The following is a 72089-nucleotide window of genomic DNA, read 5'->3' as shown; positions in this document are numbered from 1 at the left end:
CCTGTTCAGGCCCAGAACCATCTCTTTGTATTCTTCATTGTCACGTGCACATTCCTGGCTAATTTCTTATTTCCCACTGCAAGGAAAAAGTGGTAACACTATTTCAATTCTCAGTGCCATGGCTTTCTGGAACCAGTTCATAAACTTTTTGCGTCTGCAGGTCCCTAACGCTGTATAATTCATGCTGGTTTGCACTTCACTCCCGAAGCTCCATGTGCCACTGTGCTGCTCATGACTACTGACTTCACTGACTTTAAGTCAACTTTGTGCTTTATTTACTGATGACCACATGGGCAAGTCCTGCCCAAAGATGGCAAGAAAATGGGAGCAATAATTCATTTTCCGGTCATGTTAAATTTGCCTCTTGGAATTTTGTAGCATAAACATAAAACAATATATATCTTCCACCCATGTCCTCTCTGGAATCATTAGGCTGTGATCCCTGTGTCCCCAGAATGTGATTGTTCTCACTGCGGCCCAAGCGCCAGCCTTTCACTCACTGCCCCCAGCATGGAGGACAGGCAAGGGGGCATGGCCGGAGCCTGCAGACTGGTGCATGCGCATAGGAGTGTTGTTCGCTCTCCGGCACAGCTTAAGATGCGCCCGGGGACTGTGATGTCACCGCACCCGTTGGTCATAAGAGAATGCATCCATTGGAAAGATCCTTTGGCATTTCTCCAAAGCCTTCAGAGGAGATAGGTGTGGCCACCTGTGTGCTCAGTGTGTGCACGCTCAGTTTCTCCCCTGTCCGTGGGATTTTCCAGGCAGGAATACTGGAGAGGGTTGCCATTTCCTCCTCCAGGGGAATCTTCCCAGCCCAGGGGTCGAACCTGGAAACCCGTGTCTCTTGTGTCGCCCTGCATAGAGGGTAGGTTACTTAACACTGCACCATCTGGGAAGCCTCCTGGCCATCTGTAGAGGCTGCCTGACTTGGATCCTGGGGAAGAACTGTGGGTGCCATCCTGTGTGCCAGTGGTGGGAGACACAAGGGATGAAGGAGGCCTGCCACCACTTCCACAGCCCTCAGGTGCCATGGACTGAGGAAGCGCTGTGGTGGAAACACACCCAGGAAGACAGCCCTTGGACCCACAGTGGCGGCTCAGGCCTGAAGCTCCACTGTGGACTGTAATAGCTCAGAGCCCCAAATTCACCCTCTCTCTGGCATGAATACGAGTTACCCCAAAGCAGCATGTCAGCTCCACTTTAAGGGTGAAGGTCCAGGCCAGCCAGTGAAAGAAATATACAATCACCCAGAAATTTTATCTACTCAGCTGTGGTGCACTCCTGGAACCACACCCTGCTCATGGGGCCTTAGTAAGTCCTTGGGGGCTTCAGTTATCTTGTAGATGCCCTGTATTGGGTAGAGGGAAAAACAGGATTAGGGTCCTCACCAGTCTAAATCTGGTGTAGGGCTGCCCTGCTCAGATACTCTTCCAGCCCTGCAGATCTCAGGTACTAGAAAGGATCTAAGAATATTTCAAGAAGGGTGTGGCTAGAACCTGGGAACACATGAGATCTGGGGATCTGGTCTGGACCTCAGGTACCCTGCTTGGGCTCCTAGTCAAGATTGGTCCCAAGTACCCAAGGGGGCCCAGAGAATTTCAAGGAAGGTAGCCTCTTTTAGGTACAGGGCCAGGGCAGGGGTCGGCTTGCCTAGGCCTAAGGGAGGTACTTTCAAAGAAAACACTGAATGAGATTTTAAGTCTAAGGTTCATGAAAGACTGAACTGCATAAGAATTTCTCTGCCCTGTCCAGCATTCAACCTAGTTGCTTCAGTGGGGCAGATAGACTTGGCCTGGGAAGTGATGGTTCAGGTCTCTTAGGGAGGCCACTGTTTGAAGAGAGTAACTCACTGGGCCAGTGCCTCTCCTCTGGCCCTGCCTTTCTGTGCCAGGGCAGAGGTGCTCAACCAGGATGGGCACTGAAGTTATCTGGTGATGTCCCAGTTCCATGCCAGACCAGTTACATTGAATCTCTGGGGGCTTCTGTGCCCAGAGAATGGATGAAGAGGGAAGAGTGTACAGCACTGGCTTTGGGGTCAGTAGAAAGAGAAAGTGTTGGTTTCTTTGCGACCCAATGGACCATAGCCCCACCAGGCTCCTCTGTCCATGGAATTCTCCAGGCACAAAAACTGGAATGGGTTGCCATTCCCTTCTCCAGAGGATCTTCCAGACCCAGGGATCGAACCCAGGTCTCCTGCACTGCAAGCAGATTCTTTACCATCTAAATCACTAGAGAAGCCCCTTGAAGGTCAGCAAGCCTGAGTTTAAATCTTAGTTCCTCTACCTATAAGCTGTTTGACCTTGAACAAGTTAATTAACCTCTCTGAGATTCAGTTTCCACCTTTGTAGATGGGATAGGACTCTGCCTCTCAGGACTGTCACAAATGCAGTAATTGAGACCTTGGACTTGGAGATCAGGCACATTCTCTGTTCTTTATTAGCTGTGTGACCTTGGGTGATTATCTAACCTCCTTTGAACCTTCATTTCTCCAGTTTTTAAGTGGGCATTATAATGTTACCTCCTAGAGCTGTGCAGATGGAGTAGGATAAAGTGTGTTAAATACCTAACACAGTACTTGGTGCGTTATTAGGAATTTTTAAAAAGGATGAGTCTCCTGCCTGCAGACCTGACTGTAAGGAGTGGATGACCCAGATCCCTCCGTGGTTTTCGGTTGTTTCCACTTTTGCTTTCCTGTCTGCCGCTCCCGCCCCTGGGCCTGACAGCACGCACCTCATCAATCCTTCTCCACCCTAACCGCTCCAGTCATATTAATCTTCCTTGTTCTTTCTTATCTCCCAGCCTTTGCTCCTGTCAGGTGCAACAGAGTGAGATCCCCTCTTCTCTCTGCCAAACTAGGCTGAGAACCTCATTCATGCCTGTGTCAAATTAAAATCTTCTCCATGGCAAAAAAAAAAAAAAAAAAAAATACCATGAGCAAAGTAAAAGGACAAACCACGGGAATCTATTTACATATTTATATCCACACAACATGAAGAGCTCTTCCAAATTAGTGAAAAAGAATGATCACTCAATTAAAAACTAGGGAACGGACACATAAGACAGCTTCTAAAAAGGGAAACGAATGGTCAATAAACATATGAAAAGCATCTCAGACTCACTCACGATTAACAAAAATGCACATCAGAGCAATGAGATGCCATTTTCACAAATGTTGGCAAAATAATGACCATGTACGATCAGACAAGAGGATGGGGAGAAAGCCAGTCGGGTACTGTTAATGGGGATGTGAGCTGGTGCAGCCTCTTGGGACAATGGTTTGACAGATTTACCAGTATTTTTAAAGCTTATCCCCTTTGAGAGGGCAGTGCCACTGCTAGGAGCTATTTTACAGTTGTAATTACATGTGCACCTCTGTTCATTCAACAAATCTGCCGTTAACCCCTACTGTAGATGCTGTTCCTGGCAATGAGGGGAGGGCAAAACACAGCTACATCCGGATTAGTTTCTTATGGCTGCCAGAACAGATTTCCATAAATTGAGTGACTTACAACACGGATTTATCACCTCACAGATCTGGAGGTCAGGTGTCCTACCATCAAGGTTTCAGCAGGGCTGAGCTCTGATGGAGGCTCTAGGGGATGATCCTTTTCCCTGATTTCCCAGATTCTAGAGGCTTCCTGCATTCCTTGGCTCATGGCCCCTCATCCTCTCTCTGACTCTGACCTTCCTGCCTTCCTCTTAGGAGGACGCTGTGAGACATTTAGGGCCCACAGGAATAATCCAGGCTGACCATCCCAACCCCAGATCTTTATTTTGATATTTTTATGTATTTACCTTTGGCTGGGCTGGGTCTTTGATGCTGTACAGCTTTATGTCTAATTGTGGTGATTGGCTGGGCTGGGTCTTTGATGCTGTACAGCTTTATGTCTAATTGTGGTGAGCGGAGGCTACTCTCTGGCTGTGGTGTGTGGGCTTCTCATCGCAGTGGCTTCTCCTGTTGTGGAGCACAGGCTCTAGGTGAGTGGGCTTCAGCAGTGATGGCTCATGGACTTAGGCTCGGACTCAGACTCAGACTCAGTGGCTGTGGCACATGAGCTTAGTTGCTCCAAGGCATGTGGGATCTTCCCAGACCAGGGATCAAACCTGTGTTCCCTGCACTGGCAGGCAGATTCTTATCCACTGTGCCAGCAGGGAAGTGTCATAGCTTTAATCAAAGCTTTGACAAAGCTTTAATCAACTTCAAAGTCCCTTTGGCTACAGAAAGGAACATGGCTAAAGGTCCTGAGGATTAGGATGTGGCCATCTTCCTGGGTGGTGCTAGTGGTAAAGAATCTGCCTGCCAATGCAAGAGACATAAGAGATGTGGGTTCCATCCCTGGGTCAGAAAGATCCCCTAGAGAAAGGAATGGCAACCCACTCCAGTATTCTTGCCTGGAGAATTTTATGGACATAGGAGACTGGTGGGCTACAGTCCATAGGACTGTAAAGAGTTGGATATGACTGAAGTGGGTTCTGCCTGCAACACAGCCTTGTGGGGTTAATATTCTAGTGATATTTATACACAAAGATATTCTTAACAGTATTACTTGTAACAGCAATAACTTAGCAAAGAAAAGCCTAACAATCAGTAGTAGTGAACTAGTTAAACTGGTTATGATACACCCATTTAGTGGACTCCCAGGCTGCCTAGGACCTGAACAGTAGAGCTGTATGTAGTCCCAGGGCTCCATCTCCTAGACACTTTGCCGGGTGAAGAAGTGACTCCAGAGCAGGATGAAGAGTAAGCTGGATAGAAAGAAAAGCACTTGTACTTCTACAGGTATAGACTATATATGAAACAATACACAGGAAATTACTAACAAAGACTTGGATGGGGAACTAGAGTTTGAATCAGAGGCAAACTTACTCTTCATAATATATTCAGTCATAATTCTTTTCTTTTTTTTAACCATTTGTGAAAATAACTTTTCAATTAAAAAGAAATCTAGCTAAAGAAAAGATAAAAATGATACCTTCAGTGTCTTACCTATCACCTCCATCACTTTCCCAAAGCTCTACCTCATCATCTTCCTCCATGACCTCCCCTCCCAGATGCCCCAAAGGAAGAAGGAGTTGTGTACAAACTTGAAGCAGCAGATACCCCACCCTCGGACGACTAGCTAGAGGGCCAAGGGTGCTCAGAAACTCCAGGCTAAGGCAGAGACAGAGTGTGGAGGTGGGATCTGAAGGAGAAGGGAAGTAAAGGCAGGAAAGAGAACCCAGCTAGTCTTCATTCATTCATTCAACACAGAGATGTGGGAAAGCCCTGCGTGTAGGGTCTGAGTCAGGGCCTGGGAGGGGGAGCTTGGATGAGTTTGAGCCCCATCTCATAAGGTCCCCCATCTCATTTCAGACTCAAAAACATGTGTCAGTTGCCCGCCCTCTGCCAGGTCCTGGGCTGGAATTCTGCCCCATGGAATAATGAAGTCAGACTTGAACATTAGAGACCCCTTTGGGCTGCATGGGGCCCAGAGATTGGACGGGCCGAAGATTAAGGCAGGAGATAAACTGGAGGCTGGTTCAGGCGAGAGGGGGCAAAGATCCAGATTGAGACAGTGGCTGCTGGGGAAGAGGGAGAGGATCTGAAGGTGACTTGTGATAGAAATGAAAGGACTGAGAGAACTGGAGCACTTGCGCCAGGAACTACTGGCTCTCTGAGAGACTGCTTAGATGACAGCATCTTCAAGTGAGAGAAGCGATCTGCTGAGAAGGTCCTAGGTTGGGTCTGTGCAATGGAGGCACCCATGGGGCACTCAGAGGGTGGTGAGGCTGCAGCAGTGGAAAGCCAAGGTGGCCCAGGCAGCAGGGGTGACACCCGGGAGGGACGGAGCAGCAGCCCTGCTGGAGGCGAGAGGCTGTGTGCACGTGTGCAGCGCTCTGGCTTAGGTTACATAGACAGAAACAGCAAGGTCTTCTAAGGTGTGTTCCGTCAAGCTCTACTGGAGAATGAGAAAACACGCGCTCCATGTGAAGCACTTAACGCGCTTTTTTTTCTCTCCTTTTTCTTCTTCCTCTGATTGAGAGGGTGCTTTGGGAGGAAGCAGGTGGAGTTGCAGGATAATCACCCCCAGCCACCCCTTGGCATAATCCCCACTAGGGAACATGTGGACAATGAAGAGAGAGTGAATGCCCATTTTTGAGTGACAGGCAAAGGGAAAGAAGCCAGGGAGGAAGGCTGAGGGAGAGTCAGGGAGACGAGTGGAATGAGACTCCAAAAAATATTGAGAAAATCAGGGGGAGAGAATGTTTCAAAAAGCTCTATGTGCTTTTTGAATTAAAAAAATGTTTTTTTGAAAGGAAGTAATGATTAACACAAATATCTCCAATATCTGTGTATCTATCTATCCATCCATCTACCTCGTCCGTAAATACTTAAGACATGCCTGCCAAGAACAAGACATCATATTAGAATCGGTAGGTAACGCTATTAAGGCACAGTATACTCTAGTCAGTTAAAAACTGAAACTAGCTATAAAATATTTAAATGACATTTTAACCCTGGAGCCACAATAGAAAATACTGACAAATTTGACTGCACAAAAATTAAAAGCTTTAATACAAGCGAGAAAATCTTCAGGACAAACTGTAAAGGTATTTGTAACGCATATGACAGACAAAAGACTAATTTCCTTCATTTACATTGTAAGAATCATTCTGAGACAGACCCCAAATGAGCAGATGTGAACAGGAAGGTCTCAAAAATGAAAGCTGATATGAAAGTAGTTTCAACCTAACGCATAATTAAAGAAATGTAATTCAAAACTTCATTAACCACATCTCAGGCTAGCAAATATGAAAATGCTCATTATTATCCAGTGCCATGCGGAGTATGGGGAAACAGACAGCCTCTTACTACTGGTACCAGTTAACTGCTGCAGAGCTTTTATGGTAGGTAGTTGTGGACCAGGTCAACATCTGAAATACATATCTCATTTGACCTGGAAATCCCATCCCTAGGAATGAGCTTTACAGGTGTCTTGCATAGACACCAAGGTGGACCAGGAAGGGTGCTCCTGGTGGCAAAGACTGCGCACAACCTAACATCCATCAGCTGGTGAGTGGAGAGATGAGTTATGCTGTGCCTGACTGTGGAATATCATGTAGCCATCAGGAAGCCATCAGCTCAGCAGAGAACAGTGTATCATCTCTCTTTATGACATGACACTGATAAAAATTATATACACTATATATGGATTATATTTACATTTTGTTTTGGAAGAAGATTCGTGATGCTAATAACCATTTCTCTCTTGAGACACTATGTGAATGATTGTTCCATCAAATGAGATAACAGATGCAGATGCAGGTCTTTGGGTGAAAATCATGTCTGTTGACTCTTGAGTTTAAAATACACTTGGGAGGAGGACTGAGTGCTCTTCAATATAGAAAGGAAGGCTGCTAGTATCTAGTTTATGTTTCCAAGTTCTATATAAACTTTTAAAATTATGTGCATGTACTATATTTCATAATATATAAAATATTTTATAATAGATTTTAAATAAATTGCATATTAAGGCCATACTTGAGCTGTTGGCCCAGGGCCACATGTGAGAAACATCATTCAACTTTTCCCCCAACAAGGGCCAGGATGGGAATTCTTTGTGATCACCCTGCTGTACCACAAGTTGTTTCTCTACTTTGTGAAATCCTTTCATCACTTTTTGTTCATGGAGGTCCTTAGGAAAAACCCCTGAAAGATTCCTGAGATGCAACCCCCCCAACCTCCACAACCAAGCCCACCATCTTGCCTCAAGATAACCATAACAGGATTTTGTTCTGAATCATTTCCATTTCCTTGTAATCCCCAAACATCAAAGTATGGTCTTAGCCAAAGATCTAAAGAATCATCCAAGCAGCGCTAGTGGTAAAGAATCCATCTTCCAATGCAGGAGATGCAAGAGAGACAGGTGACTCCTTGGGTCAGGAAGATCCCCTGAGGTAGGAAATGGCAATCCACTCCAGTATTGTCACCTGGAAAATTCCGTGGACAGAGCAGCCTGATGGGTCATAGTCCACAGGGTCCGTAAAGAGTCGAACACAGCTGAGAATGCATGTCGACATTGACATTTAACAAATCACTAATTTGGACAATTGTGTGTGCCTCTGTGTGTGTGTGTGTGTGTGTGTGCATCCCAAGGTGAGCAACACAGTGTGATCAGTGGACGGAGCCCTGAATCAGGGACCAGAGGGCTTGAGTTCTAATCCAGCTCAGCAGTTGACCAGCTGTGTCCTGCGGCCATCACAATGCCTCTTTGACCTTCATCACTTGTTTCTTAAAAGAAGAAATCCAACTTAGTCATGGTTTCTAATGATCCTCGCAGGTCAGATATTCTGGTTTTTCTACATTTCTTTCCTGGCCCCAACTCCAAGCTTGGTTATATATTCTTCCATTTCTCTACTTTACCTAGAACCTCCTGTAGGGCTGAGCCTGCAGAGGTCTGATGTGCACGGCTTCCTGGGGTGGAGAGTTTGGCCTTAGAGGCAGATAACATTGGCTTTGAACTTCATTTCCACTCCTCAACAACCACGGAATCAGCCAGTTATCTTCTCTGAGCCTTGATTTCTCCATTTATAAAGTACAGTTAAGGTGGTGGTACAGATTAGAGAGTGCCACGTCCATCTCAGGGGCCTGGCACATAATGAAAGTGAGTCACTTCAGTCATGTCTGACTCTTTGCAACCCATGGACTGTTGCCCCCCAGGCTCCTCTTTCCATGGAATTCTCCAGGTAAGAAGACTGGAGTGGGTTGCTATGCCCTTTTTCAAGGGATCTTCCCAACTCAGTGATCGAACCCAGACCTCCCACATTGCAGGCAGATTCTTTATGGTCTGAGCCTAATAGGTGCTCAATAAAAAGGGAAATTCTTATAATGGAATCAGAAAGCAATGGCAGGACACAGGATGCCTACTTCCTTACCTCCTTCAAGTCTTACCAAACACCCTTCCTCTGGGCATTCGTGTCCTCACTCTTTTGACAGTGTGTGTTGTGTTCTGTTGAAATTGTCTGTTGATGTCTCTATCTAACCCACTAGACTGTGAAACCCTTGGGATCCTTGGGATCCTGAATCATGATCCCTAGTACCTGGCACAGTGCCTGTGCTGTGATATATAGAGGTCTATGTGTCTATCTTCTATGGGCTTCCCTGGGGGCTCAGATGGTAAAGAATCCACCTGCGGTGTGGGAGACCTGAGTTTGATCCCTGGGTCGGGAAGCTCCCCTGGAGAAGGGAAGGGCTACCCACTCCAGCATTCTTGCCTGGAGAATTCCCATGGACAGAGAAGCCTGGCAGGTGACAGTCCATGGGGGCGCAAAGAGTCAGACATGACTGAACGACTTTAGATATATGGTCTTAGCCAAAGATGGAATGAATTACTAACTTGGACAACTGTGAGTGTCTCTGTGTGTGTCGAGTGACAGTACCCACCTGGTTACCTGCCACAGGTAGGTCTGGGAGGCCTGCAGACTTTGGGGGCGGTTTTGCCTCAGGCTCAAGCTATCCTTGGCCCACATGTTTCAGCTCTGATTGAGCTAACCTAGGAGGGTTCCTGTATGCAGTGGGGAGTGAGGGGCTCTCTGGGTAAACTGATATGAGAAGTGACCTCTCAGCCCAGTGCCTGGTGGAGACTCAGCTGTCAGCCAGCCAGGAGTCTCAGGGAGAAGCAAGTCCATTCATCCAGGAGATAAAGAGCCTTCAGGTGCACTGGAGAGCATCTGCAAGCGCCACTCACCAGAGAAGGAGGCTCATTTTTAATTAATTGCAGCCTCTTTCATCAATGACAGCAGGGGCCACAGTCAGCATCACGGAATCACTTTAATTGCCTCTGAGAACTCTCCACACTTCAGATGTACTAGGAGGGTCTCCTCAGCAGGCCCAGGCAGCTCCACGGGCTCTCCTGTTCATACCAATTGCACAACTCCTCGAGGGTTCCCACAGGTCAAACCTAAGCTTTTCTCTCCCTCAAAATGCTTTCTGTTTGGTGACTAGCACAACTACACTCCCGGGCACCCCAGCCAGGAGCCCAGGAATAAGACTGGAGTCCACCCTCCTCTCCATGCATCTGGTTGGAGAGGGCCCATCCTGTGCCCCTTTCCCCTGTTCAAGGCCTTGACATCTCTTAGCTGGGCTGCTGTGCCAGTCTCTTCACCACTCTTGACCCCTAAAAGTCCAGCCTCCCCACCCCACCCCACCCCCGACCCTCACCCAGCTCCCTCTTCCTAGAGCATCTTCCCTCTGCCCTTACTCCCCGAGCTGACTTTATTCACTCCCTGCCCTGGGGTGAACTCTTGCTAGAAGCTGCCCCAGATCTCCATCACCCCCCCAGTGGTTCCATCCTCCTCTGGGTCCCTGGGCCCTGTATTTAATGGCCTAGCTGTCTGTTGATGGTTCTGTTTCCTAGTTGGATGGAGAGTTTTGGAGGGTCAGGCTGCAGGTTGCCTCCATCCCCATACCCCCACACCTGACACACACAGTGTGTCAGGGCAGAGTATGTTGGAACAGAGTTAAATCCAACATGTTTATAGTGGAAACAGCCAGAGGAGACAGACCGCTTCTGCCAAGAAAAAGATGAGCTGTCGAGCGCTGGGGGTACCGCCTGATGACAGAGTGCGTGAAGAGTAACCAGCAGCTGCCTGGTTACTGAGGGGCTTGCTGAGACCCTGGGTGTGCACCTGTGGTGTGGGTCTCTGCTGCTCTGTTCCCCCACCTTCCCAGACCACTGGCCATCCTCAGGCAGGCCTGGGATGGGGCAACTTTTCAGAGGCTCTGGCCCTCTGGTACCCAGACCTTAATTCACAGATGGCATAGTCCTGAGACTATATGCATGAAGGCCCCCTTCTTGGCTCTTTTCTGACTTCTCTGGCCAGTCCTTGGAGGAAGCCCCTAGTTGGGGAGTTCTCCATGCACAAACTGTTGGAGATGTTGGGGTGGGGGTGCTTGGGAAATGACCTAATCTCATCCCGCCTTGTCCAAATAAGGAAATGGGAGCCAAAGGGGAAGGACCTGACTGGAGGTCACCAGCTAATATCTGACAGAGTAGAGTTTGGGACTCAGGTCCCTGACTGTTTGATGCCTTTTCATTGTAGAATTCTACCTCAGTCTCCTCCAAGCTTTTCAGAAGTTCTTCCATCAGACCTGCTGTGGTTGCCCCCTCCTCCTGCCCAGCTTCTTTTCCCTGGGCTGTGGGCATCAGCAGCGATGGCAAGAATGGGGAAGGACATGAGCTTTGGGTCAACCTTGGGATTTGGATTTCTAGCCCTGCTGCATATCCGCTTGCTGGTCCCCCTGGGTAAAAAAATCTAACCTCTCTGAGCTTCTTAGTAAAATGGGAGCTATAGAATCTCATGAGATTGTTCTGAACAACTAATGTATGTAAAGAACCTCACACGGAACCCATTCACAGTGAGTACTTAATGAATGGGAGTCCTTCAACATCCTAAAATAAAGGTGCCGACCCCCTAAATGGTCCCTTTTGAATGGCTTCTGTCCAGGGCCAGCAGTAGATTGGTTACTACTGGGCATCAGGAGGAGAAACGGAGGAGAGATTTTCGTAGATGCCCGAACCGGGCACAGATGAAGCGTGTGTATTTCTTCTGAGCGGTGGGCTGCCTCCAGCCCTCGAGCCTTTGCGGGGAGCCGCAGCCTCTCTAGTTCAGTTCCTGGCGGAGCCGGGCAGAGACTGAGGTCGGAGCCTGGCGGGCTAAGCACGGCCTGCAGCGCCCCCTAGTGCCCACAGCGGGAAGGCGGCCTCCCCAGCGAGAGGTCTGCAGGCCTTAATCTCTGAGCGGAAAACGGTCCAATTGATCATGCGGAGTGGGAGGCAGCCAGGTTGTGTTTGTGGGGCAGACTTCCCCAGACTGTCCCCCGGTCGCAACCCTGCCACCGTCTGCAAAGGTCAGTCACTGCCCAGTGTTTACCGAGTTCTTGGAGTTCCCCAAGCTTGTGGTACCAAGCACCTTTGTGTTCCATGCAGTATTCTTCCTGGTCCCCACCAAAAGAGGGCCAGAGCAGAGCTCCCATCTGCTTATCGCAGGACTCCAATCAGAAAATCCAGAAAAATGTCGTTCTAACATGCATTTTAACAAGCATGCAAATTTCTTTTGATGGTTTGTATGATTTTGAGTAGGGCTTCCCAGGTGGATCACTGGTAAAGAATCTGCCTGCCAATACAGGAGACTCAAGAGACTCAGGTTTGATCCCTGGTTGGGGAAGATCCCTTGGAGACGAATTGGCAACCCACTTCAGTACTGTTGCCTGAGAAATCCATAGAGGAGGCTAGAAGGCTACATCCCATAGGATCACAAAGAGTTAGACATGACTTAGCAATTAAACAACAATGATTTTGAGTGCATGTAGTGAGGAGTTACCATACAGCTGTTTGATTCTTTAAGATTTTATCATGCAGATTTGGGCTAGTGGTAGGGAAGGAATCCCACTGGTCCTGGGCCTGGAAGAGGGGGAGTTCAGAGCGGAGACCCCCCTGGCCCCCACATTCATGGGCCAGACCAGCCCATCACTCTGTGCTGATGTGTTCACTTGTGGTTTCCCCCCTGAACCCTGACCTCAGAGGTCACGAACTGGGTTTTTAATCTTTGTGTCAGTGGCTCCCTGTATAGCACCTCATACAGAGAAGGCACAGGTAAATGCCAGATTAGAGGGGCAAAGGCAAGTGTGAGAAGGTGAGGCTGGGAGCACGGTTGTGACAAGTGGAAGGGAAAGAGAGGTACAGTGCAGAATTAAGCACAGAGGTGCCCCATTAAAAACACCCCAAACTCCCCTGGTAGGACATTAAACCACATTCATTCATGTACCAGAGCCCCCAAATTTGCCAATCCTGCAGGAAACAGGACTTGACCAGATGAATACTGGGTTGAGATGGTGCCCAGCGGGGTGGATGGAGTCCAACTATGCAGTCTTATCAAGGGCATGTCCAACAGGTGTGTGTGCGGAGGGCCACTCATCTCTGTCATCAGAAACACCAGGTTCAAATCTGGCCTCTTACTAACTGTGTGACCTTGAACCCATAGCTCCTTATCAGTGATCCTACCTTGCAGATTGTTCTGAAGTTTGAGAGTACGTGCCTGGCAAAGGGAACCCTCAAGATAGTTGCCCCAATACTCCTAATGTTTCCAGCAAAGGTGGCCATGCAGTGCTCCCCACCCCAGCTTCAGATCTTTATCTCTCCATGTGCCCAGCACTCATTCCTCCCCAGACCCCACTCAGCTGTTGACTTTGGCTCCTGACCTCTGAGAAGACAGAAACAATCAGATGAGAAATCCCTCATCCCTCATCTTGCCACTACCAAATCCACTGGCTTCCGCATCTTTATTCAGATTGCCACCTTCCTTCCTCCTATCCTAGAACTATTCCTGTCCCTGCCAACTGCTCAGAATCCTTTAGTCTTTCTAAGGACCTGGCTTCTGAAATTGTGCCCTCCCTTCTGAATTTTAATTAAGCCTATCTACTAGGTCATTCCCATCAGCATATAAACAGGACTTTATCTTGTTACAAAAAATAAAGTCCGCCCCTGCATCCCATCTGTCTTCCTCCAGCTGCAGCCCCATTTCTCTCCATAGCCACACAGCCAAAGTGTCTGCTGGGCCCTGTCCCCCTGTCCTCCCAGGGGCCTGTGCACCAGTGACACGATGACACACAGGGACACTGGGATGAAAAGTCTGAGCTCGGGAGGGGGTGGACTCTGATGGATGCTGTTGAGTCCATTTACTGTTTACATTAAATAATTTCTTTTTTCCTTTTTTAAAAATGTATGTTTACGTTCTTAAATTGGGGGATAATTGCTTTATAATGTTGTGTTAATTCCTGCTGTTAAACGAAGCAAATCAGCTATAAGTATACAAATATCCCCTCCTTCTTGAACCTCCCTCCCACTCACCCCCACATTCCTCTGCTCTAGGTCATCACAGAGCACAGATCTGAGCTCCCTGTGTTACACAGCAGCTTCCCACTAGCTACCTATTTTACACATGGTACTGGAAAAGGTCAGTTTTCATTCCAATCCCAAAGAAAGGCAATGCAAAAGAATGCTCAAACTACTGCACAATTGCACTCATCTCACATGCTAGTAAAGTAATGCTCAAAATTCTCCAAGCTAGGCTTCAGCAATACGTGAACCATGAACTTCCAGGTGTTCAAGCTGGTTTTAGAAAAGGCAGAGGAACCAGAGATCAAATTGCCAACATCCGCTGGATCATGCAAAAAGCAAGAGAGTTCCAGAAAAACATCTATTTCTGCTATCTTGACTATGCCAAAGCCTTTGACTGTGTGGATCACAATAAACTGTGGAAAATTCTGAGAGATGGGAATACCAGACCACCTGACCTGCCTCCTGAGAAATCTGTATGCAGGTCAGGAAGCAACAGTTAGAACTGGACATGGAACAACAGACTGGTTCCAAATAGGAAAAGGAGTACGTCAAGGCTGTATATTGTCACCCTGCTTATTTAACTTATATGCAGAGTACATCATGAGAAACGCTGGACTGGAAGAAACACAAGCTGGAATCAAGATTGCTGGGAGAAATATCAATAACCTCAGATATGCAGATGGCACCACCCTTATGGCAGAAAGTGAAGAGGAACTCAAAAGCCTCTGGATGAAAGTGAAAGTGGAGAGTGAAAAAGTTGGCTTAAAGCTCAACATTCAGAAAACGAAGATCATGGCATCCGGTCCCATCACTTCATGGCAAATAGATGGGGAAACAGTGGAATCAGTGTCAGACTTTATTTTTCTGGGCTCCAAAATCACTGCAGATGGTGATTGCAGCCATGAAATTAAAAGACGCTTACTCCTTGGAAGGAAAGTTATGACCAACCTAGATAGCATATTCAAAAGCAGAGACATTACTTTGCCAACAAAGGTCCGTCTAGTCAAGGCTATGGTTTTTCCTGTGGTCATGTATGGATGTGAGAGTTGGACTGTGAAGAAGGCTGAGTGCCGAAGAATTGATGCTTTTGAACTGTGGTGTTGGAGAAGACTCTTGAGGGTCCCTTGGACTGCAAGGAGATCCAACCAGTCCATTCTGAAGGAGATCAGCCCTGGGATTTCTTTGGAAGGAATGATGCTAAAGCTGAAATGCCAGTACTTTGGCCACCTCATGCGAAGAGTTGACTCATTGGAAAAGACTCTGATGCTGGGAGGGATTGGGGGCAGGAGGAGAAGGGGACGACAGAGGATGAGATGGCTGGATGGCGTCACTGACTCGATGGATGTGAGTCTGAGTGAACTCCGGGAGTTGGTGATGGACAGGGAGGCCTGGTGTGCTGCGATTCATGGGGTTGCAAAGAGTTGAACACGACTGAGCGACTGAACTGAACTGAACTGAATGTGTATATGTCAATACTACTTTCTGAGCTTCTGTGAAGGGTCTTGAATAATCATAATAACCCAGACTGAGCATTTACCACATGCCAAGCAACAGTTAACATGCTTTTTTTTAACTTATCATTTCTTTTGGTTTTTCTAAACTTTATTTTGTATTTATTTATTTTTATTGGAGTACAGTTGCTCAACAATGTTGTATCAGTTTCTGCTGTACAACAAAGTGAACCAGCTACATGTATATTTATATTCACTCCTTTTTTAGATTTCCTTCCCATTTAGGTCACCACAGATCACTGAGGAGAGTTCCCTGTGCTATACAGAAGGTTCTCATTAGTTATCTGCTTTTTACATAGTAGTGTATATGTCAATCCCAATCTCCCAATTCTTTCCCCTCCCACTACCCACCCACCCCAACCCCTGGTAACTATAAATCTCTACTTCTGTGGCTCTATTTCTGCTTTGCAGATAAGTTTATCTGTACCATTTTTCTAGATTCTACATATAAATGATATTATACGAGATTTTTCTCTTTCTGAGTTACTTCACTCTGTATGACAATTTATAGGTCCATCCACATCTTTGCAAATGCCACTGTTTCATTCCTTTTTATGGTGGACATAATATTTCATTGTATATATGTACCACAGTTTCTTTATCCATTCCTCAGTTGATGGAATTTAGGTTGCTTCCATGATATGGTAAATACTGCTGCAATGAACACTGGGGTGCATGCATCTTTTCAATTATGATTTTCTCCTGATATACGCATAGGAGTGGGTTTGCTGAATCATATGATAGCTCTATTTTTAGTTTTTTATGAAATCTCTGTACTGTTCTGCACAGTGGCTGTATTAATTTACATCCTCATCAATAGTTTAAGAGAGTTCCCTTTTTCTCCACACCCTCCCCAGAATTTATTCTTGGTAGATTTTTGATGATGGACATTCTAACTGGTGTGAGGTGATACCTCCTTGTAGTTTTGATTTGCATTTCTCTAATAATTAGTAATGTTTAGCATCTTTTCATGGGTTTTTTGGCCACGTGTGTGTCTTCTTTGGAGAAAAGTCTGTTTAGGTCTTCCACCTATTTTTTTTTGATTTGTTTTTTTTTTAATATTGAGTGAATGAACATGAGCTGCTTATATATTTTGGAGATTAATCCATTGTCAGTTGTTTCATATGCAAATATTTTCCCCTATTCTGAGAGTTTTCTTCTCATTTTGTTTACAATTTCCTTTGCTGTGCAAAGGCTTTTAAGTTTCGTTAGGTCCCATTTTTTTAAAATTTGTTTTTATTTCCATTGGATCAAAAAACATCTTATGGTAATTTATGTCAAAGGTGTTCTGTCCGTATTTTCCTCTAAGAGTTTTGTAGTATCTGCCTTTACATTTAGGTCTTTAATACATTTTGAGTTTATTTTTGTGTATGGCATTTGGGAGTGTTCTATTTTGATTCTTTTACATGTAGCTGTCCAGTTTTCCCAGCATCACTTATTGAAGATACTTTTCTCCACTATATATTCTTACCTCCTTTGTCATAGATTAGGTGGCCACAGATGATTGGGTTTATTGCTAGATTTTCTATTCTATCCTGTTCCATTGATCCATATTTCTGGTTTTTTTTTTTTTTTTTTTTTTTTTTTTGGTGGAGAGAGGGGGAGTACCATACTGTTTTGATTACTGTAGCTTTGTAGTATAGTCTGAAGCTAAGGTGCTTGATTCCTCTAGCTCCATTCTTCTTTCTTTAGGTTGCTTTAGCTATTTGGGATATTTTATGTTTCCATACAAAGGATACATTCTTTTGTTCTAATTCTGTGAAAAATGCCTTGTAATTTGATAGGGATTGGATTCAACCTGGAGATTGCTTTGGGTAGTATAGTCATTTTAACAATATTGATTCATCTAATCCAAAACATGGTATATCCCTCCATCTCTATCATCTTTGATTTCTTTCATCAGCATCTCATAGTTTTCTGAGTTTATGTCTTTTACCGCCTTAGGTAGGTTTATTCCTATGTAGTTTATTCTTTTCAATGTGAAGGGAAATGGGATTGTTTCCTTAATCTCTCTTTCTGATTTTTCATTGTTAGTGTATAAGGATGCAAGAGATTTCTGTGTATTAATTTCATATCTTGCAACTTTACCAAATTCATTGATGAGTTTCAGTCGTTTTCTAGTAGCATTTTTAGGATTTTCTATGGATAATATCATGACATCTGCAAACAGTGATGATTTTACTTATTTTCCAATTTGGATTCCATATATATATTTTTTCTCTGATATCCATGGCTAAGACTTCCAAGACTATGTTGAATGAAAGTGGTGAGAGCAGACAGCCATGTCTTGCTCCTGATCTTAGAGGAAATACTTTCAGCCTTTCACCATTGAGTATGATGTTAGCTGTAGGTTTGTTGCATATGGCCTTTATTATGTTGAGGTAGTTTCCCTCTAGGCCCACTTTCTGGAGAGTTTTTATCCTAAATGGGTGTTCACTTGTCAACAGATTTGAGATGATCATATGTTTTTTACTGTTCAATTTGTTAATGTAGTATATCACAGTGATTGATTTGCATATATTGAAGAATTTTTGTATCCCTGGGATAAATCATACTTGATCAGTGTGTATGATCCTTTTAATGTGTTGTTAGATTTGATTTGCTGGTATTTTGTTGAGGAGTTTTGCATCCATGTTCATCAGTGACATTTGTCTGTAATTTTCTATTTTTGTAAGATCTTTGTCTGGTTTTGTTATCAAGGTGATGGTGGCCTTGTAGAATGAGGTTGGGAGTGTTTCTTCCTCTGCAATATTTTGGAAGAGCTTCAGATGGGTAGGTGTTAACTCTTAGAATTTGCCTGAGAAGCCATCTGACCCTGGGTGTTTATTTGTTGGAAGATTTTTAATCAGTTTCAATTTCAGTACTTCAATTAGTCTGTTTATGTTTTCTATATCTTCCTGGTTCAGTCTTGTGACATTATACCTTTCTAAGAATTTGTTCATTTCTTCTAGATTGTCCATTTTATTTACATATAGTTGCTTGTAGTAATGTCTTATGATCCTTTGTGTTTCTGTGGTGTCCATTGTAACTTCTTTTTCATTTCTAATTTTATTGATTTGAATCCTCTCCTTTTTTTCCCTGATGAGTCTGCCTAAACATATATCAATTTTGTATATCTTCTCAAAGAACGAGCTTTTAGTTTCATTGATCTTTGCTATTGTTTTATTTGTCTCTATTTCATTTATTTCTACTCTGACCTTTATGATTTCTTTCCTCCTATTAACTTTGGGTTTTGTTTGTTCTTCTTTCTCTAGTTGTTTTAGGTTGTTTATTTGTGATTTTTCTTGTTTCTTGAGGTAAGATTTTATTGTTATAAATTTCCTTCTTAGTATAGTTTTTGGTGTATCCCATAGGTAGTTGTATTTTCATTGCCATTTGTCTCATTTGCCATTTTTTATTTCCTCTTTGATTCCTGCAGTGATCCACTGATTACTTATTAACATGCTGTTTAGCCTCCATTTTTTTTAACTTTTTTTTTTTTTCCCCTGTGATTGATTGCTAATCTCATAGTGCTGTGGTCAGAAAAGATGTTTGATATTATTTCAATTTTCTTAAATTTACCAAGGATTGGTTTGTGATCTGTTCTGGAGAAGGTTTCATTTTCATTTGGGAAGAAAGTGCATTCTGTTGTTTTTGGATGGAATGTCCTATAAATATCAATTAAGCCTATTTGGTCTAATTTACAGACTGTGTTTTCTTATTAATTTTCTGTCTGGATGATCTATCCATTGGTTACCATTGCTTTCCCCTTTTATGCCTGTTAGCATTTGCCTTATATATTGAGATGCCTATATATTATATACTGTGTGAGCATATATTTCTAATTGTTATGGCTTCTTGGATTGATCCCTTGATCATTATGTAGTGTCCTTCTTTATTTCTTATAATGGTCTTTATTTTAAAGTCTGTTTTATCTGATATGAGTATTGCTACTCAAGCTTTCTTTTGATTTCCATTTGCATGGAATATCTTTTTCTGTCCCCTCACTTTCAGTCTATATGTGTCCTTAGGTCTGAAGTGGGCCTCTTGTAGACAGTGCATATGTGAGTTTGTTTCTGCATCCATTCAGCAACGTCTATACCTTTTTTTTTTTTGGAGCATTTAATTCATTTACATTTAAGGTGATTATTATTTTTTAATATTTTTATTTATTTATTTTGCTGTGCCAGGTCTTAAGCTGAGGCATGTGGGATTTAGTTCCCTGACCAGAATCGAATACAGGCTTCCTGCTTTGGGAGCATGGAGTCTCAGCCACTGAACCACCAGAGAATTTCCCCAAAGGTGATTATTGATATGTATGTTTCTATTATCATTTTCTTAATTGTTCTGGGTTTGTTTTTGTATGTCTTTTTCTTCTCTTGTGTTTCTCACCTAGAGAAGTTTCTTTAGCAATTGTTCTAAAGCTGGTTGGGTGGTGTTGAATTCTCTTAGTTTTTCTTTGTCTGTAAAGCTTTTGCTTTCTCTGTTGAATCTGAATGAGATCCTTGCTGGGTGGAGTAATCTTGGTTGTAGGTTTTTCTCTTTCAATACTTTAAATATATCTTGCCACTGCCTTCTGGCCTGCTGAGTTTCTGCTGAAAAATCAGCTGATAACCTTATGGGGATTCCCTTGTATGTTATTTGCTGCTTTTCCTTGTTGCTTTTAATATTTTCTTTGTATTTAATTCCTGTTAATTTGATTAATATGTGTCTTGGCATGTTTCTCCTTAGGTTTATCCTGTCTGGGACTCTCTCTGCTTCCTGGACTTGGGTGACTATTTCCTTCCCCATGTTAGAGAAGCTTTTGAGCATATTCTCTTCAAATATTTTCTCAGATCCTTCTCTTCCTCTTCTTCTGAGACTCATAATTCAAATGCTGGTGCATTTAATGTTGTCCCAGAGGTCTCTGAGACTGTCATGATGTTTTTTCTTTTTCCTTTCCTCTGTGGCAATTATTTCCACCATTCTCCAGCTCACTTATTTGTTCTCTTGCCTCAGTTATCCTGCTATTGATTCCTTCCAGTGTATTTTTCATTTCAGTTATTGTGCTGTTCATCACTGTTCATTTATTCTTTAGTTCTTCTAGTTTCTTGTTAAACATTTCTTGCATCTTCCTAATCCATGTCTCCATTCTTTTTCTGAGATCTTGGATCATCTTTACTATCATTACTCTGAATTATTTTTCAGGTATATATATTTTCTATATCTTCTTCATTTATTTGGTCTTGTGGGTTTTTACCTTACTCCTGTGTTTGCAACATATTTCCTCTGCTGTCTCATTTTATCTAACGTACTGTTTGTGGTCTCCTTTCCATAGGCTGTGGGGTTGTAGTTCCTCTTGCTTCTGGTGTCTGCTCCCTGGTTGCTCAGCTTGATTCAGGGGCTTCTGTTGGTTCCTGGTGGGAGGGACTTGTGTCTACACTCTGGTGGATGAAGCTGTGTCTTGTTCCTCTGATGGGTGGGGCTGCATTGGAGAGTGTGTTTTGGGGTGTCTGTGAGTTTAGTATGACTTTACACAGGCTGTCTGCTGATACGTGGGGCTGTGTTTCTGTCTTGCTGGTTGTTTGGAAAGATTCCCTGAGGCCTCTTCTATCAGTGTCATTGTCCCCACGGTGAGCCACAGACAACCCCTTTCTTCCCAGGAGGCCCTCCAACACCTCTAGGTAGGTCTCTGTACCTGCTGTGGGCAATTTGCAGACAGCTCAAACTCTGACCTGGCCCAACACCTACATGTACTTGTCCCCAAAGTCCACAGCTGCTAAAGCTAGACCAGTCTCAGTTGTGGGGGCACTTATGTCCACATTCATAGAGTCTGCAGATACTGGGTTTACCAAGCTGATTGCTGGGGTTTAATCAATGACCTGTGCAGTTTCTGGGAGAGATTTAAATTCTTCTTCCTTAGCTGCAGAGCCCCGGGCTCAGTTTTGGTTTTGGGCCCACCTCTGCATGTGGGTGACCCTCAGGTGTCTGCTCTTGCCCAGGCGAGAGGAGGAAAGGCAGTGGCTGACTAGGGTGCTCTTGGTTGCTTAGGTGGGAGGGGCAAGAGGCTGCTACAGACTGGAGTGCAGGCTCACTCAGACGAGAGAGTGATAAGGCAGCAATATATGGGGTGCGTGGGTTCACTTTGATGGGATTCCCCTCTAGTGCCTGTGGAGGCAGGGGCTGGTGTGGTGGGGAGAGAGTCTCCCTGTCGAGGATTCTTGATGGTGACCCCTCCACTTGTGCGCCACTCAACAATGGCACCTCACTTCCCAGGCAGACCACGTTTCCTCCAGGAGCTTTCTGGGATGTGGAGCTCCTCACTCTTGTCTCCTCAAGCTGTCTCCATGCAGCCAACAGCAGTCTTCTCCCCAGGTCTGCTCTCGTAACCCCACCCTTCAGCAGCCAGCCCCTGCCTGCATTGGCAGACAGCCGTCTCAAGCTGGGGCTCCCAGGCTATGACCAGTCTCCCTCTATTTCAGTGTACTTTGTTGCCAGAAAGGGCAGGTGCAATAACCTCTCCTCTCCTTCAGCTCCCCCCTCCCAAGGGGTGTGGGCCCCATCCTATTCCCTCTTTCCTTTTCTTCCCTTTTTCTCCTTCATCCTACCTGGTCATGCTGGGATCTTTTCTTGTCCTTTTAGGTGTCTGGGGTCCTTTGCTAGAGATCAGCAGGTGCTCTGTATGAATTTTTCAACTTGTAGATGTACTCCTGATATACTTGTGGGGAGAGGTGAACCCCAGGTCCTCCTATTCCATCATCTTGACCTTGATCTTAACTTATCATTTCAATGAATCCTCACAAAAAATCTAAGAGGGGGGAGCTGTTACTAGATTTTATTTTACAGATGAGGAAACTGGGACCCAGAGAGTTTCAATAATTTAATTGTGCAGCTGAAGGCCTGTTAAATGGCAACACTGGATTCTAATCCAGGACATCTCAGTCCTGAGTTGCATTTCTAGAGCTAGGTGCTGGGAAACTCTCTGTGCTTGCCTTGCCAGGCCAGTCATGGGGGTCTTGCACACAGAGGGTCCTTTGAGGGCCCTGCCATCTCTGTCATACCCAGCCAGTGTGCTCAGTGCTGGTGTCTGTGCTGCTGGCCTCAGCCAGGGTCCAGCAACCCCAGGAAGGGGAAACAGGAGGGAGGAGAGTGTTTTCAAGTGGACGGCAGTGTCACACAGAAGTCATGCCTGACATACAGCGGCCCCAGGCCCCCAGCCTGCTCTCCAACAGTTGAGGATGCTGTCCTGCTAATTTTACCCAGTTCCTCTTCAGCCCCACAACTAGCCGCCAGTCAGCCACAGCACCAGCAGCCACATGCTGCGGCCAAGTTCTGTGGTCACTGTGGTTCCAAAGGGGTTTCCTCAGCTTAGCTCGGCCAGAGAGCTTATCAGGGAACCAACTTGGCAGACGTGCAGGCTGCAACTCTCCTGCTGTGTGAATTCCCCTCTACTTCTTATTAGCTGCATGTAGTTTTCTTAGGCCATTATTATTATATAACAAACCACCCCTAAACCTAGTGGCTTTCAACCACAACCATCTGTGATTACTCACGAATTTATGGGTTGGTCTTCTGATGTGGGCCAGGCTTGACCAGTCTCAGCTGGGCTCACTAACGTGACTGTGGCCAACTGTATGCTGACTCGTGGAGGATGACCTCAGCGGGGGGAGTTGGGTCATGTTTCACACATTTCACACTCCTTCACATGCCTCCTCCATTAGGTTTAGCCTGAGCTTAGTTTCATATCATGGTGGGAATTCCGAGAGAGATAGTGAAAGAGTAACAGCCCTGCTTCCTGTTGAGAAGAGCAGCAGTCACGTTGCAAGGGCTATCAATAGAAAGATGGTGAGCTGGAGCCAACATACCACAGTGCCAAAGCTCTTAGAGACTCAGTTTGCATACTTGGGATGGGAATGGTATCCCTTGTATCATGTGCTGCTCTGGTATGCTGTGTTCTTCGATGGGATGGTTGGTCAGGTGTGGCCTCAAGAAGGGACCCAGAAGAGTTGTGGGGATTACACTCACCAAGACAGAGTCCCTACAGGTTGAGAGGGGCCCCAGGGAGTGGGTCAGCCACTTCGACAGGGAGCCAGGAGAGGGTGAAGACTCATGGACAAGGGTCTTCACTGGGGGGTCAGGATGGGGTACACAAGCAACCAGTGTAAGGGGATTTCATTGGTGCATTTGAATGTCACTAGGTCACAGTCACTGTGGGTAGGGGGAGGAAGGGGAATTTGTGGCAGGGGCCCAGCTTATCACACCGGTGCGCCTGATTACCTGGGCTGGTGCTCACAGCCTGTTTGTGGCGATGCTGAGACAGTGAGTGCGAAGATAGGATCTTTTAAAATTTACAATACACCTTGCAAAACTTGGACCCCATTTTGTTTCAAAAGCTAATCTCCTAAAGTGTGAAAGGCCTAGTGACTAGATTTGCCTTTGGAGAAAATCTTCGTCTTGAACCACTGCACCACAAGGATATGTCTCTTGTCAGAGGAAAGTCTGTGAAGCAATACCAGTATTGAAAAGCTAAGTACTCTGTTTAGCATTCCTTCAGAGAGCCAGTCAGAAAATATTTATCACCAGCTGGTTGTGTAAGAGAAATTATGTAAGAGAAACTGAATGAACAAAGGGCTGGATGTAATACGGGGTAAATGAACCATTAAGGATGCAGGAGGACTTTGTGAGATTGTCAGGGGCACAACCTTGTAAGTCACGATGGTGAGTTTGCCCCACCACCTAAGGGAATGGGGAGCCATTGAAAGATATAACCATGGAGTGGCGTAGTGAGCTGTGTGATTTCTAAAGATCTGTCAGGCTGCTGCTTGCAGAATGAATAGGTGGTTGGTGGAGCACAGTGGAGGAAAGAGACTGATTAGAAGCTCCAAGCATCCAGGCCACGGGGCAGTGGCCTGGACCATGATGGTAGTAGAGATGGAGAGACCTGAGTGGACTGGAGAGACATTTGGGAGGTAGAATACTTGGTGCCTGGTGGAGGCATAGCATCTGACACCCAGTGTCTGTCTTGGACACTGGATGGAGGGAGCAGGTTTTAGCTGCCTGAACTTTGAGGTGCTAGTGTGGAGGCAGCTGGTGGACATATATGTAGCCAGAGCTCAGGAGACAGGTCTTCACTGGAAGTATAGACTGGGGGATCAACACCTAAGAGATGAAAACCAAAGCCATGGAAGGGAAATTTTGGGTGTGTTGAACCATGTCTTTCCGCTTTCTTGCTTGAGGAAGGGAGGGATAGCGGGAGGTTGGTCCATTCTCTGTAAGGATTTTGTCTATTCTGCCTATAAACTATTATTTGTTCCTGTGGAAAGATGTGTGTGTGTGTGTGTGTGTGTGAGAGAGAGAGAGAGAGAGAGAAGTGCATGCATGCTCACACATCCATCCCTAAGGGTGATGCAAGGGGTCCCCCAGGTAGGAACCAGTCCCACAGTTCCTCACTCTTGAAGGAGGCAGATCCTGGGAAAGGAGATAAAGATGGGAGAGTTGGGCCTGATACTGCAGGGAGAACCCTCCTCTATTTCTGTCTCCTCGTCTCCTTTCCCGCCTTCCCCAGGGAAGGGCAGGGGGCTTTCACAGTACCCTTCCTTCCTGCTTGCTCTGCTCAGACCTCCTGCACTCAGAACACTGTGACCAAGTCAGCCAGGCTTGGCTTTTGATAAATTAAATGGAAAAAACTAGAAAACTGTTTCTGCTTTCAACTCTGCTTTCATGGTACTCCTGTTTCTAAAGAGGTTCAGGAAGTCACTTTGAGATTCAGATGGGAGAGATGACCCCTCCTCTCTGTTTCAGGTTGGACCTGCTCTTGACTTTCCATGTGGGTGGGTAGGTGGGGGACTTGTTAGGATAGAAGGAATGGGCAATAAGCTTTGAGAGATAAGGATGCTGATAAGACGGACAAGTTACATTTGTAAAATATTACATCTTAGAACCCCTGACAGGGGCTCCTTCCTCCCTGACCTTCCATTCTTCCATCCTGAAGTGCCAAGAAAACCCACATCATTATAGAGGTTTCTGCCAAATTAAAACAACCAGCTTTCAAATCCTGGCCCCATTCCCCTCTCTGTGCCCAGGTCCAGAGAGCTCTCCCATTGCCCTGCAGCTCTGACCCTGGTGCTGATTTCTGAACAGCTGCAGCCTCTGAAAGTGCAGACTGGGTCTTGGGTGGCTGGTTGAGCTCTTGAGGGAGGAAGCCCTGGGATCTCTGCTCCATCTCCCAGTCCTTCCACTGCTCTTCCTGGGCTCTACCATTTACAAGTGCATGCATGTGTGCTAAGTCAAATCAGTCCTGTCCAACTCTTTGCGACTCTATAGACTATAGCCCACCAGGCTCCTCTGTCCATGGAATTCTTCAGGCAAGAATACTGGAGTGGGTTACCATGCCCTCCTCCAGCCAGATCTTCCCAACCAGGGATCAAACCCACGTCTCCCGTGGGTGAATAAAATGGATGAAAGTTCCTGCATTTATGGAGCCCACATCCTAATGAGAACAAATTTTCATGCTTAAAGGTACAATTCCTATTTTCCATGCAACCTGGTGTCAACTTCATGAGGTCTCTTCATTTGCTGGTGAGTAGCTCCAGTGCTGGGGGACCATTCACTGCTGTGCAAAGAGGCTACATCTGACTGACTGAAGGGCTGGTCATGACTAATTCTGACAATGGGTGAGCGCCACTTTCACCATGGAATTTCAGCCCCCATGTGCCCCAGTTCTGAGCTAAGATTCCACTGACCCTGTGCACTGGGTGGGAGTGAGAGGAGCATGAGGACTCAATGAAAGGCTGTGTGCATTGAGTGAACGCATCCCTAAGGGACAGGAGGGAAGAGCTAGTAATTTCAGCCACAGCCAGGCAGTGCCAAGTAGCGCTTTGAGCTTTATTAGCTTTATTGAACCTGCTTCAGAGGCTGTCAGCCACCCCTCAGAGAGCCCCTCAGAGAGCACCGCCTCCCTTCGTGGGCTGAGTGTCTTGGCTGTGGACACCTTGGGGGCAGAGTGGTGAGTGGGCTGTGGGGTCAGCTGCAGTTCACGCCTGCATCCTCATTGTGGTTGCAATTGTGAGAGCCCCAGCTGCTCTTGTTGCAGTCCCACAGGGTCCATTCTGACCCTGAACATGCAACATCATCCAGCCAGATGTTTCCAGAGCCTGGACACAGAGAAAGCAAGGGGAGAGAGGAGTGTGGGATTAGGGTTCAAGCTGTATGGTCCGTCTGTCCTCGGGGTCTTCCACAGGGAGCTAGACTGATCATTTCTCCTGCAACTGCCCAGGCCTGCGGTGCAGACGACTGATCTGCTCTCTTATGATGACTCTGCCTCTCTTCTGCTTTCTACCCTTTGATAAAAGTCTCATCCAAGTATTTAATATGTAATCCAAGCATGATTTGAAATCTCCTAAGGATCTCTCTTCCTTAAATGCCTTTATAACCAGGTCATTCCCAGTTCCAAAGCATTCATACCTCCTTCAAACCCCGTGCCTTCTGATATAATCGATTTCAGATCAAGAGCTCAGAGAAATTACTGGCTTATTCGATTCCAGTAATTTACACTACAGTGTGACAATCTATATAGGCTTAATCTTTGGGAGGAAATGTGTATTTTTAAGGAGTTTTATAATCCTACTAGACTCAGATTAAAAAATAGGTATGCATTTTGGTAGGGTGGAGGGGGAAGGGTGAGGACAGAGAAGATTTGGGGGCAGGAGCAGGAGAAACCAGCCTAGTGTCCTTGCCAGGTCAGCTCTTGGTGGTTGTTTAGTTGTTTAGTTGCCAAGTTGCTTTTGCAACCCAATAAATAGGCTGTAGCCCACCAGGCTCCTCTGTCTACGGGATTTTCCAGGCAAGAATACTGGAGTGGGTTGCCAAGCCCTACTCCAGGGGACCTTCCTGACCAAGGGATCAAACGCACGTCTCCTGCATTGGTAGGCATGTCTCCTGCATTGGCAGGCAGATTCTTTACCACTGAGCCACGAGGAAAGCACAGGTCTGCTTTTATGGACAAAGAAAATGACCTTTTGCTGCAAAACATAGTTGAGTGTCCAGCACTCCAGGACATCTTTCCAAAACTGATTTTAGGAAGCCCCTGCTCTGATTCACTGTCTCTTCCCTTCTCCTTGAAGATGATCAAGCTTGGGCTGCCCAGGCCTTTAGGCTCCAGAGAGCTGAGATAACCACTGTGCTTGCCTGCCCAGCATCTTTGTTCTCCTGGCTTCCACCCCTCAGCTGTCCTTCAGAGAGCACCCCTCACAAACACTGTCAGACACGTGGCATTCTGGTGTTAGGGCTGCATGGACAGCGACTTCTGTCCCTGTGGAGGAAGAGAGCCTTCTTTCTCCTGGGGCTGCCAGCCAGAAGGATGTAAGCTGGGGCCCTGAGCTGTGAAACTTTTCAGTTGCTTGAACCAATCCCTTTCTTTTAAGACAACCACAATGAGTCACTTGCAACTGATGGGTGCCAATACCCTACCCAGGAGAGAAAGCTCACATCAACACCTCAAAAAAAAAAAAAAAAGACTCCTGGTTGAGGACTGATTCACTCACCAGCTCCCACATTGTAGACAGGAGATCCAGAGGAGTAACCCAGCATGCGGCAGAAGACAGTGGCATCTGAACCATCCCAGCTGTCATCACAGATTGTCCCCCATGCACCATTATAGAAAACTTCAGCTCGACCTCGGTTCCTAGAGCCGATAATCCGGACTGATAATGAGGAGTCACCTGGATGACGAAACACATGTGGGAGAGGTGAGGGAAGCAGCACAGGGCTTTGGGCAGATGCAGGTTCTGCCTTTTAATTTTTGGAAGTCCTATTGTTGTTGTTCAGTCACTAAGTCGTGTATGACTCTTTGCGACCCATGGACTGCAGTATGCCAGGCTTGGAAGTCCTACAGTTAGGGAAAGAAGTCTTCTGCTTGGCTGTCATCATAGCAGTAAGATCCCTCGTTATGGCACCAGAACTACCAGCAGCCTCTGGGCACTGAGGCTTGTAGGCATGAGGCCATACAAGGAGGTGCCTCTGCAGCTGGCCTTGCAAATCCAGCCTGCCATGTTTTGCTTGCATTGTGGAGAAAAAAAAGGGAGGAGGAAGAAGGGAGGAAGAGAGAGGGAATTGGGGGTGGGGAACAAGCGAGGAAAGAAGGGAGAGAGAGAAACTGTTACCTGTGGCTCTGGACACGGGCAGGCTTATTCAAGGGACAGCCTTTTAGCTTTCCCCCCAAACGAAGAATCTCTCTGAAAAACAAGGCCTCTCCCCCAGAACATATACAACTTTCAAGTACAGAGTAGCCTCTATAGCATACGTTAAACAGAACAGAAATAGCAATTACCTTTTTGACCTTTTTCTCCCTTGGCTCCTTGTGGCCCAGTAGCTCCTGTCATGAGGAAAAAAATGGCACAGTTTGAAGGAAACCAAGTCAGGAACCCCCTGCTCTCCTTTGCCAGCAGTGGGGAGGAGTGGTGGGGGTCAGACTCTCTCCTCCATCTTTGCCGGCCCCCTGGCATCATGGGGACTGGATATGCCATGGATCTCTGTGGTTGAGCAAGAAGAAATGGGCCTGAGCTACAGCAGGAAGGACTTAAGCTAGATTAGAGAAGGACATTCAAGAGGCATGGAGTGGGAGGTCTCTCCTGAGGTCAGTCACGGAGACTGCATGGTCCGGGGGCCTGGCTGGGCGTGGTGCAGCACATTGTCACCTGCTGTGCTGAGTGCCCAGCTGTGCCTTATTCACCTCTGTAAGCTCCAGGCCGAGGGCAACCCCAGCACAAGACTTCTCCACAGAACCACTAAGCCTCTAGCCTTCTGGTTCTGAAAACCACCCCCAACTCCTTATAACAGGCCTCTCCTTTGAACTCTTATGTCAGAAGCCGAGACCTTACCTCTCGATCCGGGCTCTCCCTTTTGGCCAGTTGGTCCAGGTGCCCCCTTGAGGCCTCCCAGGCCTGGGCTTCCCTTCTCTCCCTTCACGCCCGAAAGGCCTGAGGAAGAGAGAGACCACCGCCATCAGATGCTCTGCTCTACTTTCCAAGGGAAACTAACAGCTTTGGTGTTTAATGAATGAATTGTCCTGAAAGTCCCCCCACCCCTATCAGTGGGCTATTTGGATGTTCAGCCTTGGGGCAGGGGCAGAGTGTTGCCCCTGCCCCAATCCCCCCACTTTCCAGGTAAACTCTGGTTGGGGACAAGAGGGTGAAAATAGCCGACAGGATTCCAAAGTTGCTGGTCCTCATTGGGCCATTATGTGGAAGCCATTCTGGGAGAACTTGCTAGAACATTTCCAGGCCTCAGTGTCCCCATTAGTAAGTTAGAATAAGAAAAGAAAATCTACCTTAGGAGTAATAAAGACTGCTCAAACAAGGACTGTAATGAGAGTCCTGTGAGAAGGAGCAGGAGGAGTGGGTGCCTTGAGGGCCAGAGTGAACAGGGAGATGGACCAAAGAGATACAGGCCAGGCAACCACCTTGGGAACTGGAGAGAAAGTTGCTTAGCTCCACGGCAGCTGCGCAGCCTGAATTCACCACCATGCGGCAGCTTCCGGGGCTTCTTTACCGTTTTCTCTCTCAACTCCACCGCTTTAAACCCTTTCCCCTGGTTTATCACTGGAAGAGCCTGAGGCTTGAAAGACAGAGCCCTGGAGGCCTCATCACTCTGGTGGAAAGTTACTGCAGTTACAGCCCTGCTTTCAGGGTCAACAAAACCCGCCTCAGAGAGTCCTTCCAGTCATTATTGTGGAAAATTAAAATGAAGCCAGCGCTTTACCTGGAAATCCTGATTCTCCTTTTGTTCCTTTCTGTCCTTGAAGTCCTAAGATCAAAATACAGAAAAGGGAAGAAGATAATAAAACTTAGATATTAAACACTTTTAATCTTAGACAACCTCTACCTTCTGTCTGATTAATGCAGATGGAAAGGTACATTGGTTCTCCTCGATTGTTTAAAGCCACTTTAGCAGAGCATAAAAGTAGACAGATTGCAGATAAATGGGTATGTGTATTGGGGTGAAATAGAAACGTGGTGGATGAAGGTCTGGATTAGGTGAACAGACCCCACACTCAGTAACTGGCCTTCTTTGTCCAGTAATAACCTGGCTTGATATCTATTCCTTCTTGTTGCAAAAGAAGGAAAAGATTGGAAAAAACATTTTCTGTTGGAAAAGAATTGAGAGATATTTTGAAAATAAAGTTATTTTTATTTCTAAAAGACTGTGGAGGGCACTCAGTGGCCACTAGAAGCTCTGGGAGTCTCTCACCCTCAGTAGATACTCCATAAGTCTATTGGTTTATTTCATCGTGGCCCCCACTGTAGCTAAACAGTTAGGCAGCTAAAGGGTCTCATGTCCAGAAAATGGAAAAATAACCACTGCAATTGTTTGGGACGATCCTATTTGTAGTTCTGATGTGAAAGTTCCTCCCTCCCTCCCTTCCTTCTTTCCTCCATTCATCACTTTATTCACTAACTTATGTAGAAGGCCTACTATTCCCAGCACCATGATGGGTCATTACTTATTGTGGGATAATAACCTATTGGTTTAGCAACTCCATGATCTCTCAATTTCAGGAAAACAGGATTCTCTAAGACAGTCATGCAAACTTGGGGAAAGTAAAGCTCATTACTGATCATGAAGTAACAGTTTCTTCAGGGTAACAATGGGATTGTACTTCCACCATGATCTTGACTGGGGTCCCTTCCAACAAGCCAGTCGGCTTTAACCAAAAACCCACTCATTGGATGGTCACTAGGAACCAAGAGGAACTCAGTTACTCTCACTGCCAATCACCTGGGGGACGTTCCTGCCTCTCACTTTAAATTCCTGGCTTTCCTGAGCACCCACTGTGTGCTGGTCAGTGGAGAGCAGAGGCGGGGCCTGGCACACCTCTTCAGGATCCCTTCTTGGAATAATGAACAAGGAGTCCTGGCTCCTGGCCGCCTTTCAGATGGCTAGTCTGAGGAGGAGGGTCAGAGGGCTGAGGAGCTAGGAGCTGCTGCTGCAGGCCTGGGCACTAAGGGAGGCTGGAAGGGCTGGAAAGATCTGAGAGACCAACTAGTTTTGCCCCTCATTCTTGAGATGAGGACCAGTTTGAGTCTCAGAGAGCTTCTTCTAGAACCTTTGAGGTCAGCTGGCAGGCAGGCCACAGCTCACCCGGGCCAGCTGTGCTCCTACCGGTCCCTCTGGTTGGAAAGTCTCACCCCTTTGGTCTCCTGGAGAACTGGATCAAGCCTGTGAAAGCTGCTATGATGCTAGATGTTGCCGACTATAAAACCTTCTCTGGCCTTGCCCATGGATGATGTGCTTCCTCCCAGGGCAGCACAGGCCCCAGATAGCCTGGGTTTGCATCTGCCTCTGTGGCATTTAGTCCAGTTCCCTCTCCCTCAGCCTAACCTTTCTCCTCTGAGCTTCTGGTTGCCTCAGGGGTGGTTATGAGATTGAAATGAAGTCACCTGTGTCAAGCCCTAAGCCTCGTGTCTGGCAAGTGGTGTCATGCAGACCCTGGGGACCCTTTTGGTACGTGTATGTACTCCTCCAGTGGGAAGCACCTGGGATCCTGGGGCTAAAGCCCCCACAGGAGCTCCAGCCTTGCTGCCCAGGAAGCCCCCCAAAATGTTTGCTGTTGACCGTAAGAAGCCCATCAGGGGCGGCAGATGTGTCCTCTCTACTTAGGTGTGTGCTCGGTCGTTCAGTTGTACCTGACTCTTTGTGACCCCATGGATTGTAGCCCTTCAGGCTCCTCTGTCCCTGGGATTTCCCAGGCAAGAATACTGGAATAGATTTCCATTTCCTCCTCCAGGGGATCTTCCTGACCAGGGATCAAACCTGCCTCTCCTACATTGGAGGGCAGACTCTTTAGTACTGAGCCACTTGGGAAGCTTACCACTGTGCCACCTGGGAAGTCATCCTCTGTGCTTACCTGCATCTGAATTGCAGCTGTCAAGATTAGGGAGGAGAAACCACATTCAGAAACCTGTCTTTGGTTGTTAAATAGAAAAATGGTTCATATCTAGACACTTGATCCCCCATGTCTCGTCCTAAAGGATGCCATACTGCACAATTTACCTTAAAAGCCTGTCCCTAGATGCAAGGTTGCAGCCACCTCACACTGTGATCCCTCCTGATTGCCTCCCCACTACCTAAGAAGCCTCCAAAGCACCAAACAACAAATGTCTTGTACAAACAGGAGCCCTAGGTAAGCCCTGGTTCACTAGGTCCATGGTCCCCGAGGCCTGACTCTCCCACCTCATTTCTCACACCCTCCCCCAGCCCCTCACCTCTTAGAGACTAAGCATCTGCTCCTGAATGCGCTATGCTGGACACTGTCAGGGGCTTCACATACATCTCTCACCTGCCCTGCTAGGTTGTGCCATTTCCCTCTTCATAGAGGAGGAAGTCTACACTCAGAGATGCTAGGTGATTTACCCAGGTCACACAGAGAGGGACTGGTGAAGTTAAATTTGGGAACCAGGGTTGGCCTCCCACTGGGCACTGTGGCTGCCTGTTCCACCAGTGTGCCAGCTTACCCCTGCCTGGAGTTTCACATGGGCTCTCCATGGGATTCCAAAGACTTTCAGTAGCCTTGGGCCATCCCTTACTCCTAAATGAGTAGTCAAACTATAGTGAACATCAGTCACCTGTACAAGGTTTGTTAAAAACTTTCTGGGACTTTTCTGGTGGTCCAGTGACTAAGACTCTGAGCTCCCAATGCAGGGGCCCTGAGTTCAATCCCTGGTCAGGGAACTATATCCCACATGCCACACCGATAGTTTGCATGCTACAACTAAGACCAAGCACAGCCAAATAAATAAATAAAAATATTTAAAAACTCTTCTCCTTTACATTTCTAAAAACAAACAAACAAACAAAAAACAGATGCCCAAACCAGATGCACTGAATTGGAAACTCATGAAAATGCTCTTTGAGTTTTAGGACTCAAACCCTCCCAGGATGCAGAGTGCAGGCAAGATTCTCCACCTTTGGACAGTGGGAGACGCAGGCTGGGGACCTGGGAAGTAGATGCAGTGCTGCCTGTGTGTAAAATCTTGTTTTATCACCCATACTCTTGCTTAGTCAAGAATCACTAGTCTGGCAAAGGTGGGATGTGGTACAGGGGCTCTCCCCAAAATTTATAACTGAGGGAGAAAAGCCAGCATCTTCATGAAGCCAAGCAGAAAACTCAGGGGTAAGACATCTTTAGGCCTCAGAATCAGAAATCCTAAGATCTGGGGTCAGGGAAGAGAGAAGTATAAGACCAGAAAGAAGCAGCCAATAAATTGGGGTCGCCTGACCACTACACCCACATGGAGACTTTGCTGACAGCCTTCAGGTGGCATCCACATGGGACTGGGTAGCAGATCCCCTGCCTTTCCTGATCCACCATCTGTGAAAAGGAAAGCAGCTTTGAAAATGGATGGGTTAGAAGGACAGTGTGTATAGGAGTCACCTGTGCCAGGGCTCCTGCCAACCTTCAGGGGAAACCCAAAGGTCAAAGGATCTGACTCCTAGGCTCAGAAAGTGACCTGCCCAGCTCTCTGGCCAGAGCTTCCTGAACCTCCACCACATCCCAGACCTGGACTCAAGGGATGCCAACCTACAGAGCCCTCCCTCACCTTCGAAGACTTCACCTGCTCTGTTCCCTTTCTCTAGACTTGCCTTCCTCTCTCCACCTGGCCAAGCCCTATTCATCCTCTATGACTCAACTCCAGCTCTTCCATCACTCTTGCAAGATGCTATATTTTGCTACCTACACCAGGGGCCACTGTGAACTTGAAGATTTTGATAGAATCAAGTCACATCTGTTTAAAAAAAATCAATCAATCCATTGACCGCTTAAATGAAAAATGAGAGGGCCTGCCCCTGGTGTGGGTTTCTAGCGTAGCTCTGGGATGAAGGCATCCAGGTTGTCTAACTCAAGTATGACCTTCTGCACCTGCAGTGACTGTCCACAGACATCCTTGGAAGATGCCCAGCCCTTTCTCAACCTTCACTGGCCACAACACCTCCTGGCCTGCACCTGGCTTCCTAAATGGCACATGGCACTCCTCCATGCAAAACCCTCAGCAGAGTGTGCCTGATACCATCTAACAACAGTCTGTCTGCCTGTCTCCTGAATCAGCCTGCATGTCTGAGAGCAGGAACCAGGTCTTATGTGTCTTGGAGGCCCAACACTTTCTAGACTATCCAGTGAACCAGACTTTCTAGATCATCATGGGTGCCTGGACTTACTTAGTGACTAGCAAAAGTTAGCAGTTGTTTATAAAGCAGACCTGGAGAAGGCAATGGCACCCCACTCTAGTACTCTTGCCTGGAAAATCCTATGGACGGAGGAGCCTGGTAGGCTGCAGTCCATGGAGTCGCTAAGAGTCGGATACGACTGAGCGACTTCACTTTCACTTTTCACTTTCATACATTGGAGAAGAAAATGGCAACCCACTCCAGTGTTCTTGCCTGGAGAATCCCAGGGACAGGGGAGCCTGGTGGGCTGCCGTCTATGGGGCCGCACAGAGTCGGACACGACTGAAGTGACTTAGCAGCAGCATAAAGCAGACCACATTGGTAGGATGGTTTATAACCTTGACTAAATTGGCCTAATAGCTTATGACCTTGACTAAGTTGGTGTGATGGCTCATGAACTAATCTCTGTGAGTTGGGGAACTGTGGGTCACTATTTTCAGCCGGGGCCCCCCTGGGAGAATGTGCAAGTAGGGTTTTTTGACAAAGTGAAATTGCTCAGTTGTGTCTGATTCTTTGTGACCCCATGGACTGTAACCTACCAGGCTTCTCCATCCATGGGATTTCCCAGGCAAGAGTACTGGAGTGGGTTGCCATTTCCTTCTCCAGGGAATCTTCCCAACCCAGGGATTGAATCCAGGTCTCCCGCATTGCAGGACCACCAGGATTTTTGACAACTGCTGCCCAAATCCAGAGCCCTGACCCTTGGGGCCCCACCTCAGATCAGTGGGAGAGGGTAGGCTCTACATGCACAGCTGGAAGGCAGGCCAGGAGACAGTGCAAGCAAGGTGCCCACCCCCCTCCTGTTTGACAGTGGAGATTTGATTGTGGCATTCAAGGTCTCTCATGGACTCTGGGCAGAGAAAAACAGCCATAGGGCCTTGGATTCAAAGGGCTCTGGCAGAGGAAGGTGCCCTTCTTAATCCAGATGCTCAGGGGCGAGAGCTCAGGACACCCTCTGCCTCCTTCTGATGGCCCTGCTGGGAAGTAGTCCTCCTCCATGTCCATCACTGACACCCAGCAACTCCACTTGCCCACCTACCCACAGCCTCTGTTACCTGTGTCCCCCTTGCTTCCTTTCACACCTTCGACTCCTGGTGTCCCAGGCAGCCCTGGTGGTCCTGGACAATAGATAACACAGAGAGTGTAAGGGCTGGACTGGGTGGGTCTTCAGACATCACTCCCCACACCAACCACAGGACCCAGGACCTCACCTATTGGCCCAGTGGGGCCAATGCTGCCAGTATCACCCTTGGCACCTGGGGATCCCACAGCTCCTGGAAAGCCTGGAAGACCCTTCATTCCAGGAGGTCCTGAAAGTAAAGTCATGAATAGAAGGCTGGGGGTGGTTGGTAGAGGGCCTGGCTGCCTATGCTTTCAACACACCTCTGTTCTCTGCAGTGGCACATGCATCTCTTAACACCTTAAATATTCCCTGGGCAGCTTAAAAGATCTCTCTTTAGAAGCCTTAAACTAGCCCTATTAGTGGGAGGAAAATTACAGTCTCAGCAATTTATTAATTTATTTCCTTTCACTGCTGCAGGGTTTGAAGCTTATGGACTCACTCAGAACTCTGGGTGTGAGCGTCTGGCTTCACAAGCCTGAGCAGCAGAGTGAAGAGACGCTCTCAAAAAACTAATACAATTATGTAAAGTTTAAAAATAAAATAAAATTAATTAAAAAAAAAAAGAATATCAATTAGGGCTGCCCTCTGAATACTGCTCCTTTCCTCTTAAGGACGGGCCAGGTTTTACAAAATCTCAGAGGCTCTGGGTTAATATTACAGTCAAATACGAGACAGGGAGAGTGGTACCTGGAATGATGCCCATCCCTACAATTCTTACCTTGATCACCTTTGATTCCAGGAATTCCAGCCACTCCTAAAGTACAGAAGGATTTTTAGGGATTGTATTTTTACCCTCTAGCTTCAGCCTGCAAGACGAAAGGGGAATACCCGCAGGACAACAGACCCAACAGTGCAAACTCTTACCTGGGAAACCTGGCTTTCCTGAGTCACCTTTATCCCCCCGAGCTCCGGGGGGTCCCATGTCTCCTTTCATGCCCATGTCTCCCTTTCTTCCTGAAAAACCAAGAAACTGTGGTCAGACATGGAGGGAGGGTGGGGCTTCCCTGGCGGCTCAGTAGTTGAAGAATCCGCCTGCAGTGCAGGAGACCCAGGTTTGATTCCTGAGTTAGAAAGATCCCTGGAGAAGGAAATGGCAACCCATGCCAGTATTCTTGCCTGGAGAATCCCATGGACAGAGGAGCCTGGCAGTTTACAGTCCATGGGGTCGCAAAGAGTCAGACACAACTTAGCAACTAAACCACCACCACCATGGGAGGAGGGCAAGCCAGGCCACTACATCCAACTCTGATACTTCCTGTCCCACTCAAATTCCAAACTCAGACTCCTTGAACTCCTTGGTGCCCAGAAGTGGAAGATACAATGACTGCCCTCAAAGAGCACACCATCTTGCCCAGAGACCAGGCATAAACTCATAAAAAATGGATGAGAGGACCTGGCCTGGCCGATGGGAAGTTGAAGGTCCCAGAAGCTGAGCTCTCCATCGGCATTGCCTAGCTTATTTCAGTGTCTGAATTTGGAGAACTGTTTTTTTAAACTTCCCAAACAGAATTCTGAATATTCCAGAAAGCAGATTTCATGTGCTGAGAGCAGAAGCTTTGAGGTGCTGATGGAGAGAAAAGCATTGCAACAGCACTGAACCGCTAGTGGTTCAGACACAGTCTTGCCTGGTGGCCACGGTTTCACATTTTCCACTTGGCATCAGTATTCGGAGCTTGCCCCCATCCATCCTTTCCTCTGTCCTCCGTCACTCCCTCCTCCTTCCTGCCACTGCTCAGAGCGTATCAATTGAGGGAGGCTCCTCACTGGGCAGGGCTCAGCAACCCCTTCCTGAACCTGCCAGCCACCCATAAAGGGCCTGCTCATTGGTACCCACTGGCAGAGGAAGGCTGGTGAGGTCCCACCATCAGCAGAGTCGCACTCCTAGCAACTCCCTCAGGGGGCAGGACTGCCTCGTTAATACAGAATTTGGTTAAAGGGCTCTATTCGATTATTTTCATGATTTCAGAGCTGGAGGGAGAAGGAAATGGCAACCCACTTGCCTAGAGAATCCTATGGACAGAGGAGCCTGGTGGGCTGCTGGCCCTAGGGTTGCATAGAGTTGGACACGACTGAAGCGACTGAGCATGCATGCATGCATTGGAAAAGGAAATAGCAACCCACTCCAGTATTTTTGTCTGGAGAATCCCAGGGATGAAGGAACCTGGTGGGCTGCTGTCTATGGGATCACACAGAGTTGGACACAACTGAAGCAATGCAGCAGCAGAGCTGGAGAGAACACAGAAAGGCCCTGGCCTCCTCTCTAATGAATTAGAAAAGTAGGCAAAGTCGTCTTGAGTGGAGGCAAAGAAGCAACTGCTGTACAGAACTCTCTGGATCTAAGATTTGAGAGATGTTAGGTGTATGTCTTGAGAATGAGATTCTTTGAGGTGGTTAGGATACTTAGAGAATGATTATTCCTTGATGGAAGACAAAACAACCACAGAGACCTTGATTACAATTGAAGTCCCTTACAACTGCCTCAGCTGCAAAGAGCAAACAAGTTTTCGGTCCTTCAGAGCATGCACTTGAGCAGAAGGGCCAAAAAGCTAGGACAATGCAAGGAATTATTCCCTGAGGCATTTGTTGGTGCCCTGCTGCTCTGGGCCAGTCAGGGTCATCACATTAAGGCAATTGTGTGACTGTATGAGGTTTCTTTTCTCTTTTTTTGCTCTCCCAGGCAGTTTGAAAGATCTTAGTTCCCCAACCAGGGATTGGACCGCAAGAGAATGGAGTCCTCACCACTGAACTGCCAGGGAAGTTCCTGTATGAGGTTTCTTGAAACTGGTGTGGGCCTGAGTGTGTGTTGCTATGACTTCCATGTCTCCACAAAGAGGACCACCTTGGGAAGCAAAGTAGTACTGGTGAAAATACCAGAATCTGGGACCAACTGAGGAATGACAGCTACATCTGACTTCAGAAACTCCCCATCATCACAGCTGAAGGTGGAGTGAAGGAGATTGACATGATCCCCTGGAACCTCATCACGGTGGCATTACCCATCTTCTGGGACAAAGAGAGGAAAACCTCAGTACTCAGTACTGCAGGGGCGGGTCCCACTTGGTCTGCTAACCCTGTCTGCGGGCAGTGGATTGGGCAAACAGTGGGTAATTTGGGAAGAGGAGTCCTGATTTCTGAAGACATGAAACCGATGCATTTCCCCTTGCCAGCTGCAGTGCTCCCAGCTCTGAGCCTGGGTGTGGCAGTGGGTGAGTGTGAGGTGGGAAGCAGTGTGGTTCAGACTCCACAGGCAAAGGCTTGGCTCTCATTCATCCCCTCTCTGGGGCTGCCGGGGCCATCTTGAGAAAGTCTGGGCCACTGAGAATTGTGGAGGGCCACCTTTGGAATCATCCTCATAGGTCAACTGTCCGACCACCTACCTGGTGCAAGTTATCTCCCTTCTGTTCCACCAAGAATTCTGCAGCCCCTCTCCCCCAGCCCCGCATCTGCCTGTTTCATTGTAGGGCAGACCCCAGTCTTAACTGTTTGTTCCTCCCTTACCTCAGCACAACTGGTTCTCCAGAAACCTTTGCCCCTTGGCCTCCATTCTTCTGATGGGTATCACTGACAGCAAGTCTATTTTCTCCTCCACAAGGACCTTTCTAGTATTTAAGGATGGCTGACATGTCCCCTATAGGGGCTCACTTCATGAAGGCAAGTACCCTCAGTTTCTTCTGATGTAGATAATTCCCACATGCCAGCTACAGTATCACACATCTTTTGTCTTATATTCATGTTGTAATCAATCCTCACTGAAGGTTGCTATTACTATCCCCCTTTTATAGGTGAGTTAATTGAGGTTCAGAGAGGTTACACAGCTAGTGAGCCATGTTCCAACCCAGATCTGTCTGACCTAGGAACTGAAATCCCTTTCTGCATTACAGGATCACTCACACTACCTACAATGTAGCGGAGTTTGAAAACAATGATTTCCAATCCTTATAGCTGTCCTGGAAAGCACATAAAATTTAATTAGTATTATTTTAATGTAATTGCCATTTTTTGCTGAAATGAAGTTAAATCTCAGTAAGCCAAGTGATGGTCACCCCAGCAAGCCACCCCAAGGGTGGTCTCTGGGAAGGCCAGGAGCCCAGGAGTATGAGCTGCTCAGTCGTGGCCAGAGCAGTGGGCCGTGCTTCTCAAAGCCTGTCCCCCACACCTCCAAAATCTGAATCCTCCACGGCCTCTAAAGCATCTCAAATGGTTCTTATTCATGGCCATTAGCTTGAGAAGCAGTGCTCTAGACCAAGTGCTGGCCATCAAGGGAAGATTCTAGATGCCTTATCAGCCCCTTTGTCCTCACTACCAGCGGTCTCCCCTCCTGACCCAGGCCCACCTCGGGCCCCACTTGGATCTCCCACCTTTTTCTTTCCTGAGTTCCCAGCACTGCCAGGCCTGCCCTTGCCACCAGTTATACATGGCAGGAGATTCTTCCCCCTCTCACTCTGTTCGCAGCTTTCCCATCCTGTCCTTTGCTCGCCTGGACAGAAGTGACCACCACTGTGCCCCTGGGATGCTTGGCTACCCACCACCCTCTGGGTGACCTTGCCCCTCCCTGGCCCTGAAGGCTGAGTGAGTGAGTGTGTATGAGTTTGTGGTAGGGGTGGTGAGTGCATGTGAGTGAGTGTGTGGGCGTGTATGCATGTGAGTGATGTGCACGTGTGAGCAGGTGCCCTAGTGTGACCGTGCATGTGTGATTGTGTGCCTGGGTGGGTCCCTGAACTCTCCTTCTACTGTTTGCCCATCCTCCATTCTGAAAACCTTCCTCAGTAAAACCCTGCTGGAGACTTAGAACACTAGGCCTGCTGGGATTTCCCCTTCTATTAAAATCCTTCCAAAAATTAGTTCCTGGAAAAAAAAAGTTTTCCCTCCTAACAAGTTTCCCTTCTGCAACTAGTGGTGTTTTTCTTTCTGTCTCGGTGTCCTGGAGACTTAGAGGCTCTCAGTGTATTTCCCCTTTTCTTGCAAATCCTCTCATTCTGCTCTTTCTTTAGTAACAGCTTTCTTGACATCTTTACAACTCAGCAGCCTCCACCCCTCTGGGGATTGGAGGTTTGAGAGTCTAAGTGAAGGTCAGAGTGGACTGTAACAGTGATGAAGCCCCTCTCCCCCAGGGGCCATCCAAGCCCCCACATCCGAGCCTTGCCGTGGCCATTGGTAAGGCACCTGAGCATATTAAAGCCACAGCCTAAAACACAGAGCCAATCATGGGCTTTGAATTATAATTTTAACTTCCCAGTAATCATCTGAAGCATTCTTATCCCCATTTTACAGACACAGAAACTGAGACCCAGAGAGGTAAAGGGGTGCTCCCCAGGTCGTGCAACCAGTCTATGGTGAAGGCAATTGTGTCAGACTCTGGAGTCTGGACCAATGAGCCTGACTGTCTCCAGGGATGCTCATAGGCTTGTACTCTGAGCACCAAGTCTCGCAGTGTCCTCACCCTTCCATCGACACCTAGGTGTCTCCTCCGTGAAGCAGGTACTTCCCAGCATCCCAGGACATGTAGGGTCTCACCCCAGGTGACCTCCCTCACACACAGACCCCGCTCGGAGTTCAGACTTTCAGGGTGGGGTGTGTGTGTGGCAGCTGCTCCGAGACAGGCTGCTGCCTGGCTGGCACACACACCCAGCCCCTGCTCACCTGCCTCTCCCTTGATTCCTGGTGGGCCTCGGGGTCCTGGAGGTCCTGGAAAGGAAAAGGAATTCAGAATGTAGCCTGGACAAGGAGGAGAAAAAGGATTATGGGGCCAGGAGACAGAGGTGGTTTCTATGACTTCTCTGTGAGCGGTCCTGGCAGGTGGGGAAGGCGAGGTCCACCCTGAGCCCCTTTGGACTGAAAGACCTAAGGAAAAGGAGCAGAGACACCATGCCCCAATGACCAAGGTGAGGATGACAGTGCCACTCACACCATCATTCACTCGACAAGTGTCATTGGGCACCATGGATCAGCCCAATGGCGTGGAAGGAAGAAAAGATGGAGTGCCTTCCCACAAGAAGCTCATGGCCCAGCAGGCAAAATTCAGTTGTATAGATGATGACTCCAGAGGGAGGTTGAGCCGGACAGACCCGGGTTTGAACAGCAGCACTGCCCCTTTAGCTGAGTGATCCTGGGCCTGACCTTCCATCGTTTGGAGCATCAGCTTTCTCTTCAGTGAACTAGGGTTCATATACCAGTTAAGCAGGGCTGTTCTGAGGCTGCCACATGGAAACCCACATGGAAAGCGTGCCCAGGCTCTGATAAATGGCACCCATCACTGCTGTCACCCATATCAGATCTTTCCCTTTCCAGGACTGCTTTGGGGATGACAGCCTCCCAAAGACTTGGATGGATGTGACGGGGCTCCTTATCCTGTCTTAGTCCATTCTGGCCACTATAACAACACATTATGGACTGGGGAGGTGGGGCTTAGCCAAAGAAATTCACTTCTTACAGTTTTGGAGGCTGGAAGCCCAAGACAAGGGGCCTGAGGGGTCGAGTGCAGGGGACTTCTGTGTGGCAGTCTGCCACCTCTGTCTGCGTCCCCACATGTGGGAGGAGCCAGGGTGCATTCTGGGGTCTCTTCTATAAGGGCAGGTCCAATGTCCTCTCCCCTCCATGGTACCTGCTTTGGCTAGACTGGCTTGGTGCCCACCGTTCCTCTCTCCAGCCACAGACTAGTATTAGTTTGCCACTTAGAAGTGGTCCTAGGAATTGCCCCAGGCTCTGCATTTTACCTGCCCTCCTGAGCATTCTGGGCTGGTCTGAGGGCTTTGTGACCCAGACCTGACCTTGGGATGGTTACTGAAGACCTTGGCTCTTGGATGTCATAATCATTTGGACAGGGTCCTTGGCTCCTAGCTTCCTGACCCCACTCTCTCCAGATCTGTCTGCAGCCACCCAGGGTGCCTGTAATTTCACGCCCTCCTCATTCAGTCTTTACCCCCTCTCTTGGCCTCCAGGGTCTCATGCCAGGCCAGGGTCTGGGAAGCCCCTCTGCCAAAGAAAGGAATTTGGGTCTAGAGACCCTCTTGTCCACACACAAGCAGCTCCCCGACTCCCATTCTCTCTGAAAAGTCCAAACTCAGTGGGGAGGGACCAACCTGGGATCTGAATAAAGTTGTCCATCCGCTGTTGTAGGGTCTCCAGCTTGGTGACGACTTGGGTGGGCTGGGCCTGCGTTTCATTGTTGTAGGCCATCTCCAGGACCCGGAGCCGCTTCTGCAGGTTTAGAACTGGACACCCCACACCCCAACCCTTCAGCATTCTTTTAGGGACTTCATTAAAGCCCAAGGCATTTGAACATAACCCTGACATTCTGTGTTATATGTGCATAACTCTGTAAGTTCTGACTATGTAAACACATGTTTTGTGTACTATGAGGACCTAGAGTAAGCACAGAGCTTTGTCTGTATCTGGCACATGGGCACTTCACACTCAGATGTTACATGTCCGTAGAACACACTGGCACAGTCTGTGCAGCCACTGCATCCATGATCAACCTGCATGCAGTTAAGAACTTTGTGCATGCTTGGGCATGAGTGCATGGCCACTAATATGCGGACCTGGCCTAATCATGTGAGGCATTAATATGTGTGTGATGTGTGCTTATGACAACTGGGCACATGACACGCTTGAGCAACTTCATGGTCTGTATGATAAAATCGCTTCCTGACCTAACCATTTGGACTGGGAGCACTTTGAAAGTCAAATAATGTTGAAACGAAACACTGATCAACAAAGCTCCTTCCTAAACCAGAATTGAAAGAGACACGTGTACCCCAATGTTCATCGCAGCACTGTTTATAATAGCCAGGACATGGAAGCAACCTAGATGTCCATCAGCAGACAAATGGATAAGAAAACTGTGGTATATATACACAATGGAATATTACTCAGCTATTAAAAGGACTACATCTTAATCAGTTCTAATGTGGTGGATGAAACTGGAGCCTATTATACAGAGTGAAGTAAGCCAGAAAGAAAAACACCAATACGGTATGCTGCTGCTACTGCTGCTAAGTCGCTTCAGTCGTGTCGGACTCTGTGCGACCCCATAGACAGCAGCCCACCAGGCTCTGCGGTCCCTGGGATTCTCCAGGCAAGAACACTGCAGTGGGTTGCCATTTCCTTCTCCATTGTGTGAAAGTGAAAAGTGAAAGTGAAGTCACTCAGTCGCATCCAACTCGTAGCGACCCCATGGACTGCAGCCCACCAGGCTCCTCCATTCATGGGATTTTCTAGGTAAGAGTACTGGAGTGGCTTGCCATTGCATATATATGGAATTTAGAAAGATGGTAACGATAACCCTGTATGCGAGACAGCAAAAGAGACACAGATATATAGAACAGTCTTTTGGACTCTGTGGGAGAAGGCGAGGGTGGGATGATTTGAGAGAATAGTGTTGAAACCTGTATAATATCATATGTGAAACAGATTGCCAGTCCAGGTTTTGTGCATGAGACAGGGTGCTCAGGGCTGGTGCACTGGGATGACTCAGAAGGATGGGATAGGGAGGGAGGTGGGAGGGGGTTCAGGATGGGGAACACATGTACACCGATGGCTGATTCATGTCAATGTATGGCAAAACCACTACAATATTGTAAAGTAACTAGCCTCCAATCAAAATAAATAAATTAAAAAAAACCAACCAAACAAGGCTCCTTCCCTCCCAGAGAGAGGGAATTCTTGATGTGAGATGCATAAGGCACACCTGTGTGAAATCACTGCCTCTTTCACTGCTTCAGACATACACATGTGTGGTCTATTTCTCCTTGCCTCCCTCTTCCCTGCCCCCTCACACACATACATACACACACACATGTAACACGTAACACACACTGCCCTTTCTGCTTTCCCCTCTCGTCCCCCCACCTCCCTGGCCTCCCAGGGCCTGAGAACTCTCTCCCAGCAGATGGGCAGCAGTGGCCCCAGGGCTCTCCCCTGAGCCTGCGTCCTCTGTCAGTTGGGGCCACATTGTTACCCAAGGAAGGACCAGACAGGACTCAGATGCTTTACCTTGTATCACCAAGAGCCCAGCGCCCGCAGTGAGCAGAACCAGGTACAAGATCACTAGGACCATGATGCAGTTCATTCCATTTCTCCTCTTGGGCTTTGGATCTGAAGTAGAACACAGGCAGAAAGCAGCTGCTAGAGAGAGTGGAGAGCAGAGGTCCCTAGCCTGGGCCCAAATCCCCTCTGGGTGAGCAAGGGGGTCTCCATGAAGTTCCATGAGGGGAAAGACACAAAGACCAATGACACCCAAATCCTCCCCTTGATCCTCCTTCCACAAGGCAAGAGGCCACTCGTTTGTGTGGCTGGTTGAAAAACACCTCTGCATATATTCCTTGCTGAAACAGCACGGTCCTTAAGCCAGATATTACATCAGCCTTGCTCATTGTAGAAGCCCCAGTGTGCCACCTGCTACAGGAGGTGCTCAATAGATATACATCAGATTAACCGATGAACTAACATATTTCAGTTTCAAAATTTTTGGAGGAAATGATTGTTCCCATTTTATAAGCAGTGAGTGAGGTTTGGAACAGTTGAAAAACCTATTAGGTTATCAGACAAGATCTGCACATTTTGTCCAGGCCTTTGCTTTCTTTTTCTTTAGATTTTTAAATTATGAAAGTAAAACATGCATAATATAATTTATCAAACAATATGGAGAGCATTTCAAGGATTAGTAATCTCATAATTAATCCCCTGAGGTCCTAGCCTGCTGAGGTAAGCTTCATTAGCTTTCTGGGATGCGGCCTTCCTCCCATTTCCCCTTCCGAACAAACCCGTATCCTCCTAGATGGACTGTTTCTCCTTTTAGTTTAACACTAACGATATCATGTTACAAATACATACTACTATAGCACCTGTGCTTATCATGTTGTGCTTATCACATGTGCTTTAGTAGTATGTAATCAACTAAAGCACATGTTGCTTCTGCAATGAAGAATTTTTCCATGGATTTCCTTCTAGTTTTCTCAGTAGACAGAGATTTAACTGTTCTCTGTATTAGTTGCTTCATATTCCTTAAAGACGCAAGGCTAGTCTCTGTCTATCACAGGGTGTCCTCTCTACCTGCATGCACCCCTGGAGTCTAGGCCCACATAGCAGCCTGAGTGAGTTCTCCAACACACATCCTGCCCCAGTCGCTCCCTTGTTTTCAGCCCTTGGGCTCACTGCCCTCAGGGCAAACACCTCCCCTGTGGGTACATGTAGCCTGGTCTCCAGCCAGCTCTCCTGTGGCCATGCCTCCACCCCTGATACTGACCAATGGTGAGCCCAGACCACTGGGGTTACACCCTTCTGACTTCAGATAGAGTATCTCCCCTGAATCCCAAGGAAGGAATATTTCTTCCTTCTTTGTGCATAACTAATTCTTACTCATCCTTTGGGAGCAGAGTAGAGACTTCCCTGCTCCAAGATAGATCCTCAGGCTCCCCTGGGATGGGTGGGACATTGCTCTTCTTCCCCACATCACTTTGTTTTTATCTGCTGTGACCCTGAGCACCTTGAACTATTTCTATATCTCAGTCTCCTCTATATGGCCTGGAAGTTCCTAAGGCTGCATTCCAGCATCAATATGATATGCTGGAAAAATGGCGACCGGCTAGTTGAATGGATGAATGAGTAGTCTGGGTGCCAAATACATGCAGAGTTGAACACTGCCAGTTTAAAAGTGTTGGGAGAGCATCAGAAATGGAACTTAAAACCTCAGGTACCGTATAGTCATGATAGTGAGAATGAGTAAGTGTGATAGGAAGCCTCACATTTAATAGAAGATGGTGGATGGCAAATACAGTCTCATAGACAGCACAAAATGTGATAAAACTTAACATGTGATGGGAATAGAAAGATAAACTATGTTTCAGAGACACACATATCATAGGTGCTAGAGGTAGGGGTGAGGGCCAGCATGGAAAATACAGGTATTTTCAACTACATGGTAGGAACATGGTGTAAGGCATTTGAAAAAGGATAACAAGAGGAAAAACAGACATGACGGGGAGGTGGGAGTAGTTCAGGTCCAAAATGCAGAATGCTTTTTAATTCAGAGCTATACTGGCATAAAGGCAAAGTATTTTAGAACTGGAAACTTTAAATCTGTAGGTTTTGTCTAACTTGCTCTGTACAAAGCAAAGGATATGATAAATTCTTTACCCCTATGTTGATCATTAACAGAGGCAGAAGATATTAAGAACAGGTGGCAAGAATACATAGAACTATACAAAAAAGATCTTAACGACCCAGATAACCATGAGGGTATGATCACTCACATAGAGCCAAATCAAGTGGGCCTTAGGAAGCTCGTTACGAACAAAGCTAGTGGAGGTGATGGAATTCCAGTTGAGCTATTTCAAATCCTAAAAGATGATGCTTTAAAGTGCTGTACTCAATATGCCAGAAAATTTGGTGATCACAGGACTGGAAAAAAGTCTGTTTTCATTCCAATCCCAAAGAAAGGCAATGACAAAGAGTGTTCAAACTACCACACAATTGCACTCATTTCACATACTAGCAAAGTAATGCTCAAAATTCTCCAAGCTAGGCTTCAACAGTATGTGAACTGAGAACTTCCAGATGTTCAAGCTGGATTTAGAAAGCAGAGGAACCAGAAATCAAATTAGCAACATTTGTTGGATCATCGAAAAAGCAAGAGAGTTCCAGAAAATCATCTACTTCCGCTTCACTGACCATGCTAAAGCTTTTAATTGTGTGGATCACAACAAACTGTGGAAAATTCTTAAAGAGGCGGGAATACAAGAACACTTTATTTGCCTCCTGAGAAATCTGTATACAGGTCAAGAAATAACAGTTAGGACCAGACATGGCACAATGCACTGGTTCCAAATTGGGAAAGGAGTACATCAAGGCTGTATATTGTCACCCTGTTTATTTAAATTATATGCAGAGTACATTGTGCAAAATGCCAGACTGGATGAAGCACAAGCTGGAGTCAAGATTAATGGGAGAAATATCAATAACCTCAGATATGCAGATGACACCATCCTTATGGCAAAAAGTGAAGAAAAATTAAAGAGCCTCTTGATGAAAGTGAAAGAGGAGAATGAAAAAGTTGCCTTAACACTCGACATTCAAAAAAACGAAGATCATGGCATCCAGTCCCATCATTTCATGGCAAATAGATGGAGAAACAATGGAAATAGTGACAAGCTTTATTTTGGGGGGCTCCAAAATCACTGCAGATGGTGACTGCAGCCATGAAATTAAAAGATGGTTGCCCCTTGGAAGCAAAGCTATGACCAACCTAGACAGCATATTAAAAAGCAGAGACATTACTCTGCCAAAAAAGGTCCATCTAGTCAAAGCTATGGTTTTTCCAGTAGTCATGTATGGATGTGAGAGTTGGACTATAAATAAAGCTGAGTGTTGAAGAATTGATGCTTTTGAACTGTGGTGTTGGAGAAGACTCTTGAGAGTCCCTTGGACTGCAAAGAGATCAAATCAGTCAGTCCTAAAGGAAATCAGTCCGAATATTCATCAGAAGGACTGATGCTGAAGCTGAATCTCCAATACTTTGGCTACCTGATGTGAAGAGCTGACTCACTGGAAAAGACCCTGAGATGGGAAAGATTGAAGGCAGGAGGAGAAGGGGACGACAGAGGATGAGATGGTTGGATGGCATCACCGACTCAATGGACATGAGTTTGAGCAAGCTCTGGGAGTGTGGTGTGCTTCAGTCCATTAGCGTTGCAAAGAGTTAGACACAACTGAGTAACTGAACTGACTGGTGTCGATCATTTCATCTCTTAGTGGTTAGAAGAAACTGTCAAGAATGATAGCCACAAAATGGGCCAGAATCTATTTAATAAACCTAAACAGTTTATGCAAGAAACTTAAACCTAAGATCATTGAGATGACACAAATGTTGGAATTATTCAATAAAATTTTAAAGCAGCCACCACAAAAATGCTTTAATGAGTACTTACAAACAAAACTTGAAAAAAAATCTCACAAAATAGAAGATATATAAAAGACTCAGATGGAAATTATATAATTTCAAAATGCCAAAAATCTTTTTTAAACATCACCACATTGGCTCAATAGTGTAATAAATATGACAAAAGAAAGAATCACTCAACTAAATGAGAACAATAGAAATTGCCCAACCTGAAAAGCAGAAAATCAACAACAAAACGACAAATAAACAGAGCCTCAGAGATGTGTGAGTCAATAAAAAAAGACACACACACACAAAACACATAATACTCATCACTGAAGTCCCAGAAAGAGTGTGAAGCCAAAAAAAAAAAAAAAAAAAAAACCTCAAAGAAATAATGGTAGCTGAAAATTTCTCAAATTTGATGAAAGACCCTACAGATCCAAGAAGTTGAGCAAATCCCAAACATGGTAAATTCAAAGAAATCTATATCAAGATACATAGGCAAAAATCTGAAAAATTTAGAGATAAAGAAAATTAAAAATCAAAAGAAAAAGAAAAAGTCTTGAAAACAGCCAGAGGGAAAGGAGAAATTACTTATAAAGAAATATCTATTTGGAATGTCAGCAGATTTTTCATCTGAAACCACAGAGATCAGCTAGAAGTGGCACAGTACTTTTTGTGTGCTGAAAGAAATTGTCAACCATGAATTCTATTCCTAGTGCATCCTTTAACAATGATCGGAAAATAGAAGTTCTCAGATGAAGGAAAACTAATAGAAATTATTGCTCATGAACTTACCTTTGAAGAATGGCTAAAGGAAATCTTCAAATAGAATGGCAATGATGTAGGAAAAGGTTTGACACCTCCAAAGGGAAGAACAGGAAAAGGGAAAGAAGAACGGGTAAAATACAAGGATATATGTTAGATTATCCTTTTCCTCACAGCTTTTAAAGATCACAATTGACGGTTGAAATAAATATATGATACCGTCTAATGTGGCTCTCAGTGTATGCAGAGGAAATACCTCAGACAATTCATTTTAAAAAGTGAAGACAATAAAAAGACATAAATGTAAATAAGATTTTTACACTTGACTCACAAAGTGATAAAATGTTGATACCACTGACTGTGCTAAGTTATGTATGTATATTGTAATGCACAGAGAAACCACTAAATAAACTATTCAAAGAGATGTACCACAAACAAACTATAAATAAATAAAAATGGAACTCTAAAAAGTGCTCAACCTATAGGAAGATAAGAAAAGAGAAACAGATGAATGGGAAATAGAAGAAACAAAGAGAAAACACAAACTAGGATGGCAGCTTTAAACCTAACGTACCTGTAATTACTTTCATAAATAATCTAACTTTACCAAGTACAGGGCAGAAATTGGCAAAGTGCATGAAAAGCTATGACCCTTTATAAGATGTCTATAAGAAACCAAACAGTAGAACTTCTATTCACATGAAACAGAATCGATATAGTTGAAAAGAGAAATGGACAAATCCTAGTTATAATTGTGGATATTAACACCCCATTCTCAGCAATTGATAGGAAATCAGCAAAAGTATAGAACAACTGAACACCAACAGGATCTAACATTTATAAAATGCTCCATGCAGCAACAGCAGAGTATGCATTCTCTCCATGCATACATGGAATATTTACTAAGACCATATCTTGAGTCATAAAACAAACCTCAACAAACTGTAAAAGAAATTAAAATTTACAGATATTCTCTGACAATAATGGAATCAAAATAGAAGATAATAATAGAAAAATCTTCAAACAATTGGAATCTTTTTTTAATTTCTAAATAATGCATGGATCATAGGAAAAATCTCAAAGATAAAAAATCTTAAAAAGAATTGAATGAAAGTGGAAATAAAAGATATCAAATTATGGAATGATTCTAAAGCAGCACTGGAAAGGAAATTCACAGCACTAAAAGTTTAAAATACAAATGAGGAAAGTTCTCAAATCAATAAACTAAGTCCTTACCTCAAGAAGACATAAAAGAAAAATAAATCATAAACAATCAGAAAAAAAAAAGAAATAATAAAGACCAGAGCAGAAATCAACGAGATTTAAAATAATACAAGGGAGAAAATGAAAAACTGAAAATCTGGTTGCTTGAATAAAATCAATAAAAATTGATAAAGCGCTATCAAGACTGACAAAGATAAAAAGAAAGAAGACACAAATCACCAATATCAAGAGTAAAACAGGATATATCACCACAGATGCTGCAGCCATTAAAAAGAAAACAAGAAAATACTACTAACTTTATGCTAACAACTTAGAAGGAATGAACCAATTCTTGAAAAATCACAAACTACCAAAACTCAACCAAGGTGAAAGAAATAATATAAATATCTATGCCTATTAAACAAGTTAATTTGTAATTTAAAATCTCTTATAAAAAGAAATATCCAGGTCCAATATCCTAACAAACCTTTAAGAAAAGAATTAACACTAAGTTCAGACAATCTCTTACGGTTTACAGAAGAGTAAAGAGCACTACTTCTTAACTCGTTTTGTAAGTATTATCGTAATATGAAAATCAAAGACAGTACAAAAAGAAAACTAAAGATCAATATGTCTCATGAATGTTGACACAAAAATCCTCAACAAAATAGCAGTAAACCATATCCAATAAAGCATTAAAAAGATTTATATACTAAATGGGATTTCCAGGTATGCATGACTGGTTTTCAATGTTAGAAAATCAATGTAGTCTACATATCAATAGACTAAAGAAGAAAAATCATGTAACTGTACAGTTAGTTAATGCAGAAAAAAGTACTTAACAAAATCCAATTCATGATAAACTGTCATAATTATCACTCTCATAATAAATAACACATTTATAATATAACTCTCAGAAAATTAGAAGAGAACATTCTCAAATTTTCTTTTTTAAAAAAGAGTATCAACAGCTATCTAAAGCTTACATCACTCTTTTTTCTTTTTTTGATGTAGACCATTTTTTAAAAGTCTTCATTGAATTTGTTACAATATTACTTCTGTTTTATGTTTTGGTTTTTTACTGGAGAAGCATGTAGGATCTCCATTCCCCAACTAGGGATTGAACCCACACCCCCTGCATTGCAAGGCTAAGTCTATACACTGGACTGCCAGGGGAGGCCCCCTGCTTATATCACTATTAATGGTTAGACAGAAAACTTTCCTCCTTAGACTGGGAACAAGGCAAGGATATGTGTTCTCACTCCCTTTTTCTATATACAACTGACAAACAAGTGGAAATCAAAATTTAAAACACACATTTATAATTGGTCTAAAGAAAATGAAATACTTTGATATAAATTTAACAAAATGTACACAAGATCAGTATGCCTGAAAGTTACAAAATTTTCATTTAAAAAAAAGCAACAAAGACCCAAAGAAATGTGGGAACATACCAAGTTCCTGGATTGTAAAACAACATAAAGATGTAAAGATGTCAGTTTTTGAACTATCTAGATGGACAGGGAGGCCTGGCGTGCTGCAACTCATGGGGTTTCAAAGAGTTGGACACGACTGAGTGACTGAACTGAACTGAGAGGTATAATATAATTCTTACAAAATCCAGCAAGGTTTTTGACGGTATAAATTTACCCCAAAATTTACATGGAAAGGCACAAGCCCCAGAATAGTTAAAATCATCTTGAAAAAGAAGAATAAAATGTGAGAAATAACATTATGTTTAGAGTTACAATAAATCTACAGTATCAAGACAGTGTGGTATTGGTGCAGGGATAGACATGTAGATTAATGGACAGAATGAAGAACACAGAAATAGACTCATACAAGTAAGTAAGTGTAAGTGTTAGTTGCTCAGTCGTGTACCACTCTTTGCGACCCCATCGACTGCAGCCCACCAGGCTCCTCTGTCCATAAGATTTTCCAGGCAAGGATAATGGAGTGGGTTGCCATTTCCTTCAAGTGTGCCCAACTGATTTTTGACAAAGGTGCAAAAGTAATTTACCTGAGGAAGGATAGTACTGATTGCTTCAATACCAGCAGATGGTATTGAAGCAGTTGGACATCCATAGGCAAAATAAACAAACCTTGACCTAAACTTCACATCAGCTCAAAATGAACCATGATATTACATTATAAAACTATCAAAGCTTTGGAATTACACATAGGAGAAATCTTTAGGACCCAGTGATAGGTAAAAAGTTCTCAGACTTGACACCAAAAGCACAATCCATAAAAGGAAATGTCAATAAATTGGACCCCAATAGAATTAAATACTTAGTTTAAAGTATTTAATTAAAGACTTTGTTAAGTGGATGAAATGACAAATTACAGACTGAGAAAGAATATTTGCAAACTGCATATCCAGCAAAGGATGTATATTTTGAGTATACAAAGAATTCTCAAAAAGTTTAGCTTTAGTTTAGCTTAGTAAAAAATAAAAATCCTATTAAAATATTGGCAAAAGACACAAAGAGACATTTCACTGAGGAGGGTATATAAGTGACAAACGAACACATAAAAGGATATTCAACATCATTCAGTTCAGTTCAGTTCAGTTGCTCAGTCATGTCCAACTCTTTGTGACCCCATGAATTGCAGCATGTCAAGCCTCCTTGTCCATTACTCAAACTCATGTACATTGAGCCAGTGATGCCATCCAGCCATCTCATCCTCTGTCGTCCCCTTCTCCTCTTGCCCCCAATCCCTCCCAGCATCAGGGTCTTTTCCAATGAGTCAACTCTTCGCATGAGGTGGCCAAAGTATTGGAGTTTCAGCCTCAGCATCAGTCCTTCCAATGAACACCCAGGGCTGGTCTCCTTTAGGATGGACTGGTTGGATCTCCTTGCAGTCCAAGGGACTCTCAAGAGTCTTCTCCAACACCACAGTTCAAAAACATCAATTCTTCGGTGCTCAGATTTCTTCACAGTCCAATTCTCACATTCATACATGACCACTGGAAAAACCATAGCCTTGACTAGACCGACCTTTGTTGGCAAAGTAATGTCTCTGCTTTTGAATATGCTATCTAGGTTGGTCATAACTTTCCTTCCAAGGAGTAAGCGTCTTTTAATTTCATGGCTGCAATCACCATCTGTAGTGATTTTGGAGCCCAGAAAAATAAAGTCTGACACTGATTCCACTGCTTCGCCATCTATTTCCCATGAAGTGATGGGACCAGATACCTTGATCTTAGTTTTCTGAATGTTGAGCTTTAAGCCAACTATTTCACTCAACATCATTAGCTACTAGGAAAATACAAATTAAAATTACAGTAAAGTATTACTATCACATGCTTATCAAAATGGCTAAAGTAAAAATAGTGATAACACCAATTGCTGGCAAGGATGCAGAGACAGTGAATCAGTTGTACACTGCTGATGGGAATGTAAAATGGAACATCCACACTTGAAAAACAGATCGACTGCTTTTTATAATACTAAACATACCTAGAATCCAGCAATTAATTGCACTTTTTGGCATTTTTCCCAGAGAAATGAAAATCTGTGCTTGCACAAAAACTTTTCCATAAATAAGCATAGCAGCTTTATTTGTAATGGCCCAAAACTGGAAACAACCCAAAAGTCTTTCAGTGGATGAATGGTTAAACCAATTGTGGTCCAGTCATATCACAAAATAATACTCAGTAAAACTCAGTAATAATAGAACCAACTATTGATACATACAACAACTTGGATGGATCTCAAAGGGAAAAAAAGCCGATCTTTAAAAAGTTACATACTTGTAGTTCATGTAACTTTCTTTAAATAGAAAAACTATAAAGAGGAGGAGCTGATTAGTGGTTGCTGGGGATAGTGATTGTTGGACAGGAGAGAAGGCATGTGTGTCTCTGAAATATACCATGAAGGAGATTCTGTGGTGATGAAATTGTTCTATATCTTGATTTTGGTAGTGGTTACGCAGGTATACACATCTGATAAAACTGTAGAGAACTACATTCACACACACAAATGAGTGCATGTAAAACTAAAGAAACCTACATACGCTCTGTGGATTGTATGAATATCAGTTCCCTGGTTGTCATATTGTACTGGAGTTATGTAAGATGTTACCACTGAAGAAAATGGGTGAAGGTCACAAAGACTTCCCTGTACATTATTTGCAACTTTCTGTGAAATTACAAATATTTCACAATAAAAAGTGGAAAAACACCTCTGGGTAGTCAGATTTTTAAAAAATGTTGAGAAATAAGGACATGACAAAACACAAAAGTCAGAGCAACAATGTGAAATGAAAGTAGTCCTTTCAGCAAGGCTGACCCTGCATAGACTCCAAAGCTAAAGTCTGTTCAGTTCAGTTCAGTTCAGTCGCTCAGTCGTGTCCGACTCTTTGCGACCCCGTGAATGACAGCACGCCAGGCCTCCCTGTCCATCACCAACTCCTGGAGTTCACTCAAACTCATGTCCATTGAACCGGTGATGCCATCCAGCCATCTCATCCTCTGTCGTCCCCTTCTCCTCCTGCCCCCGATCCCTCCCAGCATTAGGGTCTTTTTCAATGAGTCAACTCTTCGCATGAGGTGGCCAAAGTATTGGAGTTTCAGCCTCAGCATCAGTCCTTCCAATGAACACCCAGGGCTGGTCTCCTTTAGGATGGACTGGTTGGATCTCCTTGCAGTCCAAGGGACTCTCAAGAGTCTTCTTCAACACCACAGTTCAAAAGCATCAATTCTTTGGAGCTCAGCTTTCTTCACAGTCCAACTCTCACATCCATACATGACCACTGGAAAAACCATAGCCTTGACTAGACGGACCTTTGTTGGCAAAGTAATATCTCTGCTTTTCAATATACTATTTAGGTTGGTCATAACTTTCCTTCCAAGGAGTAAGCGTCTTTTAGTTTCATGTTAGCAGAATATTTAAAATTAACTTCAGAGCAGGAAGAAGGGACAGCTAGGTCCAGTGCTGGGGCCAATGCTCTATTTAATTAAAACAAACAATGCGTCCCCCCCCCCCCATAACTTCTCTATTTGTATTTTTTCTGGTCTTCTCTGTCAAGAAGGATGTTCTTCAGATGGAAATTTGTGGGAATAAATATCATGATGAAAGATACAAGACGTAAAATAATTGAGGGCTTTGCATGAGAGGGCTAGATTACATTCCACAGAAACCAGCAAGAGGATGCTGATCTGGTAACAGAAATTCAGATATCAGACCCATCCTGTAAGGAGAATGACAGTAAGATGTGAGCCAGAGAAATGCTCATATTTTCAAGAAAGTGAAAGAAGTACATTCCAGAAAGATATGGACCACAGAGGCTAGTGTGTATTCTGTAATTTGGGCTCAAATGCTCCATTGTTGAAGGGAAGAGGAACTGATATTTGTTCATAAAGGAAGACCTGGAGTTTCATTGTCTTAAGGGCAGCCAGAGTCTGCAGTCTGCGGAGCCTCTTCAGATAACTTAAGCAATCTTAAGTTGACAGAGAGATAAGTAGACAGATAGATGATGGATAGATAGATAGATGGACAGACAGATAAATGAGGATAGACAGATAGATGAGGCTGGAGCCACTTAGTGCTGAAGCAAATAGTTTTTTTTTAGTCTCAGTAAGCCCTGAGGGGGTACCGGTGTTACATAATCTCACAGTGAACATTATCCATAATGGTATTCATCTAGAAATTTCCATGCATTCCATGTTCTTTGTATGAGGAGATAGGAACTTGTGGATGCATTTAGGAAAATGTTCTCTCCAAACAGGGGTGATTGTGGTTAGATTTTTACATCATGGTATCTATAACCCCAGTCAGAAATCTAGGATTCACCTTTGACTTATGCATCATCCTCACTTGCCGTGACTCCCCTACTCTAGTCTTACTGATCTGACTTCTGTTTTTCCAGAGCATCCTCTCTTTTCCTTCCACACACCCACTGTCTCTCATCATCTCTGGCTGCCAAGCTCCTCTCTGTCCCCAGGGTTACTCTTTCCAACTCGTCCCCCATCTGTGAGGATAAGTAACTGAAGTGCAAATCACTGCCTCTCAGCCAACTTCAGTCTCTACAAAGCTCCCCATTGCCCTTGCCACCTACAAATTGGCATCTGCCATCTACCTCTACAAGGATTAAATAATGAGCCTCTGAAGCTGTTTTCAACACCCTCTGAAAGGAGTTCAGTGTGGAGGTCAAGAATGAGGCATTCTTGTACTCTGGGAAAAATGGTAGAATAGGTCTTCAGATAGATATTTATAGGATTAGATTTTATGAGCCCAATTCTTTCCTCACATCTGAAAAAGCACTAAAATCATTAACAGTGACATCTGCTCTTTGTGATTGGGAGCAAGCCTCTGCCAAAATATGTACTTGACTGCAAGTACCCCCTTCACTAAAATCATATAAAGCTCTGACCTTCCCCTTTGCCTCTTTGGAGCATTTTCTCAGAGCTATTTGAAATGCTATCTCCGGGGCTATTGACCTTATTTTGTCCCAAACAGCATTGAAATATATACATTTGTTGTTGTTGTGTTAGTAGCTCAGTTGTGTCTAACTCTTTGTGACCTCATAGACTATATAGCCCACTAGAATCCTCTGTCCATGGAATTCTCCAGGCAAGAATACTGGAGTGGGTAACCTTTCCCTTCTCCAGGGGATCTTCCTGACCCAGGGACTGAACCCTAGTCTCCCACATTGCAGACAGATTATTTATTATTTGAGCCACCAGGGAAGCCCCAAATATACATTACCATGTGTAAAATAGATAGCTAGTGGAAAGTTGCTGTATAACACGGGAAACTCAACCTAGTGCTCTGTGACAACCTAGAGGGTTGGGATGAGGGTGGGAGAGAGGCTCTAAAGGGAGGGGATATACTTATGAACTAAGATGGCTCAGCAGGAAAGAACCCACCTGCAATGAAGGAGATGTGACGGGAGTTGTGGATTCAATTCCTGGTTGGGAAAATCCCTGGAGAAGGAACTGTCAACCCACTCCAGTATTCTTACATGGAAAATCCCACAGATGCTCATGGGGTTGCAAAAGAGTGGAACACAGCATAATGACTAAACAACAACAATGGCTGATTCACATTGTTGTACAGCAGAGACCAATACATTATAAAGCAATTATCCCCCAATTGAAAAAAAATTAACTCACCACTCTCACATTGTGCATTTTTTTTTCAGTAGATGCTTTCAGGACAAGGTCAGGTTTAATTGGTCCTAATCTCAGCCCCCACTGAGTTTCTCCACCCAATTTTGAACCAAACAATACGGAGCTGTTTGTTTTTTTCTGAATATTCCTTGTGAAAGTATCACAAGCATGTGGTGCCCTACCCCTGTCCCAGCTTCCATTTACTTTCTCTAATGGATCCTCTTTATCCATTAAACTTTAGAAGAGATCTCAGCTCTGCCCTCCAGGGCCCCGCACCAGATTAGATCTGTCCATAAAGTCCTGTGCAAATCTCAGTGACAGTTGGTGACAAATTGTATAGCAATGAGTTATGGATAGGCTCACTCTGCCATCCTCCATCCATGTAGTCATGTACTATATCCTCCATCCTACATGAGGCCAGAGACTGGGTTGATTCTTGTCTATCATTTTGGAGCTGAGTACAGAGCTCAGCAGATAGTAGGTACTGAGTCTGTTTGATCACTTGACTTTGCTTGAACATTTTCAGTATCTTAAAAAGTTACATGTCCATAACGCTGCCTTCTCCAAAGTTCTGAATAGCCAATGATTATTAAAATCGTTTGTAATTCAGCCTTTATTGTTACCCCACTTGAGCACCTAAAGGCAGAGCACCAGACCCTTCATCTTTGTCACCCTATCCTTCCAGCCACTGACTTGCACAACAGTCCCTGGACAAGAGGGACAGTTAAGCCAGGGGACAGAACTGCAGTTGTTCCTACACATACAACTTCCAGAAAAGATGGAGAGTGGGAATGACTAATTGACTTGGAAGACAATTCCAAGAGGATATTCTGAAATAGGAAATCAGAGATCCCCTGTGGGAAGCACTCATTGGTGACTTTCAATGTTATGAGTTCTAGGAGATTTTTAAAAATATATCACCTGTGTAACATTGAGGGAGAAAATAAAACAACAGAGTTGACTGAATTGTAAACTCTGCGTTTAAGACAGACTAGTTATGCCACTATAACGTACTCTTTGTTGTTTAGTTGCTAAATCGTGTCTGACTCTTTTGTGACCCCATGTAGCCCACTAGGGCTGTAGCTCTAGGCTACATCATTTTGCGACTGTGGCCCACTAGGCTCCTCTGTCCATGGAATTTCCCAGGCAAGAATACTGAAGTGGGTTTCCATTTCCTTCTCCAGGGTATCTTCCTGACCCAGGGATCAAACCCGAGTCGCCTGCATTACAGGCGGATTCTTTACCACTGAGCCACTGAGGAAGCCCACAAGTAGAGAATGTGTTCCCTGAGCAACACATGAGTATTCACAGAAGCTATCTTAAAGAATTTTAACAGAATTGTATTAAATAAATATGACACTTAGCCTCAGTTTTGTAAAACTTTTTCATCCCTCTTGTTTTGCATTTTCCTTTTATTACAAACATCACAGACATAATCTGTGTGTCAATGAGACATTAGTAAAAAGGAGGGACATATAAAAAGCATTAGTATTAATGAAAGGGAAAAATATTTAAATACAATTTAAACGAGCTGTGAAACTAAAAAAAAGAAAACCCAACTGTATGCTAAAGACACTATTACTAGCGTTATACAAATTTCCAGTGGAAGCATTCCAGAAATGCATCATTGAATCTCTAAGGTGCAAACCTAGACTTTCAATGGACTTGTCTATTCCTATGTTGCCAAGAGAAAGACATCACAGGCAATGTCATTATTGGGGAGTAGTACTTTACCATTAACTTCGAATGTCTCCATCCTAGACAACATGGTTTGGTCGAGAGCCGTTCCGTCTTCAGTGCTAGCCGAGAGCTCTTTCTCCTTGAGAATTTCCTCATTTTCCATTGCTAAGGTTTATAGATGGCCAAAGTTCTGGAGCCAGCAGAAATGCTCTCCCCAAGAGGAACCACTTGGGGAGAGATTGTTCCCTTTTGACTACTGCTTCTACTTGTAGAGCACACAGGACTTCCTTTGACTCTGATTTCTGAATTTGCAAAATGTTTCCTGACATGGTCAGGATTAGGCATTTCTCAAAAATGGGCTATTCACACACGGAGTTCCTGCCTAGTGCAACTGCTTGTTAACGGGTATGGGGAGTTGGGGCACAAATCACAGGTCCCTGAAATCACTTGTTCTCAGTCCCTCAAAAGCAAAACCAATGACCCCCATCTCCTCTGCCTGTCCAGACCCTGCCTTCATCCCAGACCCAGCTTATTGTCATGGGACCTCTCCAACCCACAGTGAAACCTGACTCCTCTGACCTATTTCAATCCTTTGAGCTCATCCTTGCTACACAAAGTGTGGGCCATGGACCAGTATCGTTGGCATCACTTGGGAACTGTTATAAAGGCAGAGTCTCAGGTCCCACCCCATAGAGACTGAATCCAAATCTATAGTTTAACAAGGTCCCCAGGTAATGTATGTACACATTCAAGTTGAAGAAACACTGCTCTACCCCATATGTTTTAGCATTTAATTATGTTTCCTCTCATTGCTTTTCCATGTTCTCTCTGTGTGTGAAAGCGTGTGCTTTGTCTGGTCCCAATAAGATCTGAGCCCCTTAAGAGAAACCCCTTTGCTCTGTTCCCTACACCAGGTACTCTCTACCAGGGAGGTTATATAGCACAGTAGTTAACACATGGACCCTGAAAGCTTAAATGCCTGAGTTCCAATTTCACTTCCTGCAAGTGGTTGTGTGACCATGGGAAAGTCATGCCAGCTTTGAAGATCTCACTTTTCTTGTTCGTAAATTAAGGAAGGTGGTAATAATTTGTGTGTGCATTAAATGACTTAAATGGTGTAAGGTGGCCAGGGTGGCATCTGATGGGCAATGAACACTAACATTGTGCTACTGCTATTATCACTAGAGACATTGTGAACCCACTGGGTTCAGGGAGATGAAGGTAATAATAGCCTTTGCCTTAAGGGATATCAGTCCAGTATGCAGAATGGTTTTGGATACAACTGAATTCTAGAAAATTGATGTTGGTGATTGGAGCCCCTAGGAGGACAGGTGTGACCTGGAGGCAGAGAAGGCAGGCCTGGGAATGCCACAAAGAGCTTGTCCATTGGATCTGGGTTTGAAGGGGTGACTGGGGGTTAACTATAGAGGAGAATAAGGTGATGGCCTTGCAGGTGGGAAAAAATGGCAAGCATAGTATCACAGCAGCAGGACACTTGGAGGCAGAGGAATCATGGACCACTGGAATACTGGGGGCATGAGCTGTGATGTGGCAGGAGATAAAGCTCAACTAGACTAAGTCTCGTTCTTCAGCCAGTGGCATAGCAAAAAGCAAACTCAGGAAAAGGAGTTACTGACAGTGCCCTTCAAGGTAGAGGTCCCCACTTGCTCACAATTTCAACATTCAAGAGGTCACTGGTTTGGGCTGAGACTTAGAAGCAGAATCCAGGACAGGAAAGGTTAAAAGAGAGAATTGGCAGTGAGGAAATGAAGGCAGCTGGCAGCTCCAGTCACAAGTTTGGTAGTGGACTGTTCAAGAGGCCAGGGGCTATAAGGGCTTCCTCCATGGGCAGGAAATCTCCTGGCGAAAGGAACCCATTACTTGGGCTGCAGTGCCTCCCCTCTCTGCCTGGTTATCTCAGCTCTGGCCAAGGGCAGTCCTCACTCGTAGGGGTGCAGAATGGACTCTTTGGAAAATGCTTGTGTTAATTACGGAGTGTAGTCCTCTTTAGTGGGAACATTTAGTGGATATCAAGTATAGTCAACTAGCTCCAACTCTGGGGTCAGACAGACCTGGGACCCAAACTCTTTCACATACTTGTTGTGTGACCTCAGGTGATTGGCTTAGCTTCCCTGAACCTCAGCACAATGTAATAGCTCATAGAAGCATTACCTGTTATCCAAGATGTATCAGGTGTCAGGCACTGTGCTGGATACATATACATGACTCAGCACTCACAATAACTTGTAACTTGCCTCAGATTTTGTGGTTAGAAAGTGATAGCACCTGAATTCAAATCCAGGACATCTTGCCTTTACAGTTTGGTTTAAATCTAGTTTAATCCAAGGGTTCTAATCCAGAAACTCATACCAGATGAGCTTTTGAAAATACTTGGTGCTCTTCTCCTACTCCAGCCTGAGATCCTGGTTTTAATCAGAAGCCTCATGGTTGGTTCTAATGCACAGCCAGGCTGAGGACTGCTGTGCAGAATAATAAAGCAGTCACAGGCAGCACAGAGACCCATGTGAGCCCTCAGGACTCCATCCTAGGAGGACCCATGAGGTTGAACCATAGGAAATTACTGATATTAATCCCATTTGATACCAGATAAATGGATACTTCATAAGATTCAAGCTAGTCTATCTGCTTAGCAGGGCCAGATAAAGCAAACCAGGCACTAGCTTGGGGTGGAAAATATTCAGTAACCAAGGTAAGTAATATTTTAACACAATCCTTAAAAATCAAAATTAATGCAAAAGTTTCATCATGAAAACAAAGTCAACATTTTAAATAGACCACAGGATCCCATGCTGCTTTGTGCAATGACTCTGGTCACCCATTCAACCAGAACCCAGCACTGCTCCTTACTCTGTTTCAGTATCTTCATTTGCAAAATTGGATACCAACAGTTTCCCTGTTTTTCCATAGTGTGAGTTTGAGGATCAAACTAAATAATAGAAGTCTAAGTGTTTGTAAACAAAGGGCTTTCAGTGGAATAGCATCTTATACCAAGCTGGTACATAGTGTGAAACTTCTGGATTGTGGATGTTACCCTTAAAAATCCCTTAAGTCTTCCATAAAGTGCAAAAGACACGATTTGGAGAATCTTGTACAGTTTCTTCCTAAGTCCCACTCAGACATTTTTACCTCCGAAACACAGATCTGGCTGTTACTTCCCTTGAGCACCAGATGAAGTGATTGACTTGCATTTGAGGAGGACCATGCTGTTCAAGAAATGCAGGGTTTGGCTTTCCTTTTCATGCAGAGTGCATATAATTGCACTGGAGAATTCAAACATGTTTTCAGAGGGGTTCTCACGTAGTTCTATCAAGGTTTGATGTTCTCCAAATTGCCTTTCTTACACAGGGGTTATGGTGTTTGAGTCCCAGGAAAGCATGACCCCAACTCATGGTACCCTCTGCAGAGCTTGACCCTCTGAACTAGTGGCTCCCTAACCACTACAGTCATTGGGCCACCTGGCAGATCATCAAGAACTCCTGAGTAACCCCATTCCAGCTTAAAACTGGGGCAACCATGATAACACATGATGTAAAATCCACCCGCACAAACCAAAGTATTCAAAACAAACAAACAAAACTTCTCAGCTAACAGACAAGCCAGGTCTCCAGGATGCTCTTTGAGTCCCTGTCACACCTCACTGACAGTTTGAACCATTGTTCTGCTATCTTCTTAAGCTCACCAGTGGAGATGATAGAAAGAGGGACCTGGGCTCAAGAAAATAGAAAGGAGACAAATATTAAACATTTCTATCTATTGACCTTATTTTTCTTGCTAGTCATGCATGACAGTGATGGTCAGTGTCCCCCATGACTAGCTCAGCACTTACTTAATAATATCACTAATGGTACTTAATGAAGTATAATTCTTATGAATTCATTTTAAAAGTTAAAAAATCTCAACAATACAAATAAGCATCATTAGATTAACAGGTAAATAAATTTTGGTATATCCATTCAATGCGCTATAGCAATAAAGATAAAGAGGCACCAACATAAATGAATCTTAAAAGCCATTATGTTGAGTGAAATAAGATAGACCCCAATAGGACATTGTATGACTTCATTCATGTAAGTGTCCAGAACAAGTCATACTCATCTATTGTGTCAGAAAACAGAACCATCAGGCTTCCTTGGTGGCTCATTGGTGAAGAATCCATCTGCCAATACAGAAGACATGGGTTTTATCCTTAGTTTGGGAAGATTCCACATACCATGGAGCAACTAAGTCCATGCACTGCAACTACTGAAGCCTGTACGCCCTAGAGCCCATGTTGCACTGAAGCCTGTACACCCCAGAGCCCATTTTCCAGTAGTAGGAGAAGCTACTGCAATGAGAAGCCTGCACACTGCAACAAGAGAGTAGCCCCTGCTTGCTGCAACTAGAGAAAGTCCACACAGCAATGAAGACCCAGCACAGCCAAAAATAAATAAATAAAAGTACTGTTGACTAAAAAGATGCACAACATTTGTGAGTGATGCGTTAAGGTTGGGCAGAGTGAGGACTGCAGCCTGGGAGACAGCACTCCGATAACTGAGACACTGCTCCAAAGAGGCAGTGGGGAAAGGTCAATATATAAGATTTTGGTGAAGGGAGAGTTCAGTGTAATCAAGCACTTACTTTACAAAAGGTTTTCTCTTAGTTACGAGGACATGATGTGACCATGAGGAGATTTAGTGCTTTCCTAGATATGAAGAGATGCAAGGATTGGGATCATGAAAACAGTTCCTGAAAATACCTAACTATCTAAAGACCTGTTCCACCAGTTTCCCTGGAGCACAGAGTGCCTCGCTCTCCACTCTGAATTCCCTTCAGGGAGTGTTGAAGGTCAGCAGCTGCAGCAGAGCAGGCAGGTGGCAAATGCCCTTGTTGTGGTAGTTCAGTTGCTCACAAATGCTCTTGGTAAGTGCCAATTTGTAGTTGACAGGCAAGTGGCAATTTGTAGTTGACAATTTAAAAACAACACTAAAAAAAAAAAGAAAGAAGAAAAACAGAACCATGGTTTCCTGGAGGTAGAGGTAGGGGAGAATTGACTGATCAGGAGCACCAGGGAAATTTCTGAGTTGATGGCAGTGTTCTGTGTCTTGATTGGGTGTTTGTTACAAAACTCACCAAATTTTACATTTGAAATATATATATATATAGTATGTAAATTATACTTCAATAAAGTTAATTAAAACAGAAGTTAAAGAAAAAAAGGTGACAAAATTATTACTGCTGGACCCTGGCCCAACTTGTAGAAGTTTGTCCTTTGGGGAACATTGGAGGGTGTAGATGAGGTGAAGTGTGTGTGAGACCTTGCTGAGCCACCCACATCTTCTCTTCCCTGTGAAGGGATGCTCACACACATTTTGGGATTGCTGCATCAGGACTGCAGCCTGTGTTCTAGAACAGAGGGAAGAAAAGGGAAGCAGACTGGTCTGTGGTGCAACTTTCCCACTGAACCAGCACTCCCATTCAGGGCACACCCAGGGCAAAAGCAAGAGAGGCAGCTGTGAGTTTCTGGTCTGATTTTTTTTTCTTTAAAGTTCTCCTGACCACAGACATCACCCTCTGCCTTCCTGACACATATAATGTTTTCACAGGAGCCAAAACTTTTTCTGTTGTTGTTTAATCACTAAGTCCTGACTGAATTTTTGTGACCACCATGGGCTGTAGCTGCCAGACTCCTCTGTCCATGGGATTTCCCAGGCAAGAATACTGGAGTGGGTTGCCATTCCTTCCTCCAGGGGATCTTTCCCACCCAGGGATGGAACCAATGTCTCCTGCACTGGCAGGTGGATTCTTTACCACCGAGCCATCAGGGAAACCCCAAACTTGTATTACCCTAATTTAAATGTATTTGTTTTTTGGGGGATTACTTATACTGAAGAATAAATAAGCAATATTATTCCTTTCCCAGAGAGACTTTTGAGAGTTGGAGGATATGCATGGTCAGGTGAGCATAGAACAACTCTAGATCCTGGAAGCCTCTGCACAAGAAAGTGTTAAATGTGCACTTAAAAAAAGAGAGAGAGAGCCACTATTAGAAACTGTGCAGGCTTTGTGCCAAGGGTCACCTGTGCTAATTCTCACTGATCTACAACAATATTGCCTGAGCAATTCTGGACTGAGAACAATGGGGATGAAACAGAAAAGATAGGAAATCAATCAGAATTGCCTAGAGTTGGTTGTCAGTCATTCCCCATTCATTAAACAGATGTTCATTGAGTGCTAATTCCAACCCAAGCCCTGCACTGGTAAGAAAAGAAAGCAGTCTCTGATGGTCTGGTTCTTCACCCACCACTCGTCACATGCTATCAGGTCATACCCTACCTTGTCATTTTTACTAATAGTAAATCCTTCATAATCATTCCTCCATTCTACTCTCTGGCACACCTCCAGTCTTTTCAGTTCTTCCTCCCAACAATCCTTTGCCTCCAGGACTCTGATCTGTTATTCTGCCACTTTTCCACTGTCCACCCCCCACTTCTTGTCCTTTCTCTTGTTTAAACTTATGGTCAGTCATTTTAATCAGTCCCTGACACACATCCTCAACTGTTGCTCCTGTTTTGCTTCATTGTACTCACTTGCCAAAAAACATAGCACAGGTTGGATCCAACTCTCTGGGCAACTGAATTTAACTGGAGTAAATGATGTGATTATGCTGGTGGTCTCATTGTGACCACCCATCTGGCAATAGCGTATAGGTCTTTATTCAAGTCTCTCTGCCAAACAACCAATTCATTGTCACTCGATGTCCTGTCTTCACTCTGAGCTGATGATCTTGCCCTCTTCCTTATTATGAAAATTCAAGCAACCAGAAGTGAAACTCTGAATTCCCACCATTACTACCATCTCAGCCAAGATGCCATCCACCTGCTTTCTTATGACCTAGATGAACTGTTCAAGCTCCTGTCAAGAACCACTCTTTCAACCTGTTCACTGAATTCCACCACCTCTTACCTACTTCTGAGTATTTTCCCAGCAGCAGTCCTTCTCTCTCCTTCACAGCATCAATAATACAATTTCCATTGGATTATTACCAACTGCTGAACACACATATTGTTAGCTCTCCATTTTGAAACACTTAATCTTGGTACACTTCCTTCAACCTACTACCCAATTTTTTACCCTCCTTTGTGGAAAACTTCCTTAAAATTGTTGTTGATAGCCACTGTTGGTAATTTCTCTCCTTCTGTGCTCTTTAAATCCACTCCAGTGGAATGTCCATCCCCATGGTTCAAGCAAAACTACTCTCATGTTATCACCAATGGATTGCTCATCCTCTCCTTAAAATAATCTCTTTTGTTGTCTTTTAAGACATAGTACTTTCTTGATAGTTTTCCTATTTCACTGGTCACTCTTGGTTTATTTTGCGATTCATTCTTTCTTTCCTCATCTTTTTTCATGTTATGGTGCCCCAGGATCTGATCCTTCATTGTCTTTCCCATTTATACTCACTTCTTTGGTGATATTGTCTGGTCTCACAGGTTTAAGTTCCACCTGTGGAATGACACCTATGTGTCATTATTCACAAATCTGCATTTCTAGATCAGACTTCACTCTTGAACTACAGATGCCTATTTCTACACACCTGTCACATAGACATCTCAAGTTCTAAGTGCTCCTGAGTTTGCTCCATCTTAGTTGATGGCAACTTGTTCACTCCAGTTGATTAAAAAACAACAACAACAATAAAAAAAACTGATACCAACCTTGACTCCTTTCTGTCTCACAATCTTTTTCTCACCACACTCAATGCATTAAGAAATCTTTGCTTTTACCTTCAAAATATATCCAGAATTTGAAAGTTCTCACCATTTCCCCACTACCACTCTGGTATAAGTCACCACAGTCTCTCACCTAAATACTTCATTAACTTTATTTTTGTAAAGAAATAGGATTTTAATATAATATTCAACCCTAGCATTTACTATTCTTTTCCTTTCAGTTTTATTGAGATATATAGTTTAAGGTATAGAGAATAATGATTTGACTTACATATATCATGAAATGATTATTGCAATAAGTTTTGGGAACATCCATCATCTCATCAAGATATAACATTAAAGAAATAAAAAATAATTTTTTTCTTGGGATGAGAATGCGTAGGATTTACTCTTTTAACAACTTTCATATATAATAGCCTGCAGTGTTAATTACATGTATCATGCTTTACATTGCATTCCTACTTCAGTAACTTTCTAACTGGTGTCCATACTACAATATGGTCCACATTCAATATAGCCACCAGGGTGATCCTTTCAAAACATAAGTCAGGCATGATGCCAGAGAAGATGATGGAGTAGAGAACTAGCAGGTATCTATTTCTCCAGCCAAATAGCAATTATACTGGCAGAAACAGTGTGAAGTGACCAAGTTGTAGTTCTGAAGTTTATTTGAACATTTGTGGTTTTTAGGAAACAACTTGGCTGATAAATTGCAGTTAATTTCTATCTATAATATTTTAGCCTTCAGCATGATGGCAGCTACCCATCTCCTACTTGCCCTCACTGGCAGACATTTGTAGGGATAGAAACCCAATTTCTAGCATGACTTTCTAGGACCAGAGTGTGCAGTAAGGACCGTGTCCTCCAAATGTTGGGGTTCTGTGTTCTGACTTGATTGCTCCTTCATGTTACTAAGGAGAAGACATGGAGGATGTATGCTATTGTTTCAACCCTCATCAGCTGAATTAACTTCCAGGAGATTTACAGGAGCAGTACCTGCTGTTTTTTGTGTTAAAAAATACCCCTATATATGGCAGAATTTGGATAGCATACCCAGACAAAGAGGCAGATTAAAAAAGAGCTGAGAAAAACTTAAGTTTTCACTTTAGGAGACACACTCCAACAATTTTTTAAAAATTAAAAACAACAATAACAACATTTAAAAAAAAATATTAAAAGCCAGCAAACCAGAGGAAGATGCTGATTTACAGATTTAACACATTATAAAATTCAAATCCCAGCTGTCAGCCAAAAAATCACAAGCCATTCAAAGAAATAGGTTAGTATGGCCCATTCAAAGGAACAAGATAAACAGACAGAAAATATACTTCAGGAAGCCCAGATGTCAGACTTAACCATACAAAACTTTAAAACAATTGTCTTAAAGATGCTCAAAGAGCTAAGGGAATGCACGGACAAAGACAGAAAACAATGCATGGACAAAGCTAGACCATCAACAAAGAGATAGAAAACATAAAGATCAACCAAAAAGAAATTCTAGAGCTGAAGGGTATGAAAAGTGAAATGAAAAATATGCTCAGTTCAGTCGCTCAGTCATGTCTGACTCTTTGTGACTCCATGAACTGCAGCACGCCAGGCCTCCCTGTCCATCACCAACTCCTGGAGTCCACCCAAATCCATGTCTGTAGAGTTGGTGATGCCATCCAACCATCTCATCTTCTGTCATCCCCTTCTCCTCCTGCCCTCAATCTTTCCCAGCATCAGGGTCTTTTCCAATGAGTCAGCTCTTCACATCAGGTGGCCAAAGTATTGGAGTTTCAGCCTCAACATCAGTCCTTCCAATGAACACCCAGGACTGATCTCCTTTAGGATGGACTGGTTGGATCTCCTTGCAGTCCAAGGGACTCTCAAAAGTCTTCTCCAACACCACAGTTCAAAAGCACCAATTCTTCAGTGCTCAGCTTTCTTTATAGTCCAACTCTCACATCCATACATGACCACTGGAAAAACCATAGCCTTGACTAGACAGACCTTTGCTGGCAAAGTAATATCTCTGCTTTTTAATATGCTATCTAGGTTGGTCATAACTTTCCTTCCAAGGAGCAAGTGTCTTTTAATTTCATGGCTGCAATCGCCATGTGCAGTGATTTTGGAGCCCTGAAAAATAAAGTCAGCCACTGTTTCCACTGTTTCCCCATCTATCTGCCATGAAGTGATGGGACTGGATGCCATGATCTTAGTTTTCTGAATGTTGAGCTTTAAGCCAACTTTTTCATTCTCCTCTTTCACTTTCATCAAGAGGTTCTTTAGTTCTTCTTTACTTTCTGCCATAAGGGCGGTGTCATCTGCATATCTGGAGGGGTTCAAAAACATTTGAGCAAGCTGAAGAATCAGAAAACTTGAAGATACCATCATTGAGATTACTAAGTCTGAACAAAAAGAAAAACGAATGAAGAAAAGTAAACAGAATTTGAGGAATCTGTGGGGCACTGCTAACCAACACATACATTGTGGGAAGAAGGAAAAGAGAAATGGTAGGAAGACTATATGAAGAAATAATGGCTGACAGCTTCCCAAATGTGATGAAGTACATTCATCTGCAAATTAAAAAAATTCAATAAACAAGTAGGATAAATTCAAAGAGACCCACAGTGATATACATTATGGTCACATTGTCAAAAGACAAAGAGAATCTTGAAAGCAGCAAGACAGCAGTGACTTCAAAGAATCTTCAGTAAGGATCTCTGTGAGAGGCAACCGAATACTACTGCAGCAGAGTTTTGTTTGCTACTGAAGTTGGTATAAATTCTAATTAGACTGTTATAACTTTAGGATTTGAATTTAATGGTTACCTAAAAGAAAATATTTATAGATTTCACATGTAAGAAAATGACAATAGAAATCAAAATGTTACACTAAAAATATTCAACTGAACACAAATAAGGCATTAATGGAGGAAATGAGGGGGAAAGCTATAATTCATGTAGAAAACAAATAGCAAAATGGCGGCAGTAAGTTCCTCTTTTCCAGTAATTATTTTAAATATAAATAGATTAAACTCTACAACCCAGTGAGTTTGGAAGAATGTGGGATTTAAAAAACATAATTCAACTATATGTTGTCTACAGGAGATTCATTTTATTATTTATTTATTCTTCTTGTGGTGTTTTATTTCATGTTTTTTATACCTTATGCTCAAATAATTTTCTTTTACTGGAGTTGCTTTAAAATATTGTGTTTGTTTCTGTTGTACAGCAAAGTGAATTGGTTATATGAATACATATAGCCACTATTTTTAGATTTCCTTTCCATTTAGGTCACCACAGATTATTGAGTAGAGTTTCCTGTGCTATATAGTAGGCTCTCATCAGTTATCTGTGGTTTATATTAGTTATATATGTCAATCCCAACCATCCAATTCATTCCACCCACCATTTCCCCCTTGGTAACCATGTTTGTTTCTACATCTGTGATTTTAATTCCTCTTTGCAAGTAAGTTTATCTCTACCATTTTTCTAGACTTCACATGAAAGTGATATTACACGAGATTTGTTTTTCTCTTTCTGACTTACTTCACTCTTAATGACAGTCTCTAGGTTCATCCATGTCCCTGCAAATGGCACTATTTCATTCCTTTTTATGGCTGAGTAATATTCCATTGCATTATGTACAACAACGTTATCCATTCCTCTGTTGGTGGACATTTAGGTTGCTTCCACATGTCCTGGATATTGCAAATAGAGATGCAATGAACACCAGGGTGCATGCGTCGTTTCAAATTATGATTTTATCCAGATATATGTCTGGGAGTGGGATTGCTGGGTCATATGTTAACTGTGGTGTGCTGCAGTCCATAGGGTTACAAAGAGTCAGGCACGACTGGGCGACTGAACAACGACAACAATGGTAGCTCTGTTTTCAGTGTTTTAAGGAATGTCCATAGTGGCTGCAGCAATCTATATTCCCATCCGCAGTGTAGTAGTGTTCTCATTTCTCCACACCCTCTCCAACATTTATTCTTTGTAGATTTTTTAATGACCATTCTGAACAGTGTAAAATGATATTTCATTGTAGTTTTGATTTGCATTTCTCTAATTATTAGTTATGTTTAACATATTTTCATGTGCTTGTTTGCCATGTGTATGTCTTCAGTGGTCAAATGTCTATTTAGGTCTTTTGCCCACTTTTTGATTGGGCTGCTTGTTTTTTTGATATAGAGTTACATGAGCTGCTTTTATATTTTGAAGATTAATTCCTTGTCAGTTACTTCATTGCAAATATTTTCTTCCATTCTGAGGGTTGTCTTTTTGTTTTATGGTATTCTCTGCTGTGCAAATGGGAGAAGGCAATGGCACCCCACTCCAGTACTGTTGCCTAGAAAATCCCATGGATGGAGGAGCCTGGTAGGCTGCAGTCCATAGGGTCGCTAAGAGTTGGACATGACTGAGCAACTTCACTTGCACTTTCCACTTTCATGCATTGGAGAAGGAAATGGCAACCCACTGCAGTGTTCTTGCCTGGAGAATCCCTTGGACAGAGAAGCCTGGCAGGCTGCAGTCCATGGGGTCACACAGAGTCGGACACGACTGAAGCAACTTAGCAGCTGTGCAAATACTTTTAAGTTTAAATAGGTCCCATTTGTTTGTTTTTGTTTTTATTTTCATTACTCTAGGTGGTGGATTGAAAAAGATTTTGCTGTGATGTTTGTCAAAGTGTGTTCTCCCTATATTTTCCTATAAGAGTTTTGTTGTGTCTGGCCTAACATTGAGGTCTTTAGTCCATTTTGAATATATTTTTGTGTATGGTGTTAGGGAGTATTCTAATTTCATTCTTTTATATGTAGCTGTCCAGTTTTCCCAGCACTGCTCATTGAAGAAACTCTATTTTCTCCATTGTATATTCTTGCCTCATTTGTCATAGATTAGGTGGCCCTAGGTGCATGGGTTTATCTTTGGATGTTCTGTCCTATTCCACTGGTCTATACATACTGTTTTGATTATTGTAGCTTTGTAATATAGTCTGAAGCCAGGGAGCCTGATTCCTCCAGCTCCCTG

At 44.3% G+C, this 72089-nt stretch overlaps 1 protein-coding gene across 1 annotated transcript; it reads right to left on the bottom strand.

Moving 5' to 3' along the window:
* Positions 1-26215: 26215 nt before the first annotated feature.
* Positions 26216-59595, bottom strand: MARCO (macrophage receptor with collagenous structure). The gene is made up of 13 exons (XM_027562277.1): positions 59399-59595; positions 44691-44792; positions 42776-42907; positions 41337-41381; positions 36561-36650; positions 36415-36450; positions 35785-35883; positions 35629-35691; positions 30110-30154; positions 29230-29328; positions 28680-28724; positions 27895-28071; positions 26216-26505 (listed from the first exon to the last, which is right to left on the bottom strand). The coding sequence occupies exons 1-13, from the start codon at positions 59505-59507 to the stop codon at positions 26375-26377; spliced, it is 1173 nt and encodes a 390-aa protein (XP_027418078.1). The 5' UTR covers positions 59508-59595; the 3' UTR covers positions 26216-26374.
* Positions 59596-72089: the final 12494 nt, after the last annotated feature.

The sequence above is a fragment of the Bos indicus x Bos taurus genome, chromosome 2, assembly GCF_003369695.1.
Source record: "Bos indicus x Bos taurus breed Angus x Brahman F1 hybrid chromosome 2, Bos_hybrid_MaternalHap_v2.0, whole genome shotgun sequence".
Taxonomy (NCBI): Eukaryota; Metazoa; Chordata; class Mammalia; order Artiodactyla; family Bovidae; genus Bos; species Bos indicus x Bos taurus.
Note: the sequence above shows the minus strand (reverse complement) of the source record. Positions and strands in the feature narration are given on the sequence as shown.

Coding starts and splice junctions, on each gene's coding strand:
- MARCO (XM_027562277.1), bottom strand. CDS start 59,507: ATGGAAAATGAGGAAATTCTCAAGGAGAAAGAGCTCTCGGCTAGCACT. Junction 44,793..59,398: donor GGAGACATTCGAAGTTAATG/GTAAAGTACTAC, acceptor GTTCTACTTCAG/ATCCAAAGCCCAAGAGGAGA. Junction 42,908..44,690: donor TGGGCTCTTGGTGATACAAG/GTAAAGCATCTG, acceptor TGGGGTGTCCAG/TTCTAAACCTGCAGAAGCGG.